The sequence below is a fragment of the Meleagris gallopavo genome, chromosome 2 (genome assembly GCF_905368555.1).
Source record: "Meleagris gallopavo chromosome 2, MGAL_WU_HG_1.1, whole genome shotgun sequence".
NCBI classification, from domain to species: domain Eukaryota; kingdom Metazoa; phylum Chordata; class Aves; order Galliformes; family Phasianidae; genus Meleagris; species Meleagris gallopavo.
In genome coordinates, this window is record NC_139405.1 from 97073541 (window position 1) to 97145629 (window position 72089).

Genomic DNA, 72089 nt, shown 5'->3' on the forward strand with positions numbered 1-72089 from the left:
GACACTACAGCAAAGAAAGAAACTCTTGTTTTCTCTGTCTTTTTTTTTGCTTTCTGTCAGTTGGCCTTTGTTTCCATTTTATCTCATGAGATTGTGTTAGGCAGTTTATGTCCCTCACTTATGTTTGCTGGGAAACTACTGCTTAATCCTCATTTCTATTCTTCATGCATGTTTTTCACTGCATTAGACTTTTGCTTTTCCTTTGTATCTTCTGAAGGATTTCATATCAGTGTCTTGTTGTCAACTTCTGTACAACTTTCTTTCCTCTGCAGCCTAGTAAAGACGATTTCGTTCTGTATTTCCATTGCATAAACAGGGAGAATTTTAGGTAGGAGAAGGGAGCCAATGTCAGAGCAAAAGGACACAGATGCTGGCACAGTGGGATTATGCAAAGCATAAGTCAACATAAAAGTGGCCTTCACCATCATGTGGCAATTACAAACGCATAGACAAAAAAAACTTTCAAAGCAGGCTATATGTATGTATATATATGTATGTATATATATATATATATTAGCTTTCAAGGCCAGGCTGGATGGAGCTTTGAGAAACCTGGTGTAGTTAGAGATGTCGCTGACTATAGCAGGAGGTTGGAACTACATGATCTTAAATGTATCCCTTCCAACTGAAACCATTCTATGATTCTATTCTATATTTAACTTGACCAAAAGAAATTTTTTCCTCTATTTGAAAAGTAATATGTGGTACTTCCTTAATGCAAGAAATCCATCATTTTGTACATGACAGCCAATACTAGACTTCATTCTAATAAACAAAAAATTTGTCTAAGTCTGGCCTAAAGACATGACATTTGCCTATGTACAAGCCAACATTTTCATCTAGATTTTAATTTGTGTGAATAGAAGATAGCACAAACTATAATTAATGTATCTGAACTTTTCTCAAACTTGAAATGATTGTTGGTGAAGCATCATAATCATGAAAGTAATACTAAAAACGTTGCAGAGAATTGTTTAAAGCCTTTGTCTCAAGAATCTGAAAAGTGATCCCTTAAAACACAGATCAGTTTCTTTAAAAATAGCCCTTTTGAAAGATAAATGAAAACACCAATGTGCTCAAAGTCAATGACAGAACTCTTATAAAAAAATACCAGAAGGAGATCCATTGCAAGATACTTCTGTATTATTTAAATCATTATTAACAAATCTGGAGAAGACATAAGTTGTGGTAAATTATGAGGACAGTCTAATGGCACACACACACAAAGTGTTGTGAGTTGCCTACTTAGATGTTTGCAGGCTGGCAGCCAGAATGATACAACCGGGAGCAGAGACCGAAGACTGCATCAGCAGATTGTATCTACAAATAGACAATGAGAATAATGCCTTCATGGACTAATGTTGTCTTGGGATGTAGGCAATATTAAATAAGAGGAAAATGATCTCTACTCTGTACTCAACATTGCGTGTTTTTGGGGTAAAGTTTTTTGGTGTTCAATCCAGATGTCAGGTGAGGGCAAATAAACAGAGGAAAAATGGATCTGAAGCAGTGTTGGACTCTGACATTTGTTAAAATGGGATTTACATACATTCCTATCTTCAAATTCAACTCCAGGCAAAATGCTGTCATCTAAATATGAATAGCCTTTGATATGTTTAGATTGCCCAAATTCCCCTGTTCTTTCCTTCTTTTACTTTGAAATACTCACCTAGATGTTTTACTGTTTTACTGTTTTCTCCCCTTGTAACTGCAGTAGCTGCAGCTCTTCCGCCACAAGAATATTTCATACATGAGTGTTCTCTTCCTCTGCAGCTCTCAGGCACTCCCATGGAAACCACTGGGTCTGGTTCTGGGGACAGAGGGTTAAGTATTGCCTCAGGTGTGCCCTCAGCACTCACAGCTCTAAGTGAAGATATGGTCATAATCAAATCTCATGCTTCAGGGCTTCTATGGATGATTGTATGAATGGAGAACCATTTTGTTTGTCTCCTTAAGCACAACTGACCATTTTTATTTCAGGAAACCTGCCTTCCCTTCTAAGACTGGTGAAGAGGGCTGTTTTTTGAGGATGAAAATGGTGCAAGAGCAATCAGAGGTCAGGGCAGAATGGTAAAGCCTATTCAGGAGGCAAAGTACCACTGAGCTTTCCCTGCATACTTAAAATCCAGACAAACGCCGGCTTTAGGGAAAAATATAGATTTTTCACCCAGGAAGAACAGCTGTTATGATCGTTCTTGTTTTGGTTTTATGTCAGTGGTGTGGATTAGCATCATCTGGGCATGCCCTCAGTTATGAGCCAAACTGTCATCCCTTTCCTCTGCCTGTGGAGTGGAACTGTTTATTCCCCTAGGACAAAAATAATCCTTCTGTCCTTTAGCCTTGCAGTGCAGTTCAATGACACAGTTAATCAGGGTACCTGTTTTCATATGGCTTAGCATTGAATTAGTTTAACTGTACATGAAAAGGTAACATAAGTAATGAAAGAGAAAAACGTAATAGCCTGTGTTATTCAGGAAGTCAAAACACACAATACAAAGGTCTATCCTGTCTTAAAGTTCCATGCAATTAAGAAATGGCAAGTCATCCCTCTGTTTTTTTCTCACCTTCCAAATATATTTAATTTTGTTCTTAACCCTGAACCACTTCATTTATTATTTCTTTTTTAATATCACAGCTTGAAGCTGTATGGTTGGTTCTTTCTTTTCCAGTCTGTTCCTTTCACTAAGTGCATGTCCGTATTACTCTTTCATGCCTCATTTAATGTGGCTTGCTGTACAGAGATATCAAGTGTTTCGTTAGCTGGTTTACTCATCCTGCTGCACTGCAGGTTTTCTGAGGCTTTCCTCTGCACTGACTCTGCACGTTTCCCTTTGTTTCGCTGCCGCACTGTGGATGCTGTCTTGCTGGAATGCAGTCCTCACAAATGGGTTTGATCTCTCAATTTAGCATTTGTATGTTGGAAGGGATGTGGTTTAAAGGTGGATATATGTGATAAACTATCATTTCTTTCTGAAACAAACAGATGCCTGCTGAAAAGCATTTATTGGGAATATAAGGCTTTTCAGAGAGCCTGACACACAGGTGTGTGGTTTGTGGCTAAGAGCAGTGCTAGCACAGGAGCTGGGATGTGGCCGGTATAAAGCAGCAAGCCATTAAAACTGGTTTGGGGTAACTGAGTTCTCCCTGTGCTATTTCTCTGCATCTTCCTCTCCTGTGGCTGGTTTAGTCTAGATACTTTTAGGTGGTTAAAAATGTGCTTCACCTCGGTTGTTCTGGTGTGACACTGTGCCTGAGGTAATACTTTTCCTCTGTATTGAGGCTGAACCCAGTGCAAATGCTTCAGGATTATCTTCTCGATGCCTTCCTTTGAATTTTGACGCAGCTTATTACATCTCTCCCTCAGGCTTATTTCATTTAACTATCACTTCCTTTTAGGATTACTCCAGGTCTGTCTTTCCTTTGCTGTATGGCTGAGGAAAGTCCCATGGAGACGAGTGCATGATATATTTGGAGACAGGGATGCTTCCACTGGAGTGAGCTCTGAGCAAGCCAAGTGGGACAAGTGGGACAGCATCATGCCCTACATAGTGATATCCTTATTAAGAAACTTCAAGGAAGCTCAGTATGCTTGCTTAGTCTCTCTATGGTTTTAACATGCTGTACAGACAGATCTTCTCTCCCTTCGCCCCCCCCCCCCCCCCCCCCCCCCGCACGCACACCTTTTCCCCTCCTTTGCACCTTTGATCCCAAACCTCATTTTTCAGTTTCAGGTATTTGAGGACATACCAGGGAGGTCTTCTGCCATTTGAAGGTCTTACATCCAAGGAAAGTCCGATTACATCAGCTCTAGATTGGTCTTAATCTATGTTTGGCACCTATGTTAGATATACAAATCCTGCCATTTTGTATAGTTTACACAAAACAAGCTGGTGTTTGGTTGAAGTGATGGGGCAGGCATGTTTCAACAAGTGAAATGAATCACCAGACTCTATCAGTCAGTCAGGCACTGCTGAGAATAAAATGTTTTTCCTTAAGTCAAATTACTTTCCAGAGCGACGGAAAAACCCTTAGAATTTGCAGCTTAATTTCCAGTAACTTAACTTCTTCTCTAGTGTGCTGTTTTCTTAAAGATCTTTTAAAATTAATCAAGAGTTAGCTGCTGTTGCATGTATGGGTGGAGAACCAACACTTAGCTCAAGAGAAAAAAAAACAAACAGATATAAATCAGAGGAAGTTTTTTATTTTTCGTAAACTTTAGCGTGCATGTGAAGATGAGGACTATAAGCCATACATTTTCAGTTATCTAAAGTGATTTTAAATTGCACAGATTGAAGTCAGGGACATTAATATCTTCTTTTTCAATAATCTTAGAATGCTTATGTTGGATGACAGTTACAGACAAAAAAGCACTTAGGCTGCTAGCAGCTGTTTAAAAACTGTTTAAAAAATGTGGGTTTTAGTATTTTGATGTTGATTAAAAACTAAATTTTCCTTTCAAAAATGAAAGAAAGCACTCAACAGGAATAATAACCTAACACTTGGTGAAAGTGATTATTTAAGCTCAAAATTTTGCTCGTTGCTCATGTTTATTAGTTGAATGCAATTAATTTTATGTTTTCTTTAATAAAAAACATTTCTAAAATAATAAACAGTCCAGTTTTCCTTTATTTGGCTAGCGGTATACTTAATTTAATTGACTCTTAAGGTGATAATCCACATGATTTACTGAGTTTTAAGTTGATGCTTATTGAACTTCTTCCTCTGACATTATGCGGACCTTCTGATCTTCCTGTCTCTGAGATTTGGGTACAATGGGTCTTCCATAAGTCCAAATAAACCTTCTGTGAAGACGAAAAAGTCCTAATGGCCTTCAGTATCTTCACTGCCCCAAGTTTTGCAATGAGGCAGGGAAACATTGCTACTTCCTCTCTAAACTGAATAAACTCATGACAGGAATATAATGCAGTTGCATGCAGCGTTAGTGATTCCATTCAGCAGCCACCCTGCAGGGAGAAAAGAGAAGATCAACAGGTATCTCTGTCATTGTGACTGCATTCAGGCTTAGTAAAGAAGGATGTAAGACTGTCAGTAAAGACAAGATGTACTGGAGAATTCTTGAGCTACTCAGGCGTGACACAAAACTTTGGGAAATCTGCAATATTTTTGGAGCATAGATACATAACTATTTCCTCATAGATATTCTATGACTCTTTTCTGCCATTAAGGAAATACATTATTACCCTTGGAGAACATGTTATTCCACAAAACAGAGTTATAGGGCCGCTTCTTTCTTTTTCTTTCTCTTTTTTCCATCCTTCTTTTTCCTGTTGAGTCATTATATCATAATCTTTCCCGAGGCTGTTGGAAGACCAAAGATCAAGATACTAACAAAAGTGTAGGATACACATAAACAATGTTCTGTTCAGTTCAGAAGTGAACAGGGAGGTAGTCGTTGTCACAGAACACAGGGCTGACACAAACCCTTCAGGCCCTGAAATCCTATGCTCTCTTCAGAATTGCTTTTTAAAAATCTGATTCCATATGGGGTGGAAAATAATGCTATGTTTTCTTGGACTTACCATGGTTGCAAATGTATAATCACTTTCCCAGTTGCTTTTGGAGACTCTAAATATAGGTGTTTTTTTTTGTTTTATTTGTAATAAAACACTACAACACAATTCTTCCCAATTCTGGACATATTGTATATCTGATCTGGCAAATGGGAGCAAACTCAGAGCCTTCTGCTAAGACTATCTCAGGAAAAGTATCCAAGGGACCTCTGTGAACATTAATTTAGCAGTGGAGGTGAAGGCTCTAGGCTGCTGTCAAAAGAACCAACTCCAAGTCCAGAAAAGAAGATACTATAGCTGTGACTGTCTGCTGTGATTAAGGACTTCTCTGAATTACATTGGATGGATATTGCTTTCTTGGCACCTCTAAAACTTTTGTGAACCTCTACAGTTTTCCACACAATTGTGTTCAGATAAATAGCTCAAATAAGAGAAGAGGCTTATCAGAGAGCATGAAGGGCAGATAGGCAGTTACAAGAAGATGAAATTCCAATCCTTATCCTTATAGCAATTTTGACAGTTTCTGACTTATGTAAAAACAGTGTGCAATACACTTAGGGAATTTATAATTTGTATTAATGTGGAAAAGGGAATTTACTCTGTTACACGCATAATCAAAGAAGCTACTCTGACTATTATAACATTGAATGGGTTGTCATCTGTATTGTGTCTAAGCCTCTTCTATGACTAGTTCTTCCTCTTTTCATCCCTACTGGATCTCTACTTTTCATCCCTTTCTTCTCTTCCCCAGCAGCTCCTAATGGAGAAGGTTATTTCAGGATGATGGAAGAAATAATTGTCAAGGACTAAACCAGCAAGGCATTTTACTTAGGTTAAGACTATAGCAATTCTCTGGAGACATACCTCTATGATGAATATTCCTATATGAAAATCTTCTGAATTTGTTGACAGAGCCTACCTGGGAAATTTTAAAACAGATTGGCTTGGTTGAAGTTTTTAATTGATTTTTTGTTTTTAAATAAAGGCGAAGAAAAAAACAGATGTCAAAACTGAAACCAAACTGGTTTTTGTTGAAAAAATCTGAAATGACCCGATTTTGAGCTGCTTTTAGAGGAACAGCTTCCTTTTTTTTTTTTTTTTTTTTTTTTTTTTTCCTTTTAGAATTGGAAATTTTTACAGCAGGAAAACTCTTATCAAAAAGTCAACCACACCCACTCTTTCAGCAGCCTTCCGGAGCTGAGGCATTACAGCAAGCATCTGTGAAAGAGAGTTCATTGAGGACTGGAGCATGTTTGGTGTTTTAAATACTTATAGCACAATAGTAGCAAAGCCTGCCCTTCTCCATCTTTCCTGGAATAAGCAAATGATTACCATTCTTGTCCTGACAAAGAGCTCCTCTTTGCATGAGGAAGGTTGGAAACAGAGTGATTCAAAAAAGTTGCACTACTAGCACTAGGCTTTGAGTATGTTCTTCTCCCTGAGTAGGGCAACTGCTGGTCCTTCACCTAAAAAGAAAACCTTTATTTTTCTAGTTGTTTTACAGGGATTCGCTTTGTCTAACTAAATTATTCACCCATAGTAGAGAGGAACTGAACCCTTTTATGAGTGGTTCTTGGCTACTCTGGTGTTTCTGTTTTGTGTGTTCTTTGGCCTTTCCAAGGCCCCTGTGAGTGGCTTACTGTATGTGTTTTTGCAATCATTTTCTGCTCTGCTTATCTGATTGGGTTCATTTTGAGCTATTTGTAGACAGTACAAAAAGAGACCAGATTAAAATCAATGCAGACATTGTGTTCCCACACATGCCCTGTATTCCTAGGTATTAGAAATGGGAATGAGTCATCCAGCAATACAGTTAAGTACTGACAAATGGTTGTCTAAAGCTCTGATAAGTAAAATCTCTTTGACTTATTGCATATTTTCTCTCTCCACATACTGCTGGTATAAATCTGAGACAAAATCAACTCTTTGCCTCCCCAAGGACAGAACTTGCAATCTTTGCCCAGGTATATTTTCCAATGAAATGTGTGGGAGTTTAGGGGACTAGAGCACCGAGACTGAATTTATATCTTGGGACAGGGAAAAATAAAATAATCCTCCCTTATGGACAGCTCTTGTCTGCATCAGTGCAAATGCACGTGTCTCTGCAGCTAGAGAACAATGATTATTTTTAAAGCTTTGTTTGATAATGCAGCTTCTCTCCAGCTCAAGGAATACCTTGCTTTCTAAATCATTATAAGCACATTAGTTTTTAGCTTCTAAAAAGTGAACAATGAAACAGGGGAAAAGAAAAAAAAAGTGACAATTGCAATGGAAAAGACAATAAAATATCACGTGAAAACAACTGAATGCTTTTTCTGCAGTGTTTATTTTAGGCATATTCCTTTGGAGTGAATATGGTTTAGCTGCAAGGTTGTAGTAAAAGTCTTCTTACAACAGAGGAAAGACAATTTACTAGATATACTATCTATATGAAGATTAGTATAAAAGTTAATTCTAAAGGATGCATTTAAGTGAGCAGTGGGCACATAAGATAATTATTTCAGAAGGATAGAAGATTCCTCTGAATAAGAAAATCCACTGTTATTTATTGAAAGTGAATACATCTACTCCAGTCAAAGACAAAATTCAGTTGATGGATCTGGCTTCTTCCAGCTTTTCGTAGCAGTCTTTTAGAGTCTCTCTTGGTGACTGAACAGAAAAAGAGCATATCAGTCTTGCTTCTGTATTGTGTGCTCAAAACTCTCTTTAACTGGAAAGCACTTAATTCCCAGTAGAAAGAGCTTTTCACCTATGCTACTGCCAGCTGCAAGTGCTTGATATTTTTTGTATATATTTTTGTCTCTTTTTTTTTAAATATGTGTGCAAGAAACATTAGAACTTGTTAAGGCTTTCCTGAGATGGTCGTTAAACAATTGTAGGTAGCAATTGTGTAAACATGACCTCCCAAGTCTGCTACATGTGCCAGTGCTATAACCCTCTTGGAATGCTCGGGAGCAGAAGCAAAAAAGCGTCATTATGCCATTATATGGGAATTAGACTGTCATTTACATTCTTTTTATTCTTTTTTATTACCATTACTATTATTTATTGTATTCATTTGCAACACAAGATTTGGAGTCTCTACAAAAATAGAGAGATATCCTCTCCTTCCTGCATTCCCAGCTTGTGTTTCAACCCCTTGCCACAGCTGTCCTTAAGCACTGCTCACCTTCCCCTTTCATGCCCTACCTCTTGCTTTTACCCACTCAGATGGGTAAGAGTGGGCAGACTTGTGTGACTCCTTCTCTCAGAGGCAGCCTTGGGCTGTGGCATCCTGTGTACCAATCATCTTGAATGCAAGGCACATTTCTTTGACTTCTCTAACATAAACAAATAGCACATGCATTTAGATTTTATTAAAAATAAATTCCAAAAGAAAACATGCTGCTGAACACATATCTTCCCCTGAGGAGAGAAGCAGGGAGCACAAACATTTGACAGATGTTAGTCAGGTTGCTTAGTGCACAACTGGAAAGCACGGAGGCACTGTGATGATGGGAGCAGTGTTAGAAATGGCATATATGAATGAAATATAGACTTGGCAGAATATTTAATCAGCTACACCTTGCTACATTCTCACTTTCCAGTGAGAATTTCCAAATTTGTGGAAAGTTATAATGACAATAAAGTAGATCATGAAACGGATTTTTGTCCCTACTATGTTGCAAACGTTATAGCAGACTGAGCTACTGCCTTATTTTAGTCTCTGTATACTTTATATTTAAAGATTTGATTAGGGGTTGTTTCACTCCCTGTCTGTGTAGCATACCATCCCCTCTACGTAATGTGCTTTGCTTCCCAACCATTCATATTCAGAATTAAAAAATAGAAATGGTCAAGTGGAATTGACCCTTGTATACTAAAATAGCATAAGTTGTAAATTCAGCTTCAGGAAATCTGGTCTTTTGGAACAAATACCAAGGCTTTAAAGCCTTTATTCCTCTGCTTCAAGAAAACTCTCTGCAGAGAGTCACACCCTTTCACATTTATCTGCAGCTTAAGTTTTCCTTCTTGCATTCTGCATTATTTTATTTTATTTTTCAATACTCAGGTTAACTTCCTGAAGTCTAAACATTTTGGAAACACTTGAATAAACCCTGTTTAGGCTCAAGAAAGATTACTACCGGATCAAGAGAGAAAGTTGTCAGTTGGGTACATTATTGGATCAAGAGAAGATGGGTTAAATATTTATATAAAGTGAAGTAGATTCAGCAGAAGGAACTAGAGACATCACAGAAAAGAATAAGCTAGTACAGAGGCAAAGAAGGTATTTGATACTGGATCTATTAAAGTTTTGTATGCAGATATTTTATCAAGCATCACTGCTAGCTACTGACACTCTCCAGGATTTTTCCCTGCTTCAGTTAAAATCAGCCAATCCAACTTTAAAAACAGATTGTTTATTTATTTTATTTTTCGTTTGTTTGCTTATTTTTCCAGATCTAGTACAAAAATCATACATTCTTTTGTGTTCTAGGAGAACTTAATTATGCAAGTACTCAGCTTTATTCAATGTTACAGTGTCATAAAGTGGAATGCCTTTTACTACTTCATATGCTAGCATATGAGCCATCACTAAACCAGTTTAGAGAACAATGCCTTATGCACATAATGCTGAGAATGGGGATGAAACTTCAAGCATACAGCACACTTTGGAAAGACAGCAAATAAGAATGCTGTTAATGTGACAGAGAAAGCTTCTGAAATTCTGTTCTTTACTAAATTTGAGATTATTTTAAACATGCTCATTAAGTCGCATTCTGATGCAAGCTGTCAAAGAGAATGCAGAAAATATGTATTTTATATATATTTATGTCAGACATCACAATCTACCAAAAATCCCCAGTTATCAGAGAATAATGCTTCCACTACTTTTCTTGAGAAGTGACTCTAACTAGAGAAGAAAAAAAGCTTTTGTTGTGTCTTTACCAGACTTTACATAATCCAAACTAACTCCTCAGCTTGTTTTCCAAACTAAATCTTACTCCACGTGCTAGGATTATTCCTGTGATTTGAAAAGATGGTATGTAACAGCATCTCTTGTTGACATCTGTTGCAACAGTAGTTCTGCTAGATTGCTGTAATGAAGTCAAGGAAAATTGTTCCTATTGCAAGCTGATTGCAGAGATATGGCTTCTTTAGATTATTTTGTTACTTACCTTATGATATAATAAATATTTTAAGGCAAATCTATTTGTTAATGCCTATCAGCCCTACTTCTTGACCATCTGCTGCCCTCAGGGCTTTCATTTGCTTAAATAAAATACTTTACAGTTCACAGTAATGAGTGAAAAATCACTGCACAAAGTGTAAGAAGAGATTCTCCATTCAGCTGTAGCCTCTACTATTAGGTTCCTTTTCTTTACCTTCTTAATCCTGATATACTAAATCATTCATCTCCTTTATGCTGAGATACCCAAAGAAGAGAGTAGTTAAAGAGTACTTTTGAGGACCAATGAGGAAAATTTATCCATTAAGTACAGCATTTCTGTAAAGGATGACTGTCTGACCTTGTTTCTGTAACCTTCAGCTGCCCACTTCTTATAACTTGTTAGAATCACTTGGCCATATCAGAATGCTGTTTGATTATAGCCTCCTTCTCTAATGGACCTCACGCATTTTGAAAGGCAGTAAGATCAGTAAATACCAACTGTTGCTTCAGGTTTACTGTTTTTCCTCCCTTTTCAGTCTTCCTGCTGATTCTCTCACTGATACTATTCATCTGTCCTTGTCTTTTGTTGAAACTCCTAATGGACTCCTTGTTCACAGGATTTCACCCTGGTGACTGCAGCGATGAAGGCAGTAGCCTCAGCTGGTCAGGCAAATTGCCTGTGTTCTGATCACTGTGCTAATCCAGCTGGACAAACTATTTCACTACTGCAAATGATTTATTGTCACTTACTGGTACAATATATTTTCCACCTTAAGATTTCCATCGGCTTTGATGGGCTTTGGATCAGGCCCACATAGAAATGCAATGAAGTCAGATCATTACAAGCTAAAAGCAGATAGAAATCTTCTTCACCCAACCCCTTTCCCACGGAACTGAGATTTTTAATGTGGGAGTTGTGAAGTATCAAGTTTGCAATTGTTTCACTCTTCCTACCTTATTTAATGCAGACTTTACTGCTTTCTAGCCTGTACAAAAAAATTCTGCTCATGCAATAAGGCATTCTGCTGCTGAAAATCTTGAACATCTCATCTGGACAGGCCACAAGACTTTTACCACTTAAAAAACAGCTTGTGAAACACAAGAATTACAGCATTAGTGATGAGGAAAGGCTTGGATAGTATTTAACTACTCCAGGCCTTAGGAATATTCTGAAAGGAAAGTGAGCCACAGGGCTGGATCCTTGAGTAATATACATAAGGTCTCATTATTCAATAGCTTTTTGTAAAACAGAGGATTGGCTGCAACATTTGTGTAGCACAGAATAATACAGCTCTTATTTACATTTGCATGAATACACATCTTGTCTGTGTTTTTTATAACTATAGAAGAAAGGAAGAGGGTTTACTTTCAGTTGATATTGGCTCTCTGAGAACACAAAGTACCAATTATCACTGAAAATTTTCTTGTTTCTGATACAGCCCAGTTTCCTCATATGTATGTTATCTTTTTTCTCCAACAGTGATAAGATGAAATCACTTTCCATTGCATGTGACAGGGTTTTGTTTCATTAGAAAGAAGGTTGTTGCCCTTAGCCACAATGCAGCAACTTGGGCAGCTGTTTGTAGCCAGCAGTATTATGTTGCATGCATGAAAAGAATGTGGTGATCTAGTTCAGATCTTCAGCTGGTATAAATCTACATAATTGTCTCAACTCAAAACAGATCTCTGTTGTTTTACGCGTTCTGACGATACATCAAAGCTCCAAAATGAAGTGTGTTGTAGAAATTACTGAAAAGGAGAAAATCTGTCAGTACGGTATAGCAGAGTACAGTTCATTCGTGAATTGATCTGAGCTTCATCATGATGTTAGACTTGATCTCATTAAAGCCTGCTTAATCAATAAGCTTTATTCAAGTGTACTATATTGTGATTGTTACTATCAAGCTTTAATGCTGAATTTGACCTTGATTGTTCTGATACTACAGAATCACAGAATCACAGAAACACCAAGGTTGGAAAAGACCTTCAAGATCATCCAGTCCAACCATCCAACTATTACCAATGGTTCTCACTAAACCATATCCCTCAACACAAAATCCAAATGTTCCTTGAACATCTCCAGGGTCGGTGACTCCACCCCCTCCTTGGGCAGCCCATTCCAGTGCCTGACCACTCTTTCAGAGAAGTATTATTTCCTAACATCCAGCCTAAATCTCCCCTGATGCAGCTTGAAGTCATTCCCTCTAGTTCTATCACTAGTTACACAAGAGAAGAAGCTGACCCCCAGCTCACTGCAACCTCCTTTCAGCTAGTTATGGGGAGCAAGGTCTCCCCTGAGCCTCCTCTTCTCCAAACTGAACAATCCCAGCTCCTTCAGCTGCTCCTCATAAGGCTTGTACTCCAGACCCCTCATCAGCTTTGTTGCCCTCCTTTGAACCCGCTCCAGGGCCTCAATGTCTTTCTTGCAGCGAGGAGCCCAAAACAGTACTCGAGGTGGACCTCACCAGAGCTGAGTACAGGGGGATGATTACTTCCCTGTTCCCGCTGGCAACACCGTTTCTGATGCAAGCCAGGATGCCATTGGCCTTCTTGGCCACCTGGACACACTGCTGGCTCATGTTCAGCTGAGCATCAATCAATACCCTCAGGTTCATTTCCTCTATGCAGTCTTCCAGCCACTCCGCCCCAAGCCTGTAGCGTCGCCTGGGGTTGTTGTGGCCAAAGTGCAGGATCCGGCATTTGGCTTTGTTGAACCTCATCCCATTGGCTTCCACCCAGCTTTCCAGATGTATACTCTGATGTAGATGTATACTCTGTTCCTGGTGCATGGATTGAAATGTTCACTGATAAATTTCCTATAATTGAAATGTTGTTGCCTGTTTTAAACTGTAAATTCTTCTTCAAGGGCCTGTTCACTGGATTCTGGGTTCCTCACTGTATGTGTGTATATGTGACTCCACTGGAATCTTCTGTGCCTTTCACAGTCTCCAGGCTGCCACAGTTGGAGCTGTAAAGGGTAACCACAACCATCACTGAAAACCTTTTTACCCTGATGGTACATCTCAGAGCAAATGAGATAAATGATCTTGCAACACAATTATTTTCTTACCTACTGAACTCTGCTTCTAGTCACATTTTCTATGTAGCTGTCACTGTTACCTTCTCTTTTTTGAGTTGAGAGTGTTTTGTTTTTTCAGGCTTTCACCAGAACACATAATCTGTCCATCATGTGTTTTTCAATCCTTTCTTTCTAAATTCAGGTGTTATTCTTCTTCATTATACCCTTCTTTAGACTAGAGGTTTCTGGTTAGCCCTTCACTCTGCTCAAGCTTCTGTTCTGATTCTCACTCTGACCTCTGCAATGGGTTTTCAGACACTAATTCCCAGTTTGGACTTCTCAAATCAAATATTGAATCCAGACCCATGTTTTTCTCATGAGGCACCTTGAAAATTAGGTAGATGAGAAGACCTCTTGAGAGTACTCAACTCATCTGTTTTGAGAAGATGTTTCTGCAAAATATGAATCCAACTATATGTAAAATCTTCAAAGAAATCAGTGTTGTTTTCCATCATGGTGGCTAAAGGATAACTTCTGCTCTTTGTTGAATTTTGAACTAAGACTTACTTTTGTCTCTGCCATAAGGAGAAGAGTCTGTATCACAAATCCCACTTCCAGAAACTCACAGCAATTGTGACTATAGAGTAAGGAATTCTTCACTGGTTTTGGTTATGGGGCCCTTCTTACCCTGAGATGTGGAAGTTCAAAAGAAATTAAGGGCTGTGGTATAACCACAATGAATAATGCTCCTCAGGATAATCTGATTTACATCTCTTTGGTGTTTATGCCTGCTAAGAACAGGACAACATGGACTGCACACAACAAAGAAGCACTGCATGCTCAACTCTATGTCTGCTTTCAGCAGCTACAGAGAGCTCCAAAGAGTTGTTGGGAGATTCCTGTGACTGCTCCAGAGGTATTGCTTGTGGTCTTATTATTGTGCCAGAGTTTGGAAAAGGTGGGATTTATTTTTGTAGGCAAATCATCAGCTAATAGATGTGCTCTGTGGTTGTATATGTCTTCATCTTCTGCTATCTCATACTTGGAATTGTCATTCTTATATCACTACAGTGAGCCATGGGTTCCTACAGCAGCTGCCAATTAGAAGCAGAATGAACATACCATTCTTCAAATGGAGAAAGTTAGCAACTGACCGTCATTATTATGCAATTAAGAATCTGATCTTGATCTTCAAAACCTTCAAGCTGCTTGGCACAAACTGTTCCTGGGAAGGCCTTTCCTTTCCAAGCCAGTGACCACTAACATCATTGCTTTCTGACAGAACCACAAAAGAAACTTTCTTGCTTTAACTTGTTTTTCATTGCATAAATTATTTAGCAGACATGCAAGTCACAAAGAATAGGAAACAAACCCAACACATATGAGACATTTTAAACTAGTAGTTAGCAAAAATTTCTCAGACACTATTGATGAGTCAAAAATGCAGAAAAAAAAAAAAAAATGAAGCATCCTGGGAGGGCACTATTGCTGTATTTTAGACATGTGCTATCTGAGTGTTACTTTGATATTTCCATGTGATGGACAGCGAGAGAAGTTGTGCACTCCTGCACATTTGTACACTCCCACTGGGAATGTGTTGGTGCTCTTCTTACATTTTTCCCCACTGAACCACTATTCCTTCATAGCACTTGCACACAAAGTCATCTCTTCTATTTTTAGACTCCCCGACTTACATCCTGAGAAGAGCAGTAGTGCACCAGGCATGTTCAGTTTCATTTATTTATTCCTCATTACTTATTAATAGTGTATAACACATGTATATGTCATTTAGCCTCCTGAATTTATCCCTCATATTTTTAAAATTATGTAATGAAGTCTCAGCAGGCTTGGGATGCTTCTGTTTGTTCTGTTTATTTTTATAGTTTTCTTTTTGTGCTGGCTTGGTTGTGTTGCCTTTGTCAGAGGGAATACCATCACTGACTCCAGTGGAAAGGAGAATATTTTCTAAGTGAAATTTTCACCCTGTATCCTCTCCCCACCTCTAAATTTTCTATTCTGATGAGTATTTAAACTTGACACCAGATCTCTCCTCTGTCTGAAATATCCATGGGAAAGTATATATTCTTTCAATTGCATTACAAATGAGACCTCAAGAAAAATTCTCAAAAAATATGAGAAAATATTTTCTAAATGTTAAAGACCTCAAACCATGCCTGTATGGAATATTTAACCTCAATATCAATGACCTAGTTACTGTTTTCCTCTTTAAATAATAACCCAAATTTCTGTTCTATTACACTGTTACAAGACCAAGCTTCAGTTCTTCAGTTTAAGATTTTCAGTTCCAGATAACAAAAATTTTTCACATGAAGCTTAAAAAAAAAAAAAAAAAAAAAAAGGAAGAAAGATTAAAAAAAAAACAAATGCAGTTACAAATGCAGTTGAATTTCAAATTACTGAGCACTTATAATTGTCACTGATGTTGGCGAAAATTGTGGCTGCATGGCACTCCCCAAAATCAGGCCAGCCTACTATATGTGGTGACCACTATGTATGTGGTGACCTAATGTTTGAAACTGTTGAGTACAAACCCATGTTGATAAAGCCAGGACATCCTCAGGCCCTTCACAACTTTGGATGTTTATGCAAGCCAATACTTTTGAACAATATTACTCAGAATTTGACTGAGTTTCTACAGATCTCCAGAGATGTAATAGAATATTAATTTGTCTGTTGAGTTCGTTCTGTAACACTGGACATGAATTGAGTATGTAGATACAAGAGTGATACTGTTAGAATTTAGCTACTTCTAGAGCTTTCCTTTTAATTAATTTTCTCAATGAATGTTACAATATGCAGTAACATTTTGGTACAAAGAGCAATGATACACCCTGTACCAGAACAGATATGAACGCTGATAATAGAACAGAGAGGTCTTTGTTCATCTGTTTGAAAAACAACTAGCTACACTTTTAATCTCTTTCTTTGAAAAATGTATTTTGTTCTCATTCTATAATGTACAAGGAAACAGATTTGTTTTTGAAGAAAAAAAAAAAAAGTCTCCTTTTTTTCAAAAGCTCCAGAATCTGGAAAGATAATCTCTTTTCACTGAATTCAGAATTACAGAATGGCCCGGGTTGGAAGGGACCTCAAGGATCATGAATCTCCAACTGCCCTGCCACAAGCAGGGCCGCCAACCTCCCCATTTAATATTAGACCAGGCTGCCCAGCGCCCCACCCAATCTGGCCTTGAACACCTCCAGGGACGGGGCATTCACATCCTCTCTGGGCAGCCTGTTCCAGCACCTCACCACTCTCTCTGTAAAGAACTTCTCCCTGATATCCAACCTAAATCTTCTCTCCCTCAACTTCAAACCATTTCCCCTTGTCCTGCAGTTATCTACCCTTTCAAAGAATTGATTCCCCTCCTGTTTGAAGGGTTCCTTTAGGTACTGAAAGGCTGCAATGAGGTCACCCCGCAGCCTTCTTTTCTCCAGGCTGAACAAGCCCAGCTCCCTCAGCCTGTCTTTGCAGGGGAGGTGCTCCAGCCCCCGATCATTTCTGTGGTCCTCTTCTGGATCCTCTCCAACAGCTCTCTGTCTTTCTTGTACTAGGGACCCCAGACTTGGATGCAGTAGTTCAGATGGAGCCTGATGAAGGCAGAGTAGAGAGGGACAATCACCTGCCTGTCCGTGCTGGCCACCTCTCTTCTGATGGAGCCCAAGATACCATTTGCTTTCTAAGCTGCAAGAACACACTGCTGGCTCATGATAAGTTTTTCATCCATCAGGATCCCCAGCTCCTTCTCAGCAGGGCCAGTTTAATGAGTGACTGTTCTCTAGTCCCTCTGTATATATGTGGGTTTGATTAAATGCTCCTCCATCATCTAGTTGTATTATTCTGCAAACAGAATAAAGACATAATCTCCACTTTACCTCCATCTCAAAATTTGAAGGATAGTCTTCCTCCTTCTCCCAAAATATATTTAAGTTCATCTTGTGAAAAATTCAGCACTGGAATTCCTCTTTCTCTCTGCGAAGATCTTACATGGTTTTATGTATAAAAAAATAATATATATACAACTACCCTAGATGCAAATATATTACTTTTTCTTTAACCAACCCGTTGTCTTTTAGACCCTCTGAAGAGAGGACTATTTGCCCCATCGAGGAAAATGAATACCTTTCTCCTGTGATATTTTTTTACTCTGTCTTCTGGGCCACAATCAATATTGTCATTTTTCCTTGAAATCCGAGAGCTCAGAGTTACCATTTTACATTCCTTAATATTTTTATTTGATTCATTTTTGTTATTATTGTACTGATCTTTGCTCTGCTATAGCCTCGCTTTGTAGTAATCACAGTAATTTTGACAATAACATCTAGCTCATTTGTATTCTAAAAAATCTTTAGGACTGGAAAAAGGGAAAAATGTCTTTGCTACCTTTTGTCTGCTGAAAAGCAGCATTCTGAGATTGTTTTTTTAAAATTTAATCCAGTAATTAATTTAATGTAGAGGCTTTAGCTAGTTATTTGAGCCATTTCTGGATTGCTCCCTATAAGAATAAGATGACTCCTTTTCCTTTATTTACTCTACTCAGGTAGTATACAAATCACATCTTGCAGTTGAGCTACTCAGAAAGATTTTTGTCTCCTGTAAAATGCTGTGTTTTGATCTGTTTCAGTATTGCTTTGGGCACTTTATTGAGCGATCAGCACATGGCTGTGCCTATGTTATCAGGAGATTTGTTTTTTGTTTTTGTTTTTAAATCTGCTGATTTACACTTGATTTGTTGTTCTTTTTTTTTTTTTTCTTTTGTTTGTTTGTTCTTTCTCACATTTACATTAGAAGATTCCAACAATCTCCCCAAATCTAAAGCCTTATCATCAGCTTTGCTGAGGTATCAGTTGGGTAATTGTTTAGGAGGAAAAGAATGGAACATGGAAAAATGAAGAATTCATGGAAAATTTAGCATAGCTGAATTTGAATTTTTATGTGAGGCACATCGTATCTTTTAAACTTTGCCCTACTTGCTGCCCAATTGACTGTGGTGGGAACACCTCTTTCTGGCTGAGAGTAAGTGCAAGTCAGTATTGTGCAGTGAATGGTATTAGCACCTGTCTGAATGATGTTGGGAAGTCACTGAGCTCTCACAGATCTCACCAGATGTTCCAGGAGAAATGCTCCAAAAAGGCTGCACAGAGCAATATGTCCTCCAGCATGGGCAGTGTGCTATATGAAAGAAAGAGAGGTAAGGTACACAAAGACTGTATGACAAGTTAAGAAGCCATGCAACTAGGCAGGCAGTGAAGGGATGAGTATCATATGCATGCAGAGGTGGCATGTTTTGTAGGAAAAGCCAGTGAGCAAGAGAAGAGGGTGCCAACTTCTGACTAAATGTCAGGTACTCTTCAATGAGGCTGTCATTGTTTTGTTGTTTATCTAGATTTAGTTGTTAACTGGGATTTGCCCTCTTGAGTGAGTATTCATACCCTGGGCTGCTGCTAAGCTGCATTTCACTCTCTTCTTCTGAACCATCTCCATTTCTGACTGCATGGGAGGGACAGAAAGTCTACAGATGTAGGAAAATTGCAGTTCACATTAGCCCAACACTCCAGAGAGACTGAAGGGTTTGATCCCAGTGGCTGAGGGCAAAACGGAAGAGGATTTCACATCAGGGCTAAAATTCAGGCTATAATTTGGGAAGTTGGCTGCATTCTAGAACAGAGTGAGTCACTCCTCTGGCTTAGAAAGGAGCATCGTAAAAGGACACTTTTTGATATCCAGACTGAGGATGCAGGCTGCCTTGGCTACACCACACATATTTAAGGCCATCCTGCATAGATTTGTTTCTCACAGTGGTGAAAGGACCATCCTTCACCTCCTCTCTGCTCCGAGGACCCCCCTTTTGCAGCCCAGTAACTATCGTTTTATCCTCTGCAAGGCCAAGGGCTGTTGACCAGACAGTGCATGAATTAGAAACATGCCCAGACTTGTCTTGTCTTTGCCTGAGCTATTTTTAGCTTGTTTTTGCTGTGATAACAATTATCTAGCAACCAGCTACCTATTGCCTGCATTTGTTTTAGTGTAGGTTTAGTTTTGGTGATAACAAGCAGTCACTTGCTATGGATTGACCTGCGTGACTCGAGGCTTAAATGTGGTGTGGAAGAAGATCAGTTCCCTTTCCCATCCTCCCTCCAGCAGCCACACTCCTGCAGGGTTTGTGTGACTGCCAGGAGCACCAAGTTGGAGACGTAATTGTACCCAAAATAAACATTTTGACAGGATTTCTTCCTATCCAGCTACATGGCTGGATACAGAACTCTGGTTTTGAAGAAAGATGGTTGGTACTCCCATCCTTTGCCCCATCCAAGCACGGGGCATCTCACCTCTAATTGTACATTCTTCCTATAGGATTCAGATACCTCAGTTCTTTTACAGACCTAGCCCAAAGAGATCTTTTTTTCTCAGGCCCCCAGTTAGGAAAGGAAAGGATTGCATGGATCTGCATTCCAACTCACAGGCTTCTTCCCCTCCTGCATAAGCCTTTGCTGCCTGTTATGTGCAGAGGATATTGTTTGGATCAGTAAGCGTTTGTACAACTTTGCTTTTAGAGGGAAAGTTTCAAAATTTGTTCCTACAGTTTCAGGGGAGCTTGCATTTTTTCTTGTGCTAGGAATAGTTGTCCAAAAAAAGAAAAGAAAAAAAACTGTTGGGAAGACAAAAACTTTGCTATTTTTTTCTTTAAATATAACCCCTACCCCAAATTATTCACATGGTTCTATTTCTAGACAGAATTTTAAAGCCCTGACTACTTCGGAAGGAAACTATTGCGCATTTCTACTAATAGGTTATCTCTGTGAAAGAGAAGAGACTGATAATGAGTAACCTTTCTCAATTTTTCTTTTGCTTCAGAACATATTAATTGTGTTCCAATTACTTCAACATATTTTATATACTTCCAATATGTATTTATACAGTATGCAGGCAAATGATTTTCCAAAGCCTTATACAGTACAGTGACTCATAAATGATTGCTGTTCCCACTCCCCCCAGTCAAGCATGAGTCACAAAGTGGTAAAGTCTGTCTCCCTGGAGCGTTGAGTGAAATCCACCTGATCCCAGGCCGTCAGTACAAAGCTGACAGCTGAGTGACATGTGGTGATGCCTTGGCTGTGTGGCTGCCTACACACCTCCTGCCTGCTGTGAATTAGGGGCATATCACAGCCTTTTGGGTTGTGCTGTGTGGCAGCAAACTGCTGATGCCAGTATGGCCTGTAGCCACCATGGAGAGGCTTTGGCTGTGGCTGTGCTCCAGCTGTGCACCCTGGTCTATAGGGGTGGATTTCCTAAACTGCTCAGCATCTGGCATGGCAATTTCCAAGTTTCTGGGTTCTGCATGGGGACACGTTTGAATTGGTATTACATCATTGCTGTCAGCCCTTCAGCTACATCAGCGGGGCGGGGGCTGCCGAGTGGGTTTTGGCAAGTTGCTCATAGCTGTGTGCACATCGAGCCTTTGCTCCCCACAAACACATGTTGCTTGGAGAGAGGGCCCTTGAAGTCAGATGCCTCTGGGGGGGGCGGGATTTGCTTCCTTCCATCCCTGGAAATCTAAATATATTTGCTCTCCACAAAGGAAGAGAATATTCATATTCTGTGATTTGGTAGTACAGAGGAAATATATCTTTGAATGTTCATTCCAGGACTCACGTCAACAAGGCCACAAAATAGTCTTAAGGCATGTGAAACTAAAAAGTCATTAACATCTGTTTTTTAAGTTTACCAAAGTACTTTCAAAGCAACTTTTTTAACCTTTCTATATCCACTATTTGAAGAGTATTCTTGGAAGTCAGGCAACAGCACATCTATTCCTGGCTGAAGTTTTAAGAGTGCAGATGTATTGTTATTCATTTCTGCTCATATATACGAGAATACAATGTTATTCTTAATTTTAATATTCTTGAACATCTTTACACTGCAGTTTTTAATAACTGATCTTTTTTCCACTGATTCTTTTGAAGACTTTAATTCAGAGGCAAATTGGTTAGCTCTAGCAACAAATAAAGGATCAAGTAGGATAACAAAAGGTATCTTTTAAAATATTTTGCAATGAGAAGTTAAATATTTTTATTTCTATATTTTACCCTTCTGACTTGCAGTCCTTAATATTTTTAACAAAGAAATACCAGTCAGGATTCAAAGCTGTGTTCTTCTAAGCATATTGCAGGCAAATAATCATTCCCATAAATAACAGATAGTGCAAAAAACATATTTATAAGTATTTTATTATGTACACAAACTTTTCAGGGGGATAGATGCATTGGTTTCAGCATACTCTTCACACACTTCAAATATCATTTAGCTCACTCAGTTCTGATCATTTGAGTGTTAGATATCTAGTCTAAGCGACTTTCCTGGGTTCCCTCTGCAGTCAGTGGAAAGAGGGGTGATTCATACCTCCTGTCTTAGACTTCTGTCTCTCTCAATTGACAAGAGATATAGCCTAGAAAACTGTGTAGATTAGATTCCTATCTCTTAGATTAGGTAAGATAAGTCCTATTCTTGGCCATCTTTGTACATGTGAATGTACAGAATTGAAGTTAAATTGTTTTAGCACCTGAAATACCTGTGGAAGCTGATAGAGTAATTGACTTATTTTGAAGCTTTGCAAACTGTGAGCGCTAAACAATGACTCATAGAATCATAGAATGGCTTGGGTTGGAAAGGACCTCAGGAATCATCAAGTTTCAACTGTCTGCTGCAGACAGGGTTACCAACTGCTAGATCAAGTATTAGATCAGGTTGCCCAGGGCCCCTTCCAGCCTGGCCTGGGAACTTGGGCAGGGACCAGGGACAAGGCATCTACAATCTCTTTGGGCAACCTGTTCCAGCATCTCACCACTTCTCAGTGAAAAACTTCCCCCTGACATCTGATCTAAATCTTCCCTCCTTTAGTTTAAAACAACCCCCTCTTGTCCTATCTCTATCTACATGTGTCAGAAGTTTATTGCCCTGCCGTTTATAATCTTTCTTTAAGGCCTTAATGAAGTCTCTCCACAGCCTTTTCTTCTCCAGGCTGAACAAGCCCAGCTCCCTCAGCCTGTCTTCATAGGGGAGGTGCTCCACCCCTCTGAACATCCTTGTGGCCCTCCCCTGGACCCTCTCCAAAAGCTCAACATCTTTCCTGTGTTGGAGGCCCCATACCTGGATGGAGCCTCATGAAGGCAGAGTAGAGAGGGACAATCTCCTCCACCACATTGCTGGACACCTTCTTCTGATGTAGCCCAGGATACCGTTGGTGTTCTGCGCTGCAAGTGAGCACTTCTGACTCATGTTATGCTTTTCATCTACCAGGACCCCTAAATCTTTCTCTCAGCAGGGCTCTCAAGGAGTTCTCCCAGTCTGTATGCATATCTGGGATTACACTGACCTAAGTGCAAAACCTTGCACTTTGCTTTGTGAACTTCATTGGGTTCATAAAATCATAAACATCTCTCTTTCATTAAAAAAAAAAAGTAAATGAGAGAAGTAGGAAATATTTTTATATGTGCCCTGCAAATGTAAAAATATGGGAGTAATAAATACTTACATTACATATAAATTAGTAGCAACAAATGACAGCAAAGTGGTATGTATACTATGTGTCTTAAATTAATACCCTAAACATATGGCCTTGAGTTTTCAGCAGCTGTACATGTCATTATCTACATGTTTTAATACATCGGATAAGCATTAATATCTGAGACATTCCTGCCTCTTTGTCATCAGATTTTCCTGTTTGGTGAACCAGCTACCTCCCTTCAGGCAATGGACAGGATGCAAACCCAAAGAGATGACCAACTTTCCATATATCAAGAGTCATGAATAAACAATTCAAAGCCAAAGGCAATAGGCTATTCTAAGTGTTTTCTTTAGCGTTTTGTAGATTTTTTAAAAATGGCTTGATTGAATAACCTAACAAACATTTTGGTCAATGCATTGTCAGCATACTTGATGATGATAAGTCAACAAAAGATAAATTAATAATTGTTTGAAAAATCACAGCCCTTGAATTTCAATTATTTTTTCTTCTGCTACCTCTTCATTTCTAGTCGAAGGTATTCCTTTCTTCTTTCCTTAGGTGTCTTCCACTTCTTTTCTGGCTTTCTCATTCTTTTCTAGTTCTAGTTTTCATCTACAGTTTCTAGGAGCAGAGATCATGCATTTGGCTGAGACAAAGGTCTGCCGACTCAAAAATATTCTGAATGATTGACCACTATTATTACCTGGGAAGAAGGATGTTGCAGCAGCTACTCCCTTCCACCTTTGTCTCCATCTATCTAGATGAAAAAAAGATCTGCCACAGGGAACTCTTTGCAAAAGCTCTGCTTTCAATTTAAATGAGAAACCTTGGCTTGCAATAGGCTGTTTGGATATCAAGGAACAGCATGACCATGAGGATTAGAGTTGGTTGCATGCATGTAGAGTTAACCTGACAATGTCACAAGAGATCCATTTCCATTTCCTATTCTGTACACCCAACTCAAGTCAAAATTCTATAGGCTGATTCTTCAAATACTGAATAATTTTGCTTGCACCATACACTCTGAATGAACATATCACCTGTATTGCCTTATCCATGGTGGCTGTGGAGAAAGGAAAGCTTTTAGTTTCATGTCAATTCAGAGAAGCTCTTAATAATGTGGCTAAAGATCTTGGCAAAGGGAAAAAGTGAGAATGTATTTTGTGGTGTCAATGCAAAGGGTGTAAATAAGGTGTGATTTACTCTCTGTGATCATTAAGACCTACAGAGAAGGGTTCTCTGTACTTCTACATGTACATCTCTGTGTAAATCAGGAAATACACTAAAATATTCAGGTGCTTGAAACATTTTTGTTCTCCCACATAACCCAATATTGTGAAGACAGCATTCTGATTGAGTTCTCTACATTTTGGTGGTTTATAGCTTATCTTGCAGTAAACTGTTTGGCTTAATCTTGACATTCATACTGCAAGCATGTTCCAGATCTTTGTGCGTGCTTTATTTCTTAGGCAATTTTTACTCTGGAAAAACTTTAATTCACTCAAAAATTATGAAAGAATAAACTCTGAATATTGTTCAGTCAGGGAATGAAAGTCAATTTTCAGAAATGAATTAACATCCTAAAAGATGCACTAATTACATATTAGTACTCCCATTTATTTATTTTTCTGAGAATCACAATTCTAGCCTTTTTCTTCCCACAGCACCCTGCCTTTATTAGTTAGTTTATTTAGTCCATAAAGCATTTTAGTGCTCCTGCTTACTCACTGCAGTCTCCCCTATTTCTGTTGGCTCTCCTTATTCGGGCACCTGTGGCTCTACGTTAGAAATACCAAGATTCTAGAACACAGCTAACTGGGTTGCCTTCCTATGTTGAATGCCATTAGACTTCTGTCCTGTTCTCAAAAGAAATGTTCTATTCCTGCTGCAGCTAATTGTTAGACCTATGCAGCATATTTGGTGAAAATCTGTGTGCCGCGAGTCTCAGCTAGTTGTCTTTGAGTCATGCTATTTCCTATCCAGGAGAGAGGGTGGATACCTGCTTTGTTGATGAAAGAGTCATACTGGGAGTGTGGAAAGAACCTCAACTTGAGGTGACATGTCTTTTGCCTATATTTTATTAACCCTGGAGTCATTAAACTTCCTAAACAAAATAAAAAATAAGCAAGGTATGTGGTGAGGAAGGATTTGGGCCCTACTCGTGGAATTTGAGAGACGCGCTCATTTATCACAGATCTAGTGATAGAGCTCTCAGGTATTTTGTCAGGGCACAAGCCTGTGTTGTCTGGAGAAACCTACGCTGGCTGTGCATCTGAAACTTAATAACTGTATTAGCACTTAACACAATCTAATAAATCTTGTTTCTTTGCTGTGCAAATCACCTGGGTGGGTGGAACTCAGCTCCTTCGGAGATAATCTAGGTATTTCTACATTGTAGCATGAGAATAATAACTATAAATATGTATAGTTGTGTTATTTATATAAAGATAAACAGATGCATATAGTTGTGTCTTGAAGTGTATATGTATATAATTGTTGATGAGTGTGTTAACACATGTAATTTTTACATCTCTGTTAGTAGCATGGAAATAATAGTACTTTCCTAGCACACAAGGGGCTACAGAATGTACTAAAGATTGTGAGGGATCATCATGGTGATCATAACCATGTAAATATATACAATTGTTATATGAAGCATGTGATTCTTTTTTTTTCCTCTGCATATACTGAATATCTTCTAATAGCTTTTAAGTAGAGACAGAGTACTTCCAACATTATCACCACATTTTTCCTCATTTTTTTCATTAATAAATTTCTTTTCTGAAAATAAGAGTCTACTTTTGAAAAATTCAGTAAAAATGTTGAGAAATAAGAACAGTAACAAATGTTCAAACACACAATCAGAGAGATTTCAGGAAAAACAAACAAACAAAAGAAAAAAAAAATCAACAAGAAAAAAACACCAAACAGCAGAAATGACTAGAGATCTAGAAAACATGCCGTTTTTTGAGGAAAGACTGAAGAAACCAGTAAGTTTTAGCCTAGATAATCCTCAAGAATGTGAAATTTAACTGCAAAGGCTATTCTCTACTAAGGAAAGGACACACTGTTTTTGAATACTGAAACTCAAAAACTTATTATGGCTGCCAAGTGGGTATTTGTCCATGTGTTTGAGCAACCCAAACAAACAATTTTTTTTCTTCACTGCTTATTTTTTCAGTATTGAATTATTTTGATTTAAATTTCACATTATTTATGATAATATTTCTATTTTCATGACCAATAATTCTACAGATGATTCTGTTCACATTCAAATACCAAAACATATTTATGAGCATTCATTCATGTTCTGCATAGATGTATGCCTAGAAATAGAATTTATAATTTTTCTACACTTCAGCTTTCTGGTAGTTTTTCTGAAATATTCGTAACTGTTTATGTACATAACAATAGAAATAGATTACCTTGTGCTAATTATTTCTTATCGAAAATGTCAATAAGAAAATGACCAGAGGTAGCACACATGATTTTCTTTTTAATCTTTCTCAGTAAATTTGCTTCTTATTGCAAGATAGGAGCTAAACACACACACTAACAAGTATATTTCAGTGTGTTGAAAGATTTTATCCACACTTTGGGAGCATACATGCAGATGTTGCTTATAATTACCTACCTTTGTTTATAGTAAAAATAGAAAAGTCAGTCCAGAATTAATAAGTGACATAGCCAGTGCAATTTAATGATAAAGCAGCTGAGGCATTCTGACAGCTTTTTCTTGCACTTATGATTAATCTTTTTCTTTCTATTAAGGCTGCTGAGAGCAGCATAAAGGCAATCCTCACCCTTTGTCACTGCTGATGTCACCAGCTTCAGCTTAACACTTTCAACAGACATTGTACTGTACACTTAGATTGAAAATGCAGCCCAAAGGCTGCTAGCAAGACTGATACAAACGTGTGTTAAGCTCTCTTCTGGAAAGATGTCACAGTTTGTTACATCGATTTTAATAAAATCTCTTCCCTGAAATACCAGTTTCAAGTTGGAGAGTGCAGTTGTCAGCATGGTGTCAAAGCTGAGCAGAAGTGGGAAAGGTTTGATTTTCCAGCTCCTCATATCCAGCCTGCTTATTGCTCATAGAATTATATTTCTTTATATGCTAACCCTTCCTCTGCACAGCCTGTCCCACACCTACACAAAGAAAAGCATTTCACTGCTGTCCCTGGCCTCATGACAGGAACTTTTCTTGCTGGGATGTGGAGCCCTCTCCCTTTGCTCAGCTCCAGCTCAGCCAACAAGTCTCTGACTGGAGTTTTGGCTCACTAGCCATCTTCAACAACAGCGGTGTTCACAGCCTGCTCTTCTTGAAATTGTGACCTCCCTGTGCTTTTGACATATCTAAGGAAAGACCAACTGTGTTCTGGGCTGCATTAAAGAAGAGGTGGCCAGCAGGGAGAGGGAGGTGATTGTACCCCTCTACTCGGCTCTTGTGAAGACCCATCTGCAGCACTGCATCCAGGCCTGGGACCCCCAGTACAGGAAGGATGTGGAGATCTTGGAGCGGGTCCAGAGGAGGGCCACTAAGATGATCAGAGGGCTGGAGCATCTCTCCTATGAAGAAAGGTTGAGGGAATTGGGCTTGTTTAGCCTGGAGAAGAGAAGGCTCCGAGGAGACCTCGCTGTGGCCTTCCAGTACTTGAAGGGAGAGTACAGACAGAAGGGGGAATGGCTGTTTACAAGGGCAGATAGTGATAGGTCAAGTGGGGAATGGCCATAAACTGAGACAGAGGAGGTTTAGGTTAGATATTAGGAGGAAGTTTTTCACACAGGGTGGTGACGCCCAAGGAGGCTGTGGATGCCCTATCCCTGGAGGTATTCAAGGCCAGGCTGGATGTGGCTCTGGGCAGCCTGGTCTGGTGGTTGGCAACCCTGCATATAGCAGGGGGGTTGAAACTCAATAATCATTGTGGTCCTTTTCAACCCAGGCCATTATGTGATTCTATGATTCTAAGAGATCACTATCCTCATTCACATTCCACATTTTTTCCTCGGTTCCAAATCCCATGCCGTGCTCCAGACCTTTCTCAACTGAAATTTCATCCTGTCCTTTTTTTTCCACCAGTCACATTACCTTCATGCTGCTGTGATAAACTACTGTCTTGTATCTTTTCTTTGTCTGTGATACTTGTGTCTCTTGTCTATTTTTTTAAGACACATGGATTATTGCATATGCTGCTCTATACCCTTGACTTACCAAGCTCTCCGAAGCTGACTTGCCATGGTCTTCCATGAAAACTACTTAGCTTTACAATTTCAGCAGGCAGTTGGATAACATTTACTGTATTTAGATGGATGAGATTTCAGGATAGGCAGTATAAAGCAGTGGAAAAAAAAATACTACTGGTAGAAGTGATGCCTTGCTAAGAGGGAATATGTTATTTTAACCTGGCTATGACGTATGAGTTATCATTTTTTTCCTCTTTTCGTGTTCTCGAAAGGAAGAAGGAATAAGAGAATGAATGCGCTTTTTGTTGCTTTCTTCAGACAGCCAGGGGCAAATGAGGCTGAGTTTCTTAATCACATAGATAAAAAGCAGGTAGTTTCCCACTCAAGAAAACCACCTACATGACTCAAAACTCCTTTCTGTTCAAATGCTTCTTTAGTGCTTGTTTGGATAAGTAGAAATTTCAGCAACGCTGAATATGATTCACTCCTGAAAGGGAGAAGGGCAGGAACATTGTGGCCAACTCTGCACCACAGTAGGGATGGTCATATCACACTGCCTGGTATGTGGATTACAGTGGAACCAGATGTGATTCCTAGCTCATGTTGTGAATTTGGAAGTCTGTGGGAGGCCTCATTCTCTGTGCAATCTACCTCTTACTTTTAGCTCGGTTAGGAAACAAAGATCTTAATACTGGAAAGTGCTGAGATCCCTGGCTCTCGTCCAGACATGTATGAGGCATGTGTGAGTCAGATCATTTCTCTGGAATTGATGATGTGCTTAAAATTTAAGCACATGCATAACTGATTTACTGAATTGAGACCAGAAAACTTGGCAACTTTGGGGACTGAGCACTAATCTAAAGCAAGCGTGTTTTTATTTTTGGTTAAAAAATAAAAATAAAAAAGTCCTTTTCCACTGCTCTCTGTCCCTGTCCTCTTTAGTAACAAATGTTATAATAAAAAATATATTTAAGAAAAGATTATCTGGAATAAAAATTTCTCTTTAAGGTGATAATTAAGATTGTATCTATTTTTGACAAAGTTCTGCATATACTACCAGATATCCTCTACTTCTTTTTTTTTTTTCTTTCTGGTTAGCTTACAACAGATGATAGGTAGAACTATGCATAGATTGATAACGTATGTAACTCAGTCCAAAAAATAGCAGATTCAAAGCAATAAGGGCTTGAATTAAGGTACCAAACTGAAAGAAATCTTCCATAATGCTATCTTGTATTATATCTGGGTTTCTGTTTACCTCTTTGATTTCCGTTTCCCTGCTGACAAGTTTTGAAATGAACTACATGTACCTTACATTACTGTAAGTTAAGTAGAGGTTGTTAGGCTGACAGCAGTTAAACACTTAGGAATTCTGACAAAACTGTTTGGTTTGGTACAAAGCATTTCAAAGGAAACAATTTGCATTCAGCATATTTGACTGAGAACTGGTTAAATATTATCATATTTAATCAAAATTTCTGTAGATCATGGCAAGAAATTTTCCCAGAGAATAACATTTCCCACTTTGAAAATTGTTTTGTAGCGTAGGGAGAGAAACACATATAATATGTCCCACACTTAAAGTATTGTACGTCCTGGTCCGTGTCTCTCTGCCCAGCTCCATGAATTCCCATAGTCTTCTGAATTATATGCACTGGAGCTTCAGCTAGAAATGCCAAGGAAATTAGACGCTTCTGGAAGGCAGGGAAATTTTTATATCAAAACCCAAGGACAGTCGTGTATAGAGCGTGTCCTAGAAGTCTCATACAGCATTTTACCCTTGAGTGAGGTGTAGGACATATTCTTTAATACAAAATATAAAAAAAGGCTTCTCTTACTAGACAAATAAAGGCCTCTTTGTTGCTTAGAGATAGGATAATTTTTCAAGAATGTACAGCATTAAGTATTCTTGAGATACTATCTGATCTGTTATGTTGTCATTGTGTGATGACTTGGTATTGCTACATCTTTGAAAACAATATTCAGACCTGGGTGTTAGTGCTGAAAAGAATATCTTTGTACTTGTAAGAAGAGAGAGGAATGCATCTTCATAAGGCATAGCTTTGGGAATCTCTTTCTGTAGGAATCAGAACAATAAATGCCATAGTGTGAAGTAATTGGCCATGTTTCATTTCATTACAGAGTTATGTATATCACCTGAGTACATAAGCAGGAAGTCTCCTGTCCTAAAGACAGACTCACTTGAATCTGTTTATTCAGTTTGAATTAAAGTGTTAGCAACAGCATTGAGCAATTTTTTCCTGTTGTACTTCAGAGCAGAACTTTTCTCAAATTATGCAAGTGAAGTCTTCCATTTAGCTGTCCTGGAACACGTGGATTTCATAAGTTTGTGCACTCTCTTATGCTAGCCTGTCATGATCTGCAACCTACTGTGGTAATCAAACACTATTTCTTTTTTCTTTTTTTTTTTTTTTAATATTTTTTTCTGGCTCTAAACATCTTCTAAGCCTCGCAGAAACTGATTCACAGTCATCTGAATAAAATGACAGAACAGAGCTATTGTTGCCCAGCTTCTCACTTACCCGACTCAGAAAGAGCTGGGTGACCTGAAGGGGGACCTGGTAGACTGCATGGTATATGTAAGGGTTGCTGCATTGTATCAGTGAGAAGTTTTACGATACTGTCTGGAGTTCTCTTGCCCTGGCGTCTAATGAGGCCAAGGAGAATCTTCACACAGCATCCATTCTCTTCCAGAAGCCATCTTGGCTGGGCACCATGCTTAACGTGACACTTCATAGGTCATGAAGATGACAAAAAAACACTTCTGGAAAAGGTGCTCCTACTTTTTGGGCAAGTCTTAGGCCATTGTTTCTGGCAAAGGGTGAAAACTTGATTTCTGAGACAATTTTATGTACAAAATCTACATGATTATCCATCATGAAAATTAGAACAAACTTTTTTTTGTTTTGAAGTATAAGTGACAAATGTTGGTGGTGCTAATGGGAATGGAGAAAGGGATGTGAAGGATTGGCTCCTTTTCAGAGGGTGCTTACTTTGTTAGGTGTGGGTCACCTGTCTTTCATAGACCCTTAAGGAGTTCTTGGCCATCAAAGTCAGTGGTGCTGCCCCGGGTCAAAAATATGAGACATGAAAATAAAGAATTCCCTCCTACATTTTTATCTTTTCATTTGCAGGTACATGAAGTATATAGAAACATCTGTTTCTAGGATCATTAGGATTGTGGGACAATAGTGATCTTCACTCTCCAATATGGTTTCTAGTTTGAGAAACTTTCTTACAGCTTTGCCCTTCTTTGTGTTTGGTACTCATCAAAGACAAATTGACCCTAAATGAATACTGAACAAATCCTGTGTCCTATCCACTTTTAATATAAATTTCCACATACACAAAATCTATAAACAGGCAAGTCTAGAAATACTCAACTGCACTCTGCTGAAATTTGCAGGTAGCGCAGATGAATACTTTTTCAATATACTTTTCAATAAGATTTTGTGGATGGTAAAAACTGCTTGGTACTCTCATGAAGGATGCATGTACCAATTTTGGCCTTGAGACTTCAGTTCTTAGCTTCAAAAGGACTTGCACTCAAAGGAAGTTTGCTTTCTTACCCTTTCTTTTGAAGCATGCTATTGTTGCAAGGAATAATCAAATCCTGCAGTACCTACAAAGAGCCTGACTAACACTGTTCATGTCAAAAAGTGTCTTATGCAAGAAGTTCCACTCACTTCAATTTAAATACAGAGATAAATAAAGATTATCCAAAGCAAGCAAAGTCTGCAAAAGCAGGCCAAAAAAGCACACACACAGAAAGAGTATAACAAGGCCAAGAGCTTGCTATTCACCATCAGCTGTTATTTGAGAGTAGTTTACAGGGAAGAGAAAATTTTTTCTAAGTAGAAAATAAATAGAGATACCTTGAAAGAACTGAGGTAGAAACCTCTGTCTTACATATGAAATATGAATTCATATTTATAATATCTATAATATTTATAATATAGTATTTTGAGCCTATAGTAGAAGAAAGGTGAGAAAAAAAACACTTTAGTGTGGACCTTGAGCTTTTTAGACATTCCTGAAAATATTGGAAAGGTCAGTTTGACGGTATCTTTTAAGCTAGGTGGATCATGAGTTCTGTGGAACAGAGACTTTACAAATTCCTTTCTGACTGTCATCTGCAATTCGTTTGACTGCTGGTAAACAGAACCCTCTATATTGTCCTGATAAGAAGGGAAAACTGGAAATAAGGAATTCCATCCTTAAAGCTGTTAAGGTAAGTCTTAAATTGATGTGTATTGGATCAAAGGGTGGAATATTTTCCAGATGAACCTCCACATCCCCAAAATCAAAAATAATTTCCAAGGTGTTAAGCTTCAGTTACTGACCATGAGGATTCAATTTAGAATTTTGTATCCTGCTAGGATGAAACCTAAATTTGCCAGAATTTTTTTTTTGTTTTAAAGAAAAAATTGAAAAAAAAGAAAAAAACCCACAATCTTTCGTATTGCTTACTTTTACAAGTGAAAAGTTACAGCCCATCGACAGCTACAGATGTTTAGCTTAGAAGGAAAAATCAAGTGAGAATGCCAATTGAAGTGATTTTTCTGTAATAAGTTTATTTTACAACATCCTTGTGTACAAAAATGACAAGGACAGAGTAGTTTCCTAATTTAAATGAATACTTAAATTTTATAGTTGAGGAAAGTGGAAGCTTTTAGTGTAGTTGGGGATGATACTTCTACGGAAGTATTAGTCATTACAGCCTTGGAAAGTAAATAGCAATGTCAGTACAAATCAGTATCCATTTAAATTTTAGTACAAGCAAGCCACAGAGGGAGATATTTCTGGTTCTTCAGCTTCAGCCCCCTCAGAACGTATTGTAAATGTGGTGAGTTTGTGGGTCAGTATAAAATGAATGTTATGCTCCCAGATCCGCTCCTCGGAAGCAGTGACCACATCAAACAAACAAACAAAAAAATCAAACTTACCACCAATACTAACTTCTGTGTCATAAAGCTGATCATGGATGGGATTATGGTGGAGAAGGAATTGCATTCTCACCTTCTAAGTAGCACCTCCTTATTGGAGGTTGCCTGCCCTTCTATCCGTCCATCCCAATGCAGTGGTTTCCTACCATCCAGAGTTCAAATCCAGACAGGTGAAGTAGGGGAGAATTGGACTTGATGGTCTCTGGAGGTCCCTTCTAACCCCTACAATTCTGTAAGAAGGCACAGGCAATGCAGCTGCCCCACTTTCTGGAGTCTTTTTTTCAAAGACTGACATGGTATAGAGCATGTCTTGATGTTTTCCTGATGTATTTTTGTAGGAACAACAAAGGAGACATATCTTTCAAAAAGCTCTTTTCCCATCCAATTAAAAAAAAATAAAAAAGTAAAAAAATAGGGAATTAGATTTTATCAAAGAACAGGCCGGTGGATTTTTTCTCTGTAAGCATAATGCTAAATTCTGTCCATTGCAGATTTTTGGTTGAAACAAATACACTGAACCATGCAGAATGCAGTGACAATGGATAATCAGTAAATAAGGCAACATACAACCTTTGGAATGGAGCTGTTACTGCATATTTACTGTTTTGCTACCAATGGGAAGAGAGCCTTCTACTACTAACCTTGCATCTAATTATACTTACAAAATACAAAAGCAAACAAACAAACAAATAAAAAAATAAAACTCAAAACAAGCCAAAACACTAAACATCTGGTAAACAATACCTACTCTAGGGACCCTGCTTCAGCAGTGAGGTTGGACTCAATAATCTCTAGAGGTCCCTCCCAACCTCTGCAATACTGCGATTCTGTGATTTGACATTGTAGCATAAAGTACAATGCTCAGTGAATGTACAACAAAAGGCTTTTCAAGATAAGGCCTTTATCATTCTTCCTAGTAACTTCACTCCTTATTGAAAACATGGGGGGAAAAAAATGAATTAAGAACTCTAATAACCAGCCAGCAGGAAATACAAAAATAAATCTAAATTTATGGCTGTGATCTGAGTCTGTATGACTTCCTTTGCAGAGCATCTCAGCCTGCAAATTCTCCAAACTCATTAGTTTGGAATCCTAAATTCCAGTAAAATTCCCCTTTCCCATCTTGCTTGGCCTTTGGCTACTGCTGACCTACTATACAACTCATCTCAGGGCCAGTTCTGAGCCAGATAGAAGTGGGACTGATATTTCTCAAATCTACTACAGTCAATGCCACCTTTTTCAATTTGATATCGAAGCTGCCAGTACAGACTGTTGCAGTTCTGTAGTTTCAAAATAAGTGTTGGTCATGCTCTTTTTCCTTATTCTTCTCAAGAGGATAACAGTTATTTACATAGTTATTCCCAGGGGTCCATTAGTAAATCTGAATATCTCTGTGTTGGGGTCATAGGAATGATAAAAGCTGACATGCCTGACAAATGTGTCACTAGTGAGATCCAGTCTCTTTCTGGAAGCAATCTGACAAGTGTTTAAGGTGATATTTCAGGACATTAGGTGTTGGGTAAACATAACGTGCTGTCACGATATTCTTTATCTGATTACAGAAAAGGCCTAAGCTCTTTCTAACTGGTTTAGAGACTTTCTGAGACTGCATTCTGTATTCCTACATATGGTGTTGCAGGAATTTTTCTTGGACTCCTATCATCAGAAGTTGATACTAGTGCACTGTAAACCCTCATGTTGATAGTGCTGCTTGCAGCAGTGATATCGTTCCATTCCCACTCTCATTCCCTTGATGTCCAAAGCATACACTCATATTCTTTTTAAACTTTATTAACCCTTTAAATGAACATAGCTTGTTTTGTTCTTCATAACAGGGTCAAAACATGGATTTCTGCTCAAATCTCAGTTCACATAATTCACATTTGAACTTCACAGTTTCAGGGAGATGTAGTCCTTCCCATTTCCTCCTAAATTGTTGTTACTATTTTTAAGCAATGTTGTGTTCTATAATGCATTTACCTTAAAGAGAAATACTCCCTGTATTACAGGGAGTCACATCCTGTGACAGAAGTCTCTTGTGACTCTTAGCATTATACAAATTGTTGCAGCTGTTTTAAATGTAGCCCTTTTCGTAGACACAGTCAATGCAGTTTCAAATTATTTTGGCTTTTGTTTTTGTTTTGCTTTTTAACACCTCCATCATGGCAATGATTATAGAGATTGTTTTTCCCCTTTAAAAAAAAAGGCTAATAGTTTATTAGTAATGAATTTATTGTGCTCATTACTACGTGGCATGTGGCAGTCATTTTCCTGGATGCTCATCCCAAACATTCAGGAAGATTAAGTACTAAAAAAAATGTATTTCAACAACACATAAAAATCACTAATGTTTTTCAAGCATTTTTTTTTTTCTGGCAAGTTTTCACATTCAGTCAGGGAGTAAAGCATATAAAATTAACAAATTGCAGTTGACAGTTTATTTCAATCAGTTATGATTTACAAAGGGAACCTCTAAGGAAATCCAAAAGAGTATTTCAAAGCTACTGCTCTATGTCTTTCTAAAAACCAAAGCTCAGTACATGCTTCAGCAAGACTTGCCATCATGTGCATGTACACGTGTGTGTTTGTGTGCCTACAAGTGCATACTGGTTTGATTTCCTTTTTTTTTTTTCTTTCTCTCTTTCTTATGTCTGTTTTAGCTTCTGCACCCAAACTGTTTCCTGCTTTTTAGGGCTAGATGAAGCTTTGAAAGAAGAACTGAATTTTACGTTTTATCCACAGTGTGAGCAAACATGTTTAAAGCATCACGGAAAGCAGCACATCATAACTGGTTGACTGGGACTCATGCTGTTTTGTCATATCATACAATACCGGCTCTCTCACTTCAGATATGAGAAGATTTAAGGTTAGTAAGCCTTGTTTGACTCGGCAAAATTACCATTTCCCTCTCTTCTGAATGGTTCCCTTTTGATTCCTCCTGTAGCACTGAAGGAGGAACCGACTGGATGTACAGGAAGCCCTATAGATATTAGATACTACTGATTTTTGGAGACTGCCCATGAGACAGAAGTATTACAGGGAGGAGGTAAGACTGAATCATCTCAGGTCTAGGAGGGAGTGATAGTAGGCAAATGTGCAGTCACATGGAGGGGGCTAGTGGAGATATAGACATGACTAGAGAAGGGTAAAAGTTATTTTAACTCCACTCTGATAAGAATAATCATGTGCTCAGAGGCCGGCCAGGTGTTTGCTTAGGAATGAAAGGAGAAAGAGCAGGTATGGAGAGATTAAAATAAGGCAGAAGTTTGCAGAGCACTGGTACTCTGACGCCGTATTTTCTCTTGGAAGAATGGAAACATAATATTTCTGTGAGAAATTTTATCACCATATATCCTGGTTGAAGGGTTTTGCCTATTAAAAAAATAAATAAATAAAGGGGGGGGAAGGTAGCCACCCTACTGCCATACTTCATTTTTAACAAAAGCAAACTAACTCAAAAATGAAAAACAGACTAAAAAGAGCCAGAAGTAGAAACAACCAAACAATACTGACCAATATTTCAGTGTTCTAGCATTCTCAAAGCACATTTGTTCCTTAGTTGACATCTGCACATCCTAGGAAGCTGGCAGCCATTTATTTGTCTTATTTGTTAATTATTTACTCCCACGTTGCCTATTTAAATGCTACCTGTCTACTTTAAGCTCTTTGTCTATACTCCTGTAGCTGGTGAGGAAAGACAGGTCAATTGACCTCACTGCCTTTCTCCACAGATGGGGAAAGTTTTGATGGCTAATTATGACTAACTGTAAGTTTCTGATGCACAAAATTCACTAATAGAAATTGTGTTCTGGAGAAGCATAAGAAACTGGAAGAGAAGATAGCAAAGCATCTTGCAAATAAGATTGGAGAACACAGAAACAATTGCTCAATTTAAAAAATACCTTATTTATTAATCTGTAAGAGATATTTTTAAAAATCTTTTCAATTAATTATGTAAGTATATAATCTAAGAGATAAAAACAGTTTGTAGAGAGAAGAAGAAAAGTTGAGAATGGCTGTATGGGTGTCCACAATTTAGATTCTAAATTACTATCCTCAAATTGGAGGAGACTGAAATCTTAGCATTTTAGATGAAACTCTTCTCTGAACTGTATTCATATAACATTACTGAAATTATGAGTACTGCATAGGTATGAGGACAGAATTTCAATCTCATAGGGTGTAGTGTGAGATCATACGCTTTTGTTACCTGGAAACTGATATGATGGGAATAAAATGCAGTTAAACTACGTGATTCTTAAAATTCTTGGAAAATCTGGAACATGGCTTTTCTTCAAAAGTTGTGCAATGTTTGCTTATTGGTAAAAGAAAAAAAAACATGCTGAAATTCTCTAAGTTTCAATTTGCAAACAGCTTTTATTGCATTTGGCAAAGGCTGTCTTTAACAGTTTAGAATGTAGCGCATGTCCTTCTGTTTGGGCACATGGAAAGTCCAAGACTGGGAAAGGAAATTCATATCCTGGCTGGGACTCCTTGAATCTCCAAGCACAGGAGCATCCACTCCAGCAACTTCAATTCATAAGGAACTGTTATTAGTTCCTGGGCTGAACTCCGATCTTCTTTCCAGTAAATCAGTAGGAGTTTAGACAATTTCAGTGGGATCAGATTTGGGCTCTTTGGCAATATTGTCAGATTATATTCCTTCATGTTCTTTTTATACCTTATCTCTCTGTTGTTTTCATTTTCTTTCTTTCTTTCTTTCTTTCTTTCTTTCTTTCTTTCCTTTCTTCCTTTCTTCCTTTCCTTTCCTTCCTTCCTTCCTTCCTTCCTTCCTTCCTTCCTTCCTTCCTTCCTTCCTTCCTTCCTTCCTTCCTTCCTTCCTTCCTTCCTTCCTTCCTTCCTTCCTTCCTTTCCTTTCTTTCTTTCTTTCTTTCTTTCTTTCTTTCTTTCTTTCTTTTCTTTCTTTCTTTCTTTCTTTCTTTCTTTCTTTCTTTCTTTCTTTTTTTCTCCTTAAAAAATTAACAGTTCTCCTTTAAAACTGGATTCCTGCTACTCATTACTATGGTTACAGTTCCTGAATCTTGACCCATTTCAGTTTCTTTTGAATGTAGAAGTAATAACATTAGCAAATACCACTATGCTGAGTTCTCATCAAACAGGATACAACATGCTAGTGCTAGCTGGGCTGTAATGGATATCTGTGCAGTACCAGTAATTGCTCTCATTTAGACAATCTACTGTTACTAGTCTTGTCCTTCGTTGTACAATAAATTAGAAGAATCGTTTATTTAAACTGGGATGAAAAGTGTATTTCAGACAACACAGTCTACAAGTCTGGTTAGCAATAGACGAACATACAGGCATTTTTTTTCCATCACATACTATTTATTCACACAGTATACTGCAAACTATTAAGTAGCTTTAATAGCATTAACAGTGGACATTTGTTGTTGTTATTAGCAGCAACAAAACAACAGCAAGATATTTATATTACAATGGCACTCCATATTCCCAGACTTGAGTTCCAATATACTGATCAGGACAGTAAGCACTTGTTATCATATATTACCATATAGTTCACTTTCATAATTACTTTCACCAGAAGATCTGAGGATACATATCAGGTAAAATGCACTTAACCACAGTGAGCTAAATTGGACCCCTACTCCATGGGTTCCAATTTCATTTTACAACAGAAAGAACAGCAGGATAGTTTGTAGGGTAATAACATGCAGTGCTCTGATTCAAATATTACCAGAAAAAAAAAAAAAAAACAGCAACACATTTTCTGCTTTTAAATGGTAACACACTGTGGGACTCCAACTTCACCCTGTCATACTCTTCCCTGCTTTTTAATCCATGGTAACACCAGGTGCATTGTGATAGGTGTTGCTTGCTGGAGGGACCAGCAGGTGATGTGTTGAGTCCTCTCCATACAGTGGTATCATATCTCCAAGTGAAGTCTGGCAACTATATGGAAAACTGGATGAGTACTTTACATTGTGAAAAAGACAGGAAGGAATCATATTTTATTTTAAACTCTCATTTTATACGGTGGCAGAGAACCGTGATATATTTCCTTCTCTACAACACTTTCATCATATTATGTAATAGAAGATTTTGGGGAAGAAAGTGGTTAGTGGTTTAGTGCACAGCAAGACCATTACATTCTACTTGTAATTAACTTGCAATCAGATCTAGATTGTTAATGTAGTATGTTGTATGTTTGTGTTGCCATAGTGGTGAAGAGGCAGTTTTATAAAATCTGACTGCACGTTCCAAAAATATGTTGACAGTCCAGGTTCCTTGCTTAAATGACTCCCATGGCCAAGTTTGCCACGTGTTCTCATGGTTTGCAGTGCTTTCTCATTTCAGTAGGTGTGCACTCATTCCAATGCCACAGTTATCATCTTCTTCCCTGCTCACTTCAGTGCCCCTCAGAGATTGCCAAGAGAGCCCAGGAGAATGTATGCTTACATGAGATGGATAAAAACCAGGGTGCAAAAGTATTAAACCAAACATACTACATGACTGCTGCCAACAGCCAGATCTGGAAATGGGTGGTTGAAAAGAATTACAACAGGAAGGTTGATATAAAACTGTTTTTGCTGTAGTTGTGAGAAATGTGTTACACATCTGTCCCACAGATGACCAGATCTGGAAGACCATTTCTAAGTGTGAAGTATGCGTTGCTGCTTCGATTTAGGCTATATGAGGCTTCAGACTGAAGTGTGATTGTAGCATATGCAGGACATACCAAGCTAGTCTTAATTTAAAACTGCATACCATAGGATACAACTGCCAAGTGAATGTTCAGGTTTACGTGCAAGCATAATATTGATTGCTCAAAATTACGCTTCCACACTCTGCTCGCTCTTAAGCTTGGGTTTTGCTCACTTAGGCTTGGGTTTTAGCAGAAAACATACATTCTGGTAGGTTTTCTGCTATTGATACAGGAATGAAGTAAAGATTAGAAGGGTAAAGCTAGTTCATTTATGCATGCCATCTAAACTTCTCATTACAGTATAAACATAGCTTTTCTTGTCTGTCCACAGAATACTGGCTTTTGCTAAGCTAGATTTATAAATAGTATCCTCTAAACTGTATCGGTGGAGCATTTATATTTGTGTTGAATTAATTAAAAAAAAAACCAACAAAAAAAACCCTTTTATTCCTCAGTAGGTTATTTCACAGAATGTTACCAATATACACACATTCAAAAAAACAAAACAAAACAAAAAACATCACAAACAACAACAACAACAAAACACAAACAAAACAACAATAATAACAAAATAAACATAACGAAGATTTATAGTGTGAAAATCTTTCATGTTATAGTTCCAAAGGCAAACATTAGCAATGATGAAATTATATTCTAGGACACATTATCTATATTAGCAAAACAAAAGGTTGTCCTTAATGAGGAAAAAAATAGATGTTGTTGTCCTCTATAAATGAGGGAGCACACTATGCATGCAACCTTTGAAGGATAGGAAAGAAAATATTCATAATCTTCTATTATGTTTTATCGTATTGTCATCTCTAGGTACTTGAGAAAAAAAACCAAATCAACATCATTTTGTTATAATTAAAACATCCTGTTGTTTCTGTTCTCCAAGTGAATATTGGGAAGACATTATAAATGTGTAGGTCATTGTGAAAGTAATGGCTCTTATTTATTTCCATGGAAACTACAACAGATACAAAGAGCACAATGACGCTATTTGATAGAGCAAATTCTCAGCTATAAAATACTATTTTTCAACATACATCATGCATGTATCAATGTATCATTAGCTATGCATTTTCACCAGCCCTGACCAAGAGCCTGCATGCTGCACTTGTAGCTATATGTATGGTTGTCCAGAATGTGTCTTGTCATTCACGTTGCTGTCACCACTGCTGAAATTCACCACCCACAGCCTCACTGTGCTGACATCCACTGTTTCCTCTCCATCAAAGTTTAGCAACAAATTTCAACAGGTGCCATTTTTTTCTGCATGGAGGCATTCAGTTCTACACCTCTGCTTCATATGGGTTTCTATATCAGAAGCCATTGTGTCAGACTGTTCCTCTGCTGCCATCTGTCACACAGCAACAAAATATTGGTGGTAAGGTTCAACCTCTACAGCTATACCACCAACACCTGCCTCTGACATTGTGGGCCAGCATCATCAAATAGGAGGCATTACTTTTGGAGCAGACAAATAGACTACAAGTTCTTTAAAGTCTCTTCCAACCCCACATTACTATGATACATTTATTTATTTTTATTTGTATTAATGGATTAAGGCTGCTTTTGCTGAGTATTATACAGTATCTAGAACAAAGAGGGATCGTTCTGTGATGACTTAACTGTTTCCCTGCCCTAAGGGTCTTAGAGTTCATCTACAGACAAAACTACACAGAGAACAGCAGACAGAAAAAGGTCACAGCAATTACAGCACTCAATTTGGCTTTTCATAAGCATAACTTCAAAATTTTTTCTTATCTCCTGGAAGGCCAAATCTCATTTACCTATTGAAAGTGATTGTTATTTTAAGATAAGTACCATGAAGACACTAAGATTAGTGATCACTGTCATTTCCTTTGCAACAGAATTCCATATTATTGGGTAAACTTCTGGGTAACATTTCTCCCGATCATGGATCTCACATTTTTCTTTGATAACCACCATTTCATCAAGGTCATTGTATATTTGTTAATAGCTGGAACAATTTTTTTTTTTTTTTTTTTAACACAACTTTCTATAACTTATATTCAGAGCTTGCCTGCTTGCCTTTCATTTTGATCTGGTATCGTAGACCTGCCATCAGTCTATCAGTCTCTGGCCTACAGGCAATAGCACTGAGCAGGAAATGAGCTACAATCAACATTACTTTTTTTTTTTTTTCCCTCCCTGTGAGCTAATGAAACGTAGAAAACAAAATACTAGATTGCAACCAGAATCAGAACAGTTTGTTGCCTGTGTAAGATGAAATGGGGATTGTAATGGGTCAGGTTTTATTACGGGGGAAAATTCACTGGCAGAGGAGGGCAGGTAGATGCATGCTGGTTGCACTGAGCAGTACCTAAATGCTGAGCTTCAGTGGCTGTGGAATCCCACAACTCCGTTCTGCAGAGAAAACAAGATTGCTGCTGACTCAGGTCCATGGCCAGGGGTACTTATTTGGGGTGTAGCCTTCTGCCTGGAGGAAGGAAAAAATAAATAGTACCGTGCAAGTAGCTTCTTTTACATAAACACAAGATTAAATGTTTTGAAAAGAAAGACATACCTTTGAGTATAGGTTATTGTGTTTCATAGTTCTACACAATGTTTTCCTTGTCCTGCTGTCATTAGATGCATTTTGCTGAATTTTTGTTTTGGGTTATCATTCTTCATTGACGCTATATGGGTACTTGAAGCTGAGAGGGAGCCAAGTGCCCTTTATTTTGATATGATTTGGACACCTGCTACTCTCCAGAATGTTAACAAGTCTTTTGTGAAGAGCAGAACAAAACACTGAACCAGAGCAATACTCCCACATCCAGTGAGATAATGTAGATGAACATATTCTATCTAAATTATTCTAAAATCTTATGAAAATTGCTGTTGCAGTACGCTACCAACAATAGGAACATTTGCACCTTCTTTCCTGTGCTAGATTAGACATTAATGAGCTAACACTTGAGATCTTGAATAAATTTCAAAGTAAAAATACATTCCCATATATAGGTGAGCAAACTGATGTTTTGACCAAGTATATTGTGATCTCAGCTTGGCACCACTAAAATAACCCAACCAACCCTCTTTCCTCTCACGGTTCCTTGAAATGAAAGAACACCTTATATTTTAACTGTCATCTTAATGGTAGATATTATTATAGGGGAAAAAGAGCTAATATCAACTGCTTTTAATTTAGGCAGGATTTCTTTTACATGGCGACAGAGAATTTTTCTTCTATAACCATTTTGACTGGAAGTCATAGGGCCTTTGCCAAGAAGTTTCAATTATGCCTTTAAAATATAAATCCTAGGAGTCTTCAAATTACAGGGTGTGGGTAGCGATATGTTAAATGTTTTACAAGTGAGGAGAAATTAGTGCATTTTGGCTTATCCTCAGTGCTGTTAAGAAACAAAACTGTTCTTTTGTTGTAGGTAAAAGCAGTTCCTTCCAAAGATGTCTGTAAAGACTGGAAAGCATTTACATACAATTCAGTGAAAATGACACGCAGATCACTGCAGAATGTGAAAAATAAGGTCAGCCACAGAGCCTCACCCAGGACACTGTTCATCAGGAAGATACGGTGTAAACACATTATAGATGTTTTGGCTGCTCAAGCAACCACGGGATTATCTGGGGTGTGTTTTAGCCCTACCCACCAAGTGCATTTCCCATGCGGTGGGAGAAGTGAAAATCTATCCCCTTGTCAGGTATGAAAATATTTCCTTTTTCCATTCTGAGGTTAAGTGCATGTCTTGGTCATTTGGAGGACAGCTTCATTCAGTCTTGAAGGAGAGTTTATTTCAGCTAGGGTGAGGGAATTTCTCCCCACCTTGGAGAGATTCATATCAGTACTTACCTGACTGGGACAAATGATGCTGTATTGTGAGATAGGAAGAGGCAATTCATATAACCTTCCTTCAGAGTCCTGGGTTCTGTGATCTTTACTGCTATGTTTTTTGGTGATCACTAGCAAAATTAGTCCTGCATGAAACAAATGTGATCCAGCTTAGCTGTGGTCAGATGACTGTATTTCTGTCACATTAGCCAATGTATACACCTCAGAGTTTATTTTGGCTTTATGGTTTTTTTTTTTTTGTTTGTTTGGTTTTTTTTGTTTGTTTGTTTGTTTGTTTCCCAGGGATGGAAGAACAAATGATAGCAACTTTAGTATGATGGGGATGAGCAATACAAACTCTGGTACAAAGCCTGTTGGTACAAAGTTAAGCCTTCAGGTATTTTTGAACAAATTGGATTCAGCTGAATGGGATAACACAGAATCAGCCCTTTGCATCTTTTACCCTTGGCATTTTGAACTGGTACAAGGAGCCCCAATGCCTTCATTTGCTGTCTTGCACACTTATGGCCTCAGGTAGTAAAACATGTACAGCTCCGAATGTCCCATTCCTATGGGTGCATGAATCAGTGAGCTTCAGAACAACTGGCAAACCTGCCAGGCAAATATAGCAAGAGTCACATTCTGGGATGATACTGCCACTTGCTGAGGTGGGAATATGAAAACTTTCAGGTGCCTCAATCATCAGGATTGGCCAATAAGTGTATTACATTTCCTCTCTTTGCACTAAGTAAAGCTTAAAATCAAAACGGATGAGACTTTATCTCTTTATTTCAGTACTTTGAATCCTTCATGTTTATTTAATTATTATTAGCAATAATAATCCCTTAGTATTTTTCTAACTAAAGCATTACCCTTTGGAATACTGTAAGAAAGCAAGGGGAGTATACTGATCCTGAGTTATTTTAGTCTGTAATCTGTGAGAGGCAGGGAGTAAATTCTTATTGCACTTCTGAAGACTGAGAGCAAAATGGTCTACAACTGGGATTCCTAAGCACAGCTGTAAAATAACAAATCAGCAACAACTATAAATAAAACCATGACCTAATTAAAACTAGTGTACTGCAGGCTGCAGTACAGACGCTGGAGAAGCTGAACAATGGCATACAGATAAAAACATCTTCTTCCCTCAAACACAAATTTCTGACCTCTGTTCAGGGGTAATTTGAGGAAATATTAGACATCTGCAATAAGCAGGAGATGAAGATTAGATAAATGAACATAGCTTTTTGCTGTTATTTTTCTTTTCTCTAAAGTCTGTGAATCTAGAAGAACCGGTGAGTAAAGAGGATGTGAAATGGATACCCAAATGCGTAAACACTTACTTGTGCTAATCTTGATGCTGTATTTTTTTTTCAGGTTTCTGTTTCAAGGTGATGTGTGCTCATTGGTTATAGAAGTACCAGGAGTTATCTGAATATGGTTAGATTTTTTTGTGAGGCTCAGGCAGCCACTCTCAACTTTTCTAAAATTTCATTGGAGTCCAAGGGATGCTAGAAATGCTGTGCACCACCCATGAATTGGATGCAAGCTGTGCCAAAGTGCAAACATCACAATCAGAACCTATGATGAAAATTTGGCATTACCTTCTTTTCACTCCCTTTCCCCAAAGTCATTCAGAATTAATTTTGATGATTCCTATTTTTTAATCTTCTGTTCAGTAGGGTATGTTTTTGTGCTCTTTACATTTCACAATTCAGTGAGATATAAGCTATTACAAAACCTGATCAATTACATTTTATGGTAATCTGTGAGGTTTCTTTAAGCAGGTGCAATCCTCATGCAATTTGTTCCACATTGATAGGCTCTGCACAGGATGCCACTAACTCACAGGGAACAAAGGATTAGAGCTGCATTAATGAATATAAGAGCTGCAGGATATTATAAACACCTTGGCTCCTTGGTATGTGGCCCCTATCTTTTGTCCTATTACACTAAGATTTTGACCTAAGAGTGTCATCATAAATCATTATCAGATTCTTCTAATCTAATGCATCAAAACAATATATATATTTATCACCACATCTATGTAAAGAACATCTGTTTGTGCTGAAAATTGAGCTTCTTTTTAAATATATAGCTAAGTAGGCCATTAATTTTTAACATCCTATGTGAAATGCTTCACACTAAGTAATCTAGAAATAAGCGGGAGATAGAACTTAAAAACTTGGCCCACTTTCTTGGAAATAAGAGGTAAATATAAATAAAACCTTATGTTATTCCCACCCTCCCCCTTTGAAGATAAAAAGGTCAGGACATATCCTTTCATTCTTCAAACGTGCTGACCCAAAGACAGAGAAGTGATTTAAAATTCAAATCTGAATCCCTACTTTTCTTAGGTCATGCTCTCAGTTTTCAGGAAGATTTCTTGTCAAAGCATTCATATTATCTGAAAAAAAGAGTCAGTCTTGCTAATATAAAGAATAATTTTGCTCTGCAAAATGGCCACTGGCTTGTCCTCTCATTTGATGTTGACCTGTTATATATAGTTAAAAAAAAAAAAAAAAAAAAAAAAGTCATTTATGTCTATACAAGGGGATACCATGTAGAAAATGTCATCAAAAAGCTTTCGGGATTTATAAGCAAGTCTAGGGCATCAGCCTCTCAATCTATTGAGGCTTCTTATCTTTATCCCGCAGTACCTAGTACTATATAGATCTATAATGGCAGAAGTACTACAGATACTGTAGTTAACAATATCTACTAGAAACAACAGAGGCAGAGGAGAAGAAAAGGATAATTTTGCTTTTACAAAATAGCAGCCTGAAAAATAAAACCAGGAAAACAAACAAGCAGATGGAGAAGGCGAAGCCTGCAAGACACAGCTGTGCAAAGTATTTAAATATCCATATGCAAAGCAGTTTAAGGGTCGGGGACAAAAGAAGGACATAGAACACTCTTGGTATCTCTGCAGCATTGTTGAAGAGTCTGCCTTAAATATTCAAACAAATTGATAGCTGGTCATTGCCTGACTTTCTGTCAGATTTAGCTGTAAATCTTAGATTTTGTTAGAAATCCAAACTTCTGAGACTCCTGAGCACTTCTTAGCATGGATTTGTTACTATGTACACAGGAGCACAATCATAAAAGTGTGGGGAAAAAAGCACTCTCAGTTGGTCTTTACTCAGTCCTCTTTTAGCAAAAGGAATAATAAAATACTTTTTTTTAGAATATTCAATTTTTTTTTTCTGAAGCAATTACTACCCATAATAATAATTTGCACTTTTACTATATACTGTCTCCATCTAAGAGATTCAAGGGCTTTATGAATGTTAATTAGACATCTGCAGGCATCTATTAGGCACCACTAGTTGCTAGATGATGATTTTGGTATGTCATTAGCTCAGAAGATTCCACCTGCCTGCTTTGCTTAGCATGCTGTACCGGGGGGAGGAAGGGGAGTATGGTGTATTCGCATCATTTGCTTAATACTGAAATGTAGGCAAGGTGTCTCTTGCTCTAAAATGCAGCCAAAGTAGAAAACACTCACCTAAAATGAGTCTCTGAATGAGATTTTATTACTGCTTCAATTATCTTCTTGGGCTTCAGACTCCCTCCTGAGCTGGCAGATGTCCCCTCACGTGACATCAGTGGCTGAAAGACAAACTCTCATTCCTGACCTCAGTCATGTTGCAGATTCTCCATGTATTTTGTAATCCTGTACATAGCTATAGATCCAATTTATAATCAATCTGTAAAAAGGTTTAAACACTGAATGCTTTCTCGCTCACCATGCTTCTTTTCTCATCTTCTTCTTATTATTCTTTCTTCGTTCTGCTCTGAGTGAAAAATGGCCAATGGTCCTGTACCAGCCTGGCCAGTGTCAGGGGGAAGACATTAAAGTCACTTTGTGACTCAGTCATCATGTTATTTATTCTTCCTTTGCAGAATGAATAACTGCATTTAAAATGAGCCCCAAACTCACTGTATTTTTTGGTAAAGGCTTTTAATCTCCTTACAAGGAACTTCAGAAGCAAGGTAAATAATAAAAAAGAGCTAGGGGCAATGAAAATGGAGCTAGTGAGTCACGTGGGAGCTAGAGTCTAGTTTAAGCATGGTATTTAAACAAACACTGCAGCAGCAGGCATTTCTCATAGGGGAGACCTACAAAGCACAAAGAATATTGTTTTCCTGAATTATGATTTCCTAGCTACAGAATCTTTGTAAATTGTGTAAATTGTGTAGATTGTGAAAACCATATTTCCCATAACTATGGAGATAAAAGAAAACAAACAAAGCACTACAAAATTATTTTGATAGTGTTATACAAGGACAGTCTTCTGATTTCAAAATGTATTAAAATGCTGTTTCACTCAGATGACTGGTTTTGGATTGCAAGTTCTTTCTATATAACTCTTAGATATCAATTCAATTTGTGTACTCAGATGTTTACATTAAGCCAAGAACTATGTTTTCCAAACTCTTAAGGATTTTTTCTGCACGCTATCACAGGCAGGCTGGATATTAGAGGTCTGATTCTGTCTTTTCAGGATGCTGCAGCACAGAGGCAGGAGGAAGCCTGGAAAACAGTTATATAACCTTAAGTCTCAACTATCATTAATTACCATTGGAGTACCAAAATCAATCTGTGTAGGCTGTTTTATCACTAAGCAAGTTTGGATTAGATGGAACTAAGACAATTAATATCATTGTGCTTTGGATGGTTGGATGGGCCAATTCATTATAAATACTCATGAATGTATGAGCTGCAGAATCAGGCTGTCTATTGTAACTGTAATGATTGATTTGAAAACTTGCAAATTTTGCTGGTCTAGAAAATATCTTCAAGATTTACCAATAATGGTGTCTTACATGCCAGATGGTGACTGCATTGTTCTGTATATTGATAAGGGCAGCAGATTTTAAGTCTTTGCTGGTCTGTAAAGATTGTGTTAAGTCTGAACACCATGTAAGGCTACTCCAGAAAACTGAAAGCTTCCTTCTTGCTTAGCACAGTACAGACAGCTACTGCTGGCAGAGTAGGGCTGGTGGAGTGTACTAGATAGTTGGTAGTAAGTGCTGCAGTCTACCAAGATCCCCTCTCATCTGAGAGAATGCCTCTTGATCCTGCAGCATTTCTCACCTGTATTTGCATGACAAATAGCAGTTTTCTTTGTGGATTAATTTGCCCATAAACCTGAGATCAGAGGCAGCAACACAATCTGGAGCCTAGCCTTAATTCTGATGGGCTCATCTTGCTGCTCCTTTGCATCCCTGCTCTGCCCATCTCCTCCACTGTTCATAGTCGGATACAAACAAGTGCATTGCAAGATCTCCTGCTCTACATGTAGCTGCAGCATCATTTCCTTATTATGAAATGAATCATACTTTAATTCTTCAGATTGTTACAAAGAAAAAAAAAAAAAAAGGAAAAACGTGACTGTGAAATACATTCCTTTTTCCTTGCGTTCAAGAAGTGAGGCTAAAGCCAAAGTATTGCTGAACATGGAACCAATTATTATTTTATCAGCTACCCAAAGAAAACATATCTACCAAGGAAAGAACAAACAAACAAACAAGAAAGCAAAACTACCTTAAAATCTGTAGTTATTTTAATTCTTGAATCCTTTGGATCCCATCTCTTTTCCTCCTGTTTCTTGTAATACCTATAATAAACCTTTTCTTGGCAAGCAAACAAGATTTCTTTTGTTGCACTAAAAACTTTGTGCATGCATGATTCACTTTTTTTTTTTTTTTCTTAGAAAAAGCTTCAAGCCAAATATTGTTTTCAGAGCCTTTTCTTCCTATGTTTTCTCCCCTCCCCTTCCCAAATCCTTTTTCCCAAGGGACATCCTTCTTCATGGTAGCCTACTGTAAACAAAAGAAAGATGATATCAAACTAATTGCTTGAAATATAATTGATGACAGACTTTTACATGTGCAGCACTTAGCAATGTTTTTGCATATACATAATACTTTTGCACACTTTGGTAACGTTTGGAAATGAATCATCCTGTGCATAAAAAAAAAAAAAGGGAAAAAGGGACAAAAGGAAAAACACATGAGTTCATTATTTAAAAGAATTTAGAAACTTGTGAGGTATATCCAGTGCTTTTCCAAACATGGTCTGTGTCTGCAACACAATGGTTTCTTCCAGCAGATTTTGGTACCTTGCACTTCACAGATTTTGTATTTCAGAGGTTTTATTATCCACCTCTCCATATGCTATCATATATTTTCTGATGAGGTTTTTTTTTTTTTTTTCCGTTTTTTTTTTTCTTTTTCCCCACAGCATACCCATAAGGCTGCTTGGAGACCTCTTGTTTTTTGATCAATCTGTAATGTTTTGCTTTAATCCATTCCTATTTGGAAATCTGTTTTCTTATTCATTTCTCCCTGCTTACATTCATGTTCCTTAAAATGGAAATAGGTATTGTAAGAAAAGACAGAAGGGAGTATTTCCTCAGTTCAGGGTCCCTCCACCTTCACCTTCCCCTACCTAGCTGGGCTCCATTTTAGACATCTACCCAAATTTCCCACAAGGGCAATCATGGCAATTTGTAGTCAGAGCAGAACTAGCAGATATTAAACTGAATAGAAGTCTATCTGTACTACTCTAGCTGTAGCAACAGAGGCTGTTTGACAACAATCCATTATGACAAATAATGGTAAAACACCAAATAATTTTGTTTGAAACCAGAAGTGGCAAAAACAAACCAAGAAAGAAGAAAAGTAAACAACAGCAAGAAGGAAAAGAACAGTTTTGAAATAGCCTTGCTCCTTTTTTTTGGAGCCTTGCAAAAGGCTTGTGTTATTTGCCATTAAACTCTCACTATCTCTCTTGAGTAAAGCTTTTATCTTCTGCCTCCAAATGGTGTTTCAACTAATTTTTCTATCATGCCTGAATTAACTCTTCTCCAGATTAGACAAGAGATTGCTACTATCTTCCAACTTACAGATTTATGGTTTATTATAGTTTATCATCATGGAGGAAATAAATGATTTCTACATAAGTACATAAAACATTTCCACTTAAAATCTATAGCTACATGCTGCTATTGTACTTTTTCGCTTTTTCCCTTTTGTGTGTTCTATGCATGCATATTCAGTCTTAAATTGAGAGTTTTATGCTTTGAGACAGTGTTTGAATGAGACTAAGTACAATGAGATGTCAACCTTGATTGAAATCTGCTTGTTCTAGCTCACTGCAAATAAATAATAGCAACAATAGTAATTTAAAGACAGTGGGTCGCATTCTGTCCATGTAAGTTAGGGATATAATTGTGCTTTAATTTGTGCTGGACTTTTAGGGGGAAATTTCATTTTATATAAATTTGTTTGCTACAGAGATGGATGTCAAAATGTAAAAGATTTGTTGAGATTCTCTTCATTTTTACTTGAGAAAAAGAGACATTTAGGTGGACAATTCTGCTCTACTTTAAAAGAAGATGCATCATTTCCTCCAATGGAACAAGAGGAAATTTGATGAGATCACAGAATCACAGAATCATAGGAGTTGGTAGGAACCTCTGGAGATAATCTAGTCCAGCGCACTACTAAAGCAGGTTCCTTACAGTAGGTCATGCAGGAAAGCAGGCAGGTTTTGAATATCCCCAGAGAAGAGGGACTCTACAACCTCTGTGGGCAGCCTGTTCCAGTGCTCTGTAACTCTTGTAGTAATGAAATCTTTTCTCGTGATTATATGGAACTTCCTACATTCCAGTTCATGCCCATTGCCTCTTGTCCTGCCACTGGGCAATGCTGAAAAGAGCCTGGCCCCATCCACTTGACTTCTACCCATTAGATCTTTATAAACAGTGATAAGATTTCCCCCTCTGTTTTCTCTTTTCCAGGCTGAGCAGTCACAAGTCTCTCAGACTTTCTTCATAAGGAAGATGCTGTAAGCCCTTTATCATCTTTGTGGTCCTCCACTGGATTATCCCTGGAAATTCCATGTCTTTCTTGAACTGAGGAGCCTAGAACTGTACACAGGACTCCAGATGTGATCTCAGAAGGGCTGAGTAGAGAGGGAAGATCACCTCCCTTGACCTGCTGGTTATGCTCTTTTTAATGTACCTCAGGATACCATTGACTTCTTGGCAACAAGGACACACTACTGGCTCATGGTCAACTTGTTATTCACCAGGACAACCTTCACATTCTCAACCAGTCTTTCCTTGTTTAAAAGAACCAGGTCTAGCAGCACATCTCTTTTCATTGGCTACTCCAACACCTACATTGGAAAATTATCTTCCACACACTGCAGGAACCTCCTGGACTGTGTTTGCCTGGCAGCATTGCTTTTCCAGAAAATATCAGGGTGATTGAAGTCTCCCATGAGAACGAGTGTCTGTAATAGTGAGGCTACTTCCAGCCTTTAAATATAAGGCCTTATCAATTTTTTCCTCCTGATCAGGTGACCTATAATAAACACCCATGGTGGGGTCACCCATATTGGCCTTCCCCTTAAATTCCATCCATAAGCTTTCCACTCGTTCATCATTCATCCCTAGGCAGAGCTCTATACATTCCAGTTGTACTCTCATATAAAGAGCAACTCCACCACATTACGCTGCTGATCGTCTTTCCTGAACGTACAGAGCCATCTCTGACAGCATTCCAAGTCACGTAAGCTGTCCCACCATGTCTGCATGATCACAATGAGATCATGGCCCTGTGACCACACACAGATCTCTAATTCTTCCTGTTTATTCCCCATGCTTCATGCATTGGTATACAAGCACTTAGAGAAGAAAAGGAAGCAGAAGATACAGTAGTCTCTAGAGGGATGCAAGAGAAATCCCCACAATCATAAACACCCTTGAGGTGTCTGGCTCATTTCTGGTAGCTAAGGAGCATTTATCATTGTTGTGGTTGGCCTGACTTATTCCACAGTTAGTTGCAATGGTGTGAGTGTTGCCATTTTGGACCTCACCCCTGAAGTCCTTTAGTTAAAATCTGCCTCTCTAGATAGAACAGGTGTAGCACAGGTATATTAACGTATTTCTGCCTCACTAAGCTCATGTTGTTTTCATGTGGAAGGTATGTCTCTAGGAGAAATGAAATACCACTGTGTGGTTGATGGATCAAATGGAGATTTCAATATGGCTATGAGTACCAGCTTCTGATTTCATAATGATGAAAGATACAGGCAAAAATGACCTTTATAGGCACTTTGAGAAATCTTTCTGTGACTAGATATAAGACTATCACAAAATTATTTATTGGAGAATGGAAAGCATTTAAAAGACACTAATGCTAATTTTAAAAATACTGGATTCACTCATATTCCTCAGAAAGCAATCAAATACTTCTCGTGATGCTGAGTGCAGAATGAACTATTACACAACTAAAATAATTTTTCTTCAGAAATAGATGTTCTATAATTTCCACAGTCTTTGTAAATTTATCAGTATTTTGTAATATGAAGGAAATAAATAAGGGGGTTGGTCTTGATGATCTCTAGAGGTCCCTTCCAACCCCTACAATTCTGTGATTCTGTGAAATACTAGGCTTATCTGTTTTCTTTCATGGTCTGACTAAGACAGAAGTATACATTCAGGTTGGCACACATCTGCAAAACCTGTGAAAATCAAAACTGATGTGACTAACCCACTGTGTTTTGTCCTTCAAATTCTTTCAGGGCATTTTTGGCAAAACATGTATCAGCAGATCCATCCAGAGGATCATTAATTATCCTTTGTTCAGCCTGTTCCTGAAATAACATCTTTGACTCCTTTTAGTCAGGTCCACAAAACATGGAAAAGGTCATTTCAGAGTTAAAATATTAAATACACAACTTAACTTTAAACTTGTAAGAAACAAAAGTAAGAGTGAATTTAATAAAACTATACTGTCTTAAAAATAGTGAAATAACAAAAACAACTGACAGATTTATTTTTACTCTGAGTATTGAAAGTACCAATATTTTTAAGTAGTGTGGATATAGATTAAACTACTTTAAACTCAGCACCACTAGATGAATGCTCTGCTAGTCAGAAGAATGTTTTGCAAATCTGCTCTTAAGTGACAATGGATTGTCTGACTATGCCTCTCCTTTTTCTAGAATGACAATAATCTTCACAGTTGCCTCGTGTTCCATGTAGTCCTAGAAGGCCTCTTCCCATGTATTTATGAGTGACATTAACACCTTTCATTTATTAATATATTTTTCTTTGATCCCAAATATATTATTTGGTTAGAGAATGGGAATATGAATATACTGGTTGGAATAATGAAATTTAATTGCATTTAGTATAATTAGAAGAGCATGATAGCCATATAAAGACAGGGAGTAAAAATTACACAAGAGAAGAAAGATACATTGCTTTGATTTTAACCTCTAATTAATTGCATTGCCCTAAACCACAGCTGTGTACCAGGAAAGAGGCTTAAAAGTGATTGCATGATGACAGTTATGTAGCTATTACTCATTTAACCCAAAGCAACAACTTATGTTCTACAACAGCTTTTTCTAATATATGTTTTATTATTTCTCTCTGCACAGTGGAATGAAATAAAATGGCTGCAAGTTCCCAAATGTAAGTAAAAACTTTAGAACCATATTTTCATCTATCTTAAGAAATTAACAAAGGACAAACACATTCTTTCTGCAATATTAATTCTAAGCTTGCTCACAGTTTGTCAATGAAAAATTAAGAAACCTGAATTCTTAGGTGTTGCTTAGCAAATACTTTGAAGTTTTTTTTTTCTTTTTTTCTTTTTTCTTTTTTAATGAAGGAAGTAAGAATGAATGAATGATTCTGAAAACACTTGCTGATTTGAAAAGAAAAAATGTGCACTTGAATTTGTTTTGTCAAACATTTTCTTTATGGATTAACCTTATTTAGAGCACATGGAAGGTGGGCCCCATGGTACACGGCCATGTTAGAGCATGGAGAGCTTGGAGGGCTGCAGCCTGTGGGAAGCCCACGTGGCATTAGTTGGAGAAGGATGGTATCCCATGTGAAGGACCACATGGAGCAGGAGAAGAGAGTGACTATGGAGGAGCGGCAGAGATTAAACTTTACTGACTGACTGTAGTCTCCATTCCCTGTTACCCTGCAGTGCTCAAAGGGAGGAGTTAGAAAAAGGTAGATGGAGATATGTTGTTTTTAGCTTTGTTTTAGTTCTCAGTGCTCTAATCTGTTAGCAATAGGCAAGACATTAAATTAATCTCCCCATGCTGAGTCTGTTTGCCCATGACAGTAACTGGTGAGTGATGTCCCTTTCCCATCCTTATCTTCATCCCTTGAGCTCTTTTCCATGTTATCTCCCCTTCTTCCTTTGAGGAAGTGAGAGAGCACTGTGAAGAAGTTAGTTACCCATCAGGGTAATTTTTTTTTTTTTTTTTCAGAAAGTCTTCAAAGATTAGGCTATAGCAAAGAATAAGCAAGGAAGAAAGAACTAGATTAAATTAACATCATTCACATTTACAATTATAAAAGTATAGAGGTCTAAGGTATGTGGCTACCTGGGGAATTCTGCAGAGTTTTCAGGAGACAGTATGTGATGTGAAAGTGACTTCTGATGAAAGTAAACCAAACAGGCCATGAAGTTGAACTTAATATTTTCCCCTCTTAGTTCTTTAGTATGCAAATTGCATGAATAATATGTAGCAGGTATCACAAAGGAAATGAGAAGAAAGCAAACATGAGGTTCATTCAAGATTCACTCAGAATCAAATGACATTTTACAAAGTTTCCACTTTATGCTTTTTCTTACAAATGTTAAAAGAGTATGTGTGGACATATGAACTCAATTTTTTTTATCCTTACTAGCTTTTCTTTTTTTCCTCTCAGTGTTTCACACTTTATTTCCCTCATATTTTGCTGCAGAGACTTGATCTTGTTTTTTATAGCAATATCAATTCAAGATAGAAAAGAGAATTGCTGCACCTTTGTCAAGAATAAAGCATTGAGATGAGACACCCAGCAGAGGAGTGCAGCTGCTTTGAGGTTCCCCTCTAAGAGCAGGCTCAGCAGGGGAGGGAGAGGAGCCAGCCTACCACCATCTCCTAGGGAGATGCCTCCCATGGGCAAGCCCCATCTGAGTGAGCTGTAGAATTACCTGTCCTCTGGATGATGGAGGATGCTTGCAGCAGCTCCTCTCTGAATTTAAGCACCCTGGCTGTGTACTTACGGCTCAGCAGGATGAATCTGAGCCTACAGTCATGCTGCAGAAGGGCTAAAGAGCATTTATTTCCTTCTGATTATATTGCTTTTCTGAAAAATAACAAAAACTGCACGTGTACACATGTCTAAAAACAGATATTTCATCTGATATAATGCTGGGTAAATCCCTCAAATCCTGCCTTATAACCAATATGTTACACAGTTAGGCTCAGCATTACTTTAGGAATAAATTCTGAATGCAAGATCATATTCCTTCAAAATCTGTAAATCTTCAGAAGTTCAGAGGATTAAGTTTTCAATTTAATCTATTTACAGCTCAGTTAAACTGTACATCCATTCAAATTTGTCTGATGGAAACACTAAGCATGATTCACTAGTTCCATAATTTGTATTTTATGAAGCCCTGTCAAAATACGATTTATGGCTAACTGAAGACAGCCTTGAGACAAGAAAGCAGAAATATTTTGTAGGTGTTATATGACAGGTGTTAGTCTGAGTTTGTTGCTAGCGTTCACAATCCATAATTTGCATGAGAATAAGCGCTCCGATTTCAGCTAGTTGATACGTGCCTCTATCTGTCATGTCAGTCTTCTCCATGGCAGGGCAGATGCCTTGCATAGCACGTGTGTCATCTAGAAGTAACACTGCAAACGCACAGCCCTGTTCTAACCTGCCACTGCTTTCAGCCCACTGCTGAGAGAGTTTTTAATTCAAATCCCTTTTTTTCTTGTAGCCCTTAGAAGAACTGTGCTACTCTAAAGGTGAACTCAATGCTTTGCACTATTTCTGAACACAGAGAAGGTAAGAATACTAGGGCTTCATATGAAAATAGAGAGGGTAGGATGGCCTAAATTCAGGTACTATTTAGTAAGGATGTAAAGAGCCTTTTTAAGCATCCAGAGAATCAGTCATCTCTAAAGATACATTGAATGATAGTCTGATTTTAATTACTGGTACTCCAGATACACCACATTTGAAATTTTCTATGTGTCATCTTCTAAAGTGGATTTCTGAAAGGATTCTCTCCATAAGTGCCATAAGGATCCAATTAGAGGCGATTGCTTGATTTTGGAAACCTTTTGATCAGCCTTTAGTAGTGGCCCACTTCTGAATTCCTCTGGAGCTTTCAGTTTCATTGACTCTCCAGAAATAATACCTCGGCAGGATGTCACTTGGTGCTCTGAGCTCTGATACACCCTCTATTCAGGCACCGGTACTAGACATTATCACACCACAGCAAGAGTTTTTTGCTAACAGCAATAAAGCTGGCCAAAAAATAGGAGGACTGGGATTGTTAAGAACTTTCCAAAGCTTCAGCTGTTCAAAGACAAACAGCCGAGTCCTGTCTTCAGAGAATTATGGTGTCTCTTGCTGAAATCAATAGGGAGCTCCAGTTTTTTGTCTTTTGTATGCTTAGGAGACTCAGACAAGAAGTATTCACAACATAAAATAGTTGCAATTCTCCTTTAATAGGAACTGGCAGAACAAGCTCTGCATATCTGCCTGGGAGAGCTTGATTTACATCATTGTGTTAGAAAGTGGAGAATTCTGCTTAACTTTTAGCCATTATGCAAACAGTGGGAATAATGTGGACGTTTTATAGTCAGATGGAACAGGTCAATTCACTATCCAGTGAAATGTTTTGCTCACAGAATTCCATTTCCTACATTTTCATTACGTAGCTCTTTTCCTTGCTCTGAAAGACTGTGGTAATAAAGAGGCTGGGAAAACTTACAAATTTCAAAAGTCATTATGATTTCAAAAGGACAATATTGAGCTAAATATAACAGTTAATAAATCAGAAGAGTTCGAAGACTGCTGCCTACAGACTGATGCTTTTTTCTGCCTTCAGTAGATAAGAAGACACCGCTAGCAGGATATTAAACACCCTCTAATGTGGATATAGCACCTTGGCTGCAACCTCAGTATTGCATAGCTCAGAGATTAGTTAGTGTTTGTAAGGAAAGAGACAGACCATATGAAAAGTTTCTTCCTCTGGAAAAAAACTAAAATTCTGTTGTATGTGGCAAGTACCACCTCATAGCCTCATAGCATGCCTTTGAAGATTAGGACTAGTTAACTAACCATCCTTTCAGAAGTGAATGTGTTTTGGGAGTTTCATCTTGTAGAAAAGCAGCCTTTGAAATAGTACAATCTTTTTTTTTTTTTCACTTGCCCTTTTTACTGATGACAAGCTTAACCCAAAATCTTGTTATTCTAAAAGTTTGGCAGGACTCTGCAATGCCACAGTCCTTCAACAAAAATACATTTTTCCACAATGTTTCCTTCGTTTTTTGTTAAGTGTGAATGCTATAGCATGTAAATTTGTCAGGTGTGTGTGAAATGTGTGTATTTAACTGCTTCCTTTCTATAAAAACATATGTTATTTTTACAGCTTATAGTAACTTTGCTTTAAGAGTGTTTTTAATTCCAGTGGGAACGAAAGAACATGTTGGTCAGACAAGTTACCATTGTCAATATTCTTATAGTAACTGGTTTTAATGGATAGAGCTCCTGTAGGATTAATAACAGTAATAAAATAAAATACTTAGCACTTTTGTAAGGTTTTACATCTTCAATGCGTGTGAGATCTAACCTGCAACTGAATTAAAGACTCCTAAGAGAAAGGAGCTATGGTAATTTAATCCAATAGAGAATAGTATAGTTACATTTTGAATAGCACGTATGTAACAAAGCTTATTTTGAGGGAAAATGTTTCTAAACACAATCCCAAAATATAAGCAAGAAATGCTTGAAGGAAAAAAAAAAAAAAGAATAGACAATTTTTCAAAAACCTTCTCTTTATGTATACTAGCTCAGACGTTATGTCTACAGCTTGTTCTTTGACATCTTGGTCTTTTTGTGAACTAGTGGCAGCAGAGGTTTAAAAACAATCTCTGTAATAAACAATGTAACTAGATTCACAAACTATTAAATGTTTTTAAATGTATTTACCAAGATAATATGAATGGACCCCTCAACTTGCAGGTTTATGAAATAACTTGTCTTAGTTTTTCCTTTATTTATGTCAGTAAAAGAGAAATGCATTTCAGAGATGTAAAAATTGCTGAAATTAATATGTAATCTAGGTACTGTTTGTTGTTGTTGATGGTGGTTTTGTTTGTTTTTAGAGGGAGAGTATTTTTTGTAACTATGTGTACTGCAAATAGAAAAGACATCTTTTTCCTAATGCAGAATATATATATATACATTTTGTCTCCTTGTATGTTTCCCAAAAAGGTGGAAGTTTAATACTGAATGAATTACATCTTTCTAAGACTTTGCTAAATTGCATTTTTACCATCTCAATTCTGTTAGACCATCTCATTCCAAGCATTAAAAAAATAAAAAGTAAAACTTCAGTTCTCTGTACCACAAAAGTGTTAAGGTGTGTGAGCAGTTATATTGATTTGATGAAAATTATTTCCTTAATTCTGTTACATTTCCAATGGGAAAAATTTCATGTTTGAAAGCACTCAGGGATAGAAGAGCTTTTCAGATATGATGTTCAAAACATATATTTTATACTCTATATGTTGTATTCGCATTTAGAATATCTTGATGAAATGTCCAGGATTTATTTTAAAAAGAGGGTTGTTTTCTCAGATTTTCTACAAGAAAAACCTGGGCCTGTTTTCCTGCAGAGAGAAAAAAACGCATCAATTAAAGACCAGCTTCCTACAGCAATACTAATTTGGTCAAAATCCATGACTCATCTTTCCTAGAAATACTCAGTAATATCACAAAGTCTATTTCCTTCTTGCTTCAAGTAGGTTTAATCTCTTAAATATACAGGAATTTGGTTTTCAGAAACTCTTTTGATATCTAATGCAGCAACATTTCATTGTGCATTGGGCATTTAACACAGCAAGTGTTAAGCAGCTCTTCTCCCACAGGCAAAATTAAAGTTGTTTTCTCTTCTGGTTGAACCAAGAGTTGTAATAACTACTCCAAAAAAAAAGCCTACGTAATCTTTGTGAAATATGTGAAATTATCTGACTGTGTCTGTCTAGTCTTCCTGTATTCTCAGAGAGGAAAGGTAAGGCAGACAGTGATGGTGAGGGGCATGTAGACCAAGAATACAAATGTCCTTTGGAGACCTTCTGGATGTGAAATTACAACTGCAGCCTGCAGCACTAGGATGGTAATATGTGCTTAGATGGGAAAACAGGATTAAAGCCTGGCTGTTTGGCAGAACTTTGATTTTTGCTCTGTCTGGAGCAGAGAGTATGTAACGCTCTCCAATATTAATGAAGCTAAAATTCACATTTGTGCATTTGCAGATAAAGCAACTCTTAGTATTTTTCAAAGTGTACAGAATAACTGCTTTTCAATGCAAGATGGAGAGAAGAATTTTTCTGTACCATTTGATTCACTCAATCTGAGAACAAATGGGTTTCTAGTAAGAGAACGATACTGAAGACATTAGTGTTGCAATGACAGTGTGAAATCTGTATGGCAGTCCAATGGAGGTCAAGCAAAAGTCACAGCTTGTAGCACTGCCAGAGGTCGAACATTTAGGTTTTGGGAAATAGTCTCATGATATTAACTGTTCAGTGATAAACACTGTGGAATCTGCAAGAGGTTAGAGGTCTTAGAAGACGTGCAGGCCAACACAAGAAACACAACGACCATGATATAAGGGAAATGCAGGAAGATTTCAATGTCACTGGTTTACAGATGATCATGGAGCTCATGGGAAACACAGCAGCATCTGTATGAAAATAAACTGTTATACACATTCCTTTACAAGGGGAACAGGACTATAAATGCTACTTAACAGGAAGATATTTCAAAAGCTACTGAACTTTCAATGCCTGTGAAGGGAAAGTATTTTCTTATGTAAGTACCAAAGAGGTTATAACACAACCGTACATGACATGAACTAAATATCTATGTTGCATGTGCATCATCATGGACAAAATTACTGGCTAGAGGATGACAAAGAAAATCTCTTGAACTGGTAAATTGAATAGGATTTAAATTAAAAGCACTGCTGAGTCACACCTGCAGTACTATATCCAGGTCTCTGTCCAGTACAAAAGAGAAGAGGAGCTACTGGAAAGCCTCAGAGATGAAGGGACAGGAGCATCTTTCAGTGCAGAAGGGCCTAAAGAGCTTATGATTCTATGTAACGGTACCGGAAGTTAGGGAAGATGGCTTTCACACAAAATACCTTCAACACTGGAAAACAAACCAACAAAATATGAACAAGGCAACTGATGTTTTCTCAGTTTATATTGAATCTGTTACACACATGAAAACAGAAGTCAAATATGGAGAATGAGTAATTACTGCGTTTCATAAAGTTTCTCAAGAATCTCAGCATCTTTATAGAACTGAAGATGCTTTCAAACTTAAATGCCTACGAAACTCTGAGCTCATATCAAAGACAAGAGTGCATGAAAAGTATTTTTTAAAAAATGGGGCCATTTATATTTGTGATGTTTTCTATGTTTATTATCAGCCATGCATATGCATGGACTTTTCATGGAACAGAGAGAGAGAGTGAATAATTTATGACTGAAAGCGTTTATCCAAAACCAAACCAGGACAGACCTAGATGTGAAGGAAATGGAAGACAAGGATAAAAAGAAATGCAATGTAATGCTTGATTTATTCAGTCTTTATATTACCTGCATTTTACATAGAATATAATTTGAGTTTCTTATAGGAAGTTGCTAAATGTTGGTCTGAAGAGACACATCTATTTTCAGTTTCTACATGAAGCAGGTATTATACAACTGAAATACTACTAAAACACTGAACTACCTTTTTTTTTTTTTTTACAACAGCTGAGCTATTTTAGCCATGCCTTCCTCCAAGAATTGAGACAGATATCTGGCCCAAAATATTGGGCTTGAGTCACTGAGTTTGAAGAGTGGATGAATCAGAACAGGCTCTTATAGTGATGCACTCTCAAATGATTTTACCTATAGCTAAAGCTGCTGGCTCCTCCTACTACATTTTACGGTTTATTCTGAGGCTGCTAATTTCTTACATCCTGATAGAAAGCAATAATATAACAGTTAAGAATTGATACTCTAGACAGGTGAAGATGAATAAATTAGTACTTTCTTAATGTTTTCTTTCCTTTCTATTTTGTAACTAATTAACACATAGTGGATACCCTTTTCATTATAGAGGAATTTCTCCCTGCTTTACAGTGCTCATGATATTTAACTCAGTTTTAAATAATTTTGCTAAGCCGTGGTTAACCCTTGCCACCACAACAGCCTAATTTCCTACCCTTTCCTGAACCACCCACATGCTACAGCAAAAACATTCTATGTGGTTTATCTTCATTTGCAAAAGCAGCTGGTCTCAACCTGTTTCTATGTTGAGCATTTCATTTCATGCTGAGAGTGTTGCTCCACTTTTGTTTTATCATTCTAGGCTCTAAGAGGCTCCCAGCAGACCACAAAAAAATCTCAGCAATGCAGTGGAAGGAACTAACTCCTTAGCAGCAATCTAACTGCATCCAGACGTCACTTTTTGTCTGCAGCACAGCATGAAGCTTTCGAAACTTCTAGCAATTAAAATAATGCTATTAAGGGGCATGTTGGATGAAGTTTGCCATATCTTTGCTATCTGAGGCCTCATTACCTAGGCTGCTCAATGTTGATCATCCTGTCTCTTTGAAGACAGGGAAGCCCAAGCTGGCAATTACTTATCTAAGTTTGAAGCTTGATAAAGCTTAGTTTTCTTTAGCACTTCATTCACTACTATAGGTTTGTTTTTGAGATCTGTTGTTTTCAGATTTGGATTTTTTTCAGTTGCTGACGAGAGCAATTTAACCCTATTAGAATATATCTTCCCCAACATTATAGTCAAGTTTTCATATCTTATGCTGGTGTCCTGACACATAGTGAATGCATTCCTCACTTCAAGCTTTGCAGTGAGGAGTTCAGTCCTGGTAGCTCTCATTTCTTGATCAATTGTGTTGCTGCTGGGTTAGCACAGCCCTAAGGTTTAACTTCAGCTTCCTTATATGTGGTAGAGGAACCAGCAACATATGTTCCCAGAACTGTAGCAGCAAAGGAGGTTGCTAATGGAGCAGTAAATATGACAGTGTAGTAAATATGAAATTTGACTGTGAAATGCTGCAGAACTGTGTGATAATAGTGAGTCAGAGCAACAGACTAAATATAATTTTAAATATTAAGTGTGAAGCAGTGTACATTGGAAAAAGGTTGTTCTTCAAACCAAATTTATAGAAATTGTGATATTCGTTGCTGAAGAACAGTGCGGTTGTCAGAATTCACATGGCTTCAAAAACAAAAGTAGCTATTAAATACAGACTGGCAATTCAGGCTTAGAGTATATCTGAGCGTCAGGTCACTGAAGCCTGGTAGGTGCCAATAGAGAATTACTTCAGTGTGCATTAATCCCATCGGTGCCCACAGGGCTTGCTAATAACTCAAAAGTATTTTCCTGGATAGCCCCAAATTATTTTCTGTCATCTATTACACTAATATATTACATGTATGCCATGAATTTGATATCTCATCCCTCTATTTTATATTTGTGGTTTTTTTTTTTCTTTAGATCAAAATGTCAAGATACAGACTGCTAGAAGTTGGGATATTTTGTTACTAGAAAACAATATTATCTCATAACATAGACTTGGGAAAAAAAAAAAGAAAAAAAAAAGAGTGTGAGCTACTGACTATTATTGCAGGGTTTTTTTTAATTCTTTTTTCTTTTTTAACAAATGCCATTTTTTTCAGTTCTGAAGATCTCTCGTCAAATCTCTGTAGTGACAGCTGCATTTGCAGTGCATGAGCCACTCTGCTATTGGTGATATCTCATTTTATTCAAGAGCTCATCTATTTGTATCATTTGCAATATAATTTAAAAATGCTTTTTTTACTTGAGTAGACAAAATGGTGTATGACCTTTAGGTGGAGAAAATGCAGTATATTACGGAGAAAGGTATTGATTTTATATGTGTTAATGATTAAAAGACCTCAGTCTATAACTCTTATAACAATCTATAAATCTTATACACAAGTATATTGCCATTTTCTTTGACAAATGATTTCAGAGGAAAGGACACTTAAACTTCTGGACAAGTTGCCAGACTAGGACTTTAATTTGAAACGCACTTCTTGTGTGTTGTTTCCTAGCTGAAAAATGAAAGTACTGCTTCTTTTCATTGCAAAGATTTATTTATCTATCAATCAAGTCTATTTCCTTATGTATAAGAGCAGCATCCATCAAGACAGCATCCAGATCTTGTTTCAGATTATTGGATATTTTACAATATCACTAATGTCAGTAATAAAAAAATAATTTGTTAATGGTAGCTTTGCATTTCATGTGTATTAAAAATGAATATTTTTGTATCAAAAGAAAGAACAACTGAGAACTGAATTTCTGAACCAAATTTACAGTATTGCGAGTAATACACGGGGCAACTGAAGAGAAGATTTTAAATTTATCAGAAATCAGTTCAGCCATATATTTTTTTAATTCTGCTGAAAGAACAAGACAATTGAGCAGCCCTGTAATTTCATCAGCCTCTTGGATATCATCTAATTTAAAAGTCATTGTACTGAGAAATATGTATTCAAAGATTCAGGAAAACAATATAGAATGCAAACTGCTAAAGCCACCCTCAGGTTGAATTTTTATATTCTATTAACTTTGTACGATAGCTCGAGGTTTTATCTTTTTCAGCTTAATTCAAATAAAGGAATGAAACACAGCTGCTGTGTTCTGTGAGTTTTGAGAAAATAGAAGCAATAAAGTGTATAATCAAGCGCAGTTGCCTCTTTTGATTTTATGTCTTTATTTTTATGCAGTATTGTCTTAACAGCTCCATGTACTTTTTAGTATTCTCTAACAGTGATGCAGCTCCCAGATCTTTAAAATCCTTTTCTTGAGGTACCTGATGAGTCCCACTGAAGGCTGGATGAGCCCTATTTGAAGATAACTAAGGTTGTGTGTGTCTATGCAGTCCATCTCTTGCATCAGTACCTTCCTCCTATGTTTGTACACTTCACCCAGCATGCAGCCCTTAGCACATGCTCCACTGCCTAACTTCATCAAGCAGGTTCCTTTCAGTGTTTCTGGAGATGTCCTTCCATAGCAGCTGCTGTCTCTTGCTTCTGCTGGTCTTCGTCTTTATGCTGCCTCTTTTGATGCCTGTTTAAGTAACTTCTTGCCTGTCTTTTTCCAGCCACTCCATATTTCCCCACGGAAACTTCACTCAGATCCTGCCATGCAGGTTCCCAGCAGCTCCCATACAGCTTTCCTCAGAGCATCCCTAGATTCCTCATTCCTGATTTACAGCCCAGAACACCATTTTGCTTTGTTCAGACCAGAACAGAGCAGGCTGAGGGGAGGCCTCATGCGGCTGCAGCTCCTCACAGAGAGGAGGAAGGAGGAGCAGCACTGAGCTCTGCTCTCTGTGACAGTGACAGAGGGAACAGCATGGTGCTGTGTCAGGGGAGGAGCAGCTGAGGGTTAGGAACAGGTTGTGCACCAGAGGATAGTGGGCATGGAACAGGCTGCCCAGGACAGTGGGCACAGTCCCAAGTGCTGGGGTTCAAGGAGAGTTTAGACACTTTCAGACATAGGGTTTGGATTTTGAGTAGTACTGTGTGGAGCCAGAATTTGAATTCTATGGGTCTCTTTCAACTCTGGATATTCTGTGATGCTATGGTCTTTCTCCACAATCCTCTCTCCTGTAACACCCCACTCCTCTCTGCTTTGTTCAGCTCCTACCCCTAGCCAATGGAGAATGTCCTTAGCCCTCCTCCTCCAGCACTATCTGGTTCCTCTGCTCCTCCCAGGAGCCTACAATGGGGAGCAGGCAATGTGACAGGTTCATGTCAGTGACAATGGAATGTGCTGAAAGAAGATCTGTTCCAATATCAACACGTTTGGCATATAATGCACCGAGTTTGGATAATAGTATCATGTGCCTGATCCAATTTCTATTGAAGTCACTGGAAGTCTTTGCTTTGATTTTAGTGGGTGCCGGACCAAACTCTGGTGGCTGATGACTAATGTTCTTTTCATTGTATATTTCATAATAAAAATAACCACAGATGAAAAGAACCCAGAGAAATATAAGGTACTTATTTTTTAATATTCCTTCTCAGCTCTTGGCAAAATCAGTCTAACACAAATATTGTTTTAAAATTCTGTCCAAGGAGCTTGTTTATCTCTATTCTTCACCTAGCAGCCTAGAAAATCAAACTTCCAGTTTAGAAATATGTGACTAAGGAGACATTTATATGGAAACAGATTCATTGAATCTTAGTTAAAATAAAATAGATATTATCTTCTACTGCCAAATTGAAACTCTTTGCTGCCTGGACTCCCTTCCTAGTTCCAGTAAATGTGTCACTTAAAGTACACGAGACCATCACCCTGTCTCTGATAAAACATTTACCATAGAATCATAGGATGGGCTGGGTTGAAAAGGACCACAATGATCATTGAGTTTCAACCCCCCTGCTATGTGCAGGGTTGCCAACCACCAGACCAGGCTGCCCAGAGCCACATCCAGCCTGGCCTTGAATGCCTCCAGGGATGGGGCATCCACAGCCTCCTTGGGAAACCTGTTCCATCATCAACCTCTGTGTGAAAAACTTCCTCCTAATATCTAACCTAAACCTCCTCTGTCTCAGTTTATGGCCATTCACCATTGTCCTATCACTATCCAACAGCCATTCCCCCTCCTGTTTATACGCTCCCTTCAAATACTGGAAGGCCACAATGAGGTCTCCCCAGAGCCTTCTCTTCTCCAAGCTAAACAATCCCAGTTCCCTCAATCTTTCTTCATAGGAGAGGTGCTCCAGCCTTTTGCTCATCTTAGTGCCCTCCTCTGGACTCGTTCCAAGTGCTCCACGTCCTTCCTGTACTGGGGGCCCCTAGCCTGGATGCAGTACTCCAGATGGGGCCTCACAAGAGCGGAGTAGAGGGGAACAATCACCTCCCTCTCCCTGCTGGCCAGCCCTTCTTTAATGCAGCCCAAAACACAATTGGCCTTCTGGGCTGCAAGTGCACACTGCTGGCTCATGTCCATCTTCTACTCCACCAGGACCCCCAAGTCCTTCTCTGCAGGGCTGCTCTCAAGAAGATCTTCCCCGAGTTTGTATAAATACTTGAGATTGCCCCGACCCTAGTGCAGTACCCTGCAATTGTCTTTATTGAACCTCATTAGGTCTTTATGAGCCCACTGTCCAGGTCCCTCTGGATGGCTTCCCTTCCAATGTATCGACCACACTGCTCAGCTTGCTGTCATCTGCAAACTTGCTGAGGGTGCACTCGATGCCATCGTCTATGTCATTGATGAAGATGTTGAAGAGCACCAGTCCCAAGACCAACCCCTGAGGGATCCTCTTGTGACCGGCCTCCATCCTGACACAGAACCATTGATCACAACCCTTTGGTGGCAACCAACCAGCCAATTCCTAATCCATCCAACAGTCCATCCTTCAAATCCACACCTCTCCAATTTAGAGAGAAGGATGTTTTGAGAGACCATTTACTGTGGACTGCAACTTAACTGTAGCTGTGCAAGCTTGCATACTTATTATGTTAATCCCTAAATTGAAATCTGAAGTTCTTACCTTGACCAAAATAAATAGCAGTTGGAAATACATTAGTGTTTCTTCTTTCTTTTGAAGGTGTGTTGCTCACTGAATTCAGAGTGAATATGGTGGAAATAATTAACAATTCAAGTCAGTAACAACTAATCCCATAAATAATAGAGATGTCTTCCATCTTTACTGCTCTGCTGTACAGTAACTATTGGTTGTGGTACAGTAGAACACAGAATGTGAATATAAATATAAAATCCACAGCCACCTGAGTAAAATGTTTTATGAAGATACAAAATATAATCCAGGCTCTCCATACACTTATATTTAGCCTCCAGTAATTGGCAGCTAATATCTTTAAAGATTTCATCTCTACTGAAGGTTCTTCTGGCCCTCATAGGTTATTAAAAAGGAAAAGAAATAGTTGTCTCAATCTTTGTCTCTTCAGTTCTCTTTACATCAAATGATAAGAGCACTGTAATCTAATCTTAAATTGATGCTTTAAAAAATAAGTTGATAAATCATATCTATGAAGCATCCACACTCAATCAAGATCCTATTCAGAATAAAATTAATAAATTTGTCTTTACTGCAGACTTCAGATTTGGTGTGCTAAAAGCCCCCAGAAAATTAAAAAAGGAGCAACTACATACCTAATGGCAGGGGATCCCACACCACAGAATGGTTAGGAAAAAAACAGGACTTCTGAGCGTGATAGAATTATGGCACATTTCAGCATTAAACGTAGTATTCACTGCCAAGCTAGTCCTAAATTTTGTATTTCAAGAGTGATTATTTTATATTCTTAATTTTCTTCAAATTTTCAACAGCGTTGCTCATTTAGTAGAACAGAGAGAGACCCTCAGGAGGTGTCATCTTGCCTGTTGCCCTGTTCCTTGACTGAGAAGAGGCAGTGGCTGGGATGTTCCATCCTGGCAATGGACACTCTCTTTCCCCAGGGCCCCCCAGTAAAGGGAGGACATGGAGCTCTTAGAGCAGGTCAAGAGGAGGGCCACTAAGATGAGCAAAAGGCTGGAGCACCTCTCCTGTGAAGAAAGGTTGAGGGAACTGGGATTGTTTAGCTTGGACAAGAGAAGGCTCTGGGGAGACCTCATTGTGGCCTTCCAGTATTTGAAGGGAGCGTATAAACAGGAGGGGGAATGGCTTTTGGATAGTGATAAGACAATGGGGAATGGCCATAAACCGAGACAGAGGAGGTTTAGGTTAGATATTAGGAGGAAGTTTTTCACACAGAGGGTGATGACACACTGGAACAGGTTTCCCAAGGAGGCTGTGGATGCCCCATCCCTGGAGGCATTCAAGGCCAGGCTGGATGTGGCTCTGGGCAGCCTGGTCTGGTGGTTGGCGACCCTGCATGTAGCAGGGGGGTTGAAACTCAATGATCATTGTGGTCCTTTTCAACCCAGGCCAGTCTATGACTCTATGATTCTATGATTCTATGTTTTTTTCTATATAAGCTATCTTTATAACCATAAATTAATCTCAGCATGTTTTGTTATTCTGCTTCACAAGAATAAGATTTGTGTTGTCTCATTTATTATATTGATTACACAATGATGAACTGCTTTGGCCTTTTCAATATGCTGTTAAGGGATTGGTTATCCATTCCAGTTCATTACTGCAAGCTCCTATGGTTTAAAGATGAAAGAAATGGAAAAGCCAGCCAATAAAATGACATAGCTGTAGAAAGGTTAAAGAACTATGCAGCATTCGGCAAAAACTGACAAGCATCAAAGTTTGGATTTCTCATTCTTATGACAAAGATGGTAATGAGAAGAGAAAACAGCAGTATCTCATCCATTTTTATGACAGTGATTGTAATTAAATTGGAAAAGATATGAAAGCAACCTATTCTTACTATAATTTATATATGCTTATCTTACAACCTTCCCTCTATTTTTAATTTAGAGTCAGTTTACCAGGCTAACCTGTGGACAGTGATTCTTTGGGAAACATGCATGACTCGTATGTACAGACCACTGTGTCAAATAGTAGTGTATATATTTCCAAAGAGATTGATATCTTCTGATATTAATACTCCAGATTAAAAAAGAAATGTTTCAAAGTATGGATAACAATTTTACGGCCCAAAGTGAGCACGTATGTCAAATGAATCTTTTGTGAATCATTATTCAAAGCATTTAATAGGATTGATCTTTACTTTGGAGTGACCAGTGATTCTAGATACATGAGTTTCTATCTTCCATTAAATCAGACATTAATAAAATAATAGATAAAAGGGAAATGAAATGATAGGAATCAATCATTTTTATCAGTATGGTAATTCATAAAGGAATCCACTTTCTACAGAGCTGTATGAAAATGTAGGACTGACTAAATATTTCACCATGGAAAATTAAATTTTGATTACATTAGTCTTCAAAAAAAGACTAGCTTACATTGAAAATGCATTGTTTTAAATAACCATTGTGAAACCTGTGATATCGCATATTGGCAGAGAGTTTATCTATCCTATATTAAGTATAAACAACGTTTGGTGAAGTTACTTCTTGTATCCACTACACAAATAGTTCTAAAAAGTTACTGAGAATTAATAACTGACTGGTTATCATTTAAAGCCTCAGCTAGGCAAAACTCAAACTTATGATCACCTTTAAGCATAGATGCAAAAGTTTAACTATGTTGAGTGAGACCTTATGGCAGAGCCCAAGGAATGAGATGCCTGTACAAGTATAAGAAATGTCTGTGACATAAAATTCCAAACACAAATTACATTTGAGAATGGCCTTACATACTGATACAGCTGAATTTATAGAGATTCTGCTGTTCCTAGACTCATAATAAGGTTCTGTATCTTCTCTCTCACAGACAGCTGATCATGCTGTTTGTATGACGTCAATCCTCTGCCTGATGTAGCTGCTGTTGCCCTTTGCTCTCAGGGTTTATAACAGCTCAGTACATATATGAGGACATAACAAGTTAACTGGAAACATTTTAAGGGAAAAAAAAAAAAGGTTTTTTTTTTTTTTGTCTGTTATTTAATGTACTTATCTTGTATTTAGTCTCACACATCACAGTGTTTGGGTTGCAAGCGAGGATATACCAAGTGTCATTTCTCTATTTTTTAAATTTAAACAAAGATAGTTTCCTTTAAAAGTTTCCTATTAGTAAATATTTGTTATGATAAAAAGAACATGTCAACATATTACTGAAAAAAATAAACAGATTTGTGATTCGTCTACAAGTACTGATCAAAGTTTCTCTGTTCCAGCTGGGGTCATCTCTTTGTTTCTGAGACACTTTGTATTTAAAACATAAGCACAAACTATTTTAGTTTGCAGGATGTGATGGCCACTGACCATTTTATCTACAGTTCGCCCATTTTGTTTCTTTAGAAAGGTGGTGGATCACTGCAAAGATGACTGTTGTTTGCCTTGTCTGGGACAGAGGGAGCTTCTCAAGGGACATGCTGCTCCTTGAAAGCCATTGCACACACAAAGGACACAAGATGGGAAGAAGAGAATTTGTGAAAATGCAGTGAAGGGGGAGATGAAGCACACCAGCATCTGGGAGGCTTTGAAACTGATCACAAATCGTGTCTACATAGGACTAGGCATCTGACAAGATGGAAATGGGCCTTCTAGGATCTGAATGGAGCTTGCTGAAACATAGAAAGCTTCTAAGTTTCTGATCTCTAGTAAACCCTTGTCCTTCAGTAAGAAAGAAGTGGGTGAGAAAGGTCCATCTGAGAGTTCCTCTATTTGTTTTGGGGTAACTTACAATAATTAAAACTGTCCTTCTAAACTCTGGCCTGTCCTGGGATCATGTCAGTCTTTTTTCCGCTGAAATAGTGTAAACTTGTGCTTTGGGATCCTAATAACTATATGTCTGCAGATGATGATCCATCCAGAGAACTTACGATGTAAAAGCAACATCTTGGGGCTTGTATATCGAAGAGCACTGTGAACATGACATGAGCTTCTACGGGGCAAAAAGGGGGAGTACAACTCGTGCACATGCATTTTGGTGCTGTGGAGTCTGAGGCAGTTTTGGATACAAGATTAGCCTTTTAGGTGTAATAACAGAAGGCAACAGTTTAACTTGAAATTCCAGGTTCAGTTCCTGCAGGTGATGACTGACTGTATAATAATGAGGCTGGAGATACAGTGCTGTTGGGATATACTTGCTAAATGCACCATTACTATAATGATTTGTAATTAGACACTAATCACCATATAAAATGCTAATAGAATAAATGTGCTTGGTATTTTTTCATACTCCTGGCAAAAGTCCTCTAGGCATACTATTTTCTCAAGGGCATGCTGAGCAAAATCAGACTCAACAAAAGAGTTGGGGCATGGCAGTCACTCTCAGCTATTGTTTCTCTTTTGAAAGGAAATTATTGGTGTTTCGAGGATCATTTTAAACTGAAGAAAACCTTAGGTGCCATTCTATTCACAGTTGCTGCCTCTGTGTCCTTTGTCTTCCTTGTGCCTACTGCAGCAATTAACTATGGGGTTATGGCTCTACTTGTCAAGAAAACGATCCAGGTGAAAATTAATATTATCTTATT